Here is a 72,089-nt window from a genome sequence, read left to right as displayed (position 1 = left end):
CCAGGAAGAGAAGCACAGATCTTCCAAGATATTAAATGCCTGTTTAGAAATTAGGTGTCTTACTACCTATGAGGATGTGAGCCAGAATTCTTATCTTCTGGGCCATTCTGCCACTTGTTTGGGATGTACCACATTTAAGCTCTAGTACACTTCCTCTCATTTTCTATACTGAATTCACACAGCAATAGAGGAACAAAAAAGCAGTAAAGTAGCACTTTAAAGACTAACAAAATAATTTGTTAGGTGAGCTTTCATGGGACAGACCCACTTCTTCAGACCATAGCCATACCAGAACAGACTCAATATTTAAGGCATAGAGAAGCAAAATTAGTAACCAAGGTTGACAACCAGAACAAAAAATATCAAGATGAGCAAATCAGAGAGTAGAGGGGCGGGGGGAAGTATTATAGAGCGAGAAATATAACATTAGCCAAGCTGGGATTCTGACTTAACGAGGCAGGTGTGCAAAGCTTAGCAGAGGCAGGGCTACAGAGTTTATCAGAGACAGATAACTTCTGTAGGAGCTGGCAAAGAAGTGGTCATTAGCAGGTGATATGTGTTTCCATGCAGCAGAATGCTTTCCCGACGATTATTATATTGCACCAAGATTAGTTGATGCTTTTAATGATACTATAAGAAGATTATTTTTCCTCTTTCCCTTCATGATTCAACCCTTTTAAATACACAGAAGAAGCTTTCTTAAAATAGTGCTACAGATTTATCTCTCTCCCATAAAAAAGCTAGAGAGACCATCAGAATGAAGCAGGGGTATTTGCCTTAAACACATTCTCACAACAGCTCAGTGAGAGAAAATAGCAGCGGCAGCAGATGAACCCTTCTGATAGCATCTCTACTGAGGCTCTGTCAATTGCCATGTGCTCTGATCCAATCACATTGCTCATGAGAGCAACAGATGTTCTCAGCCTTCAGCTGAAAAGCTCAAGCCATAAGCCAATCCAAATGCTGAGCAGTTCTGGCCAGTTGCATTCTTTGGGGCCATTTGAGACAAAGCCAAGGCTAAGGGAAATGGCTATTGATGCATTGGAATTGGCAAGCAAAGGAGAACATCTCTGCCTTATGTGATCTCTCCCAGTAGCTTCATCGTATGAAAGCATTTGTGGCTCTCAACATTGGTGTCCAAGAGACATCTATGTTGGAAGGAGTAACACAGAATGCCTTATCAGCAACCTGTCTGTCTGGGCTCTGTTAACAGGGCTGGCTGGGTCCTGGAATCTGAGCCATGGCAGTTTTTAATAATGCAGGCCTGTCCTTTCAATACTGCATGGAAGTGTAGCTGAAACTGAGCAGCCAAGGTAAGTAAAGTAGGACATAAAGTGGCAAACTGATGGTGAGAGAAAAAAATTCTTGTAATTAGTTAAATGAGTCAGGTTAATAACTGCAGTTTTGTTAGACTCCCTGAGGGCTCTAATCCTATTTATTGAGTGACCAATGAGCATTCCTCCTTGCTTAGCTATAAGTTTTGGCACCTAAAATTAGAGGCTTTTCTCACTCATCCAGATTTTCATCCTACCACCTGCCTTGTTGGAGGCAACTGGATTGCATGGAGAGTTAATTACATATTTATCAACTTTGCAAAGGCATTTCCAGCCAAATTTACTTCAGCTATAAAGAGGTGATGTACAGGGCTCATTTCTCTAGGACTAGTTAACCCCTAATGCAGAGCACAGGGTCCTCCCTTGCTACAGGAAGCAGATAAATGACCACTAATACATATCACTAGTCACTCAGTACTATGAGCACGGGTGCATCAGAAGTGCCATGGTAACCAAAAGAAAAGTCTCAGAGGGGTAGCTGTGTTAGTCTGTAACTTCACAAATAACAGGCAGTCCCTATGGCCCCTTACAGCCTAACAAATTTATTAGGCCATGAGCTTTCACATATGTCTGTGTAATGCATAAGTCCACATCTCTATCTATACAGGTGACACCATCACAGGTCCTAACCATGTAAAGTACACCCTCAGAGGCTCATAGGTTTATAATTTATCATATGTATAGTGCCCAGAGCAGGCAAAGCATTTTACAGACATGCAGAAAAAAACAGCCTCTGCCCACACTTAGAGACTGGAGCAGCCAGAATCTGAAGAGGTGAGGAGGACAGATTCTCCTTGCACCCACCCAAGTATAATAATCCATTGGCTTCAACTTCATTGTCTCTAAGTTCCTTGCAACATGGAGGGAGTTTGTCCCTATTTACACTTGCATGCTGAAACAATTAGAAGACCCATTGTCTTCTCTGAGCCTTGATCAGATGAGCCAAGTGACAGTAGGAAGTGGAAAAGTTAGGAGGAGACTAGGAGACTACAGACAGTTAGAGAAGCAGAAATTCTACCATTTGCAGGAGAGCATATGAAAAATGCTCCAGCTCAACAAATGGATTTCCTCACAGAGGGGAAGCCATGTTATATTATTTGTCTTCATATATTCCAGCTGTCCTGCTGCCATACCTCCACCCATTCCAACACCTACATACATGCATATCAATGGTGTGCCTGCTTCTTCCCCCATCAACAATTAAATGAATGAAAATCCTAGGCTGAGTCATTATTAGAGTATGGGATGTGAGCCAAGCTGCTGTGAAATTCCTGCTGTTGGGTATTAATGCAGCATGCCATCCATTACACAAGTATTTTGCTGTGGCAGACAGAAAGTGACATTTATGGGTCTATCATGAGAATGAATTTCTCCATCCATTAAAATGATGTGCAGGTAAACACTCCATTCATTTTTAATCTATGAGCTTTGGTTCTTTCCCATCCTGCAGTAGATGGGCCCATCGGTACATCCACTATTATCAAAACTATTTAACAAAAAGTAGGAGCTGCTGAATAACATTACAAACTTGTAATTAAAGCCATTGCAGCACAAATGGAGAATATGTGAATTAAAGGCATAGACTCTTAGGCTGGGTCTACACGGAGATGTCCTGCCAGCAGCTTCATGCTAATGAGCAGTCTCGCAATTGCAAATGGCTGCTCACTAACATATTCCCATGGCTCATCAGCATAACCAAGGAAGATCTTGCTGCTGGCAGAAGTTGTTGTCGGCAGTAAACAGGCCATGTAAATGTGCCTCTGGTGGCACAAAAAAACTCCTCTGTCTCCAGCCCCTTATGCCTGAATTGTTTTTAAACAGTTGCACATTCTACCCCAGAAGTGGCTGATTGCAGTTGTGGGTTCCTGAACGTTGTAAAGTGCATGCCTTGGAATTCTCTGAGATGAAGGACAGGTGTACTTTATTATTATTATTCTAGAGAGGTACTAAGTAGAAAGAAAACAAACTCTGTAACAATGTTTCTTAGAAACAGAAGTAAATTTATCTGCTGCAATTCTAGAAATCAAGTTAACAATGAGGATTAGGTGACTCACATATACCACTGTGCAATTAATTTAAGTTTAGTATTATTGTTATTATGTATTAAATAAACACCAACAAGAGTATTTTTCAAGTTGTTAAAGTGATTCATTTGTTTGTATACTTCAGTTTGAATCAGTATTGGACCAATGCATGGAACATAATTTGAGGATGCTCTCCTGAGAGAGGAGTCCCACTTTTGAATGCCCTGTCAAATCAGTGACCTGCTCACAAAATACTCATGGCTCTTTCTGCAAACGTAGAGTTGTAAGCCCAGCTTTCATTGTCCAGCTCCAATTTGAGTTAGGTGTATTTTGTCGGTTTAAAATTGCCCAAAGTTCAACAGCATTCTTCTTCACTTTCTGTCTTAAACCTATGTTATTGTTTTATGTGCAGCCTCACAGTTACTAGGGCCCAATTACATTTTTGGTGCGATGTTAAGCACTCCTTATGCATGGCCCAAATCCTAAGCTCCTTGGGCTTTACCTTGTTCTGACTCAGCCAAACATCCAAGGATTCAATCAAAGTTGACCACAGACATAAGAATTAACCCAAAACATGTATATGATCCTGATCAGACGAACACTCTGAGTCTGCAGAGAGACACGAGCAAAGCAATAATTTTAGCAGATGCAGAAGTTATTTTGACTGTATATTGACTCTGAAATATTATAATGACATTCCCCTGTCCTAGATTTTTTGCACTGAGTCCCACTCCACATATACATATGCACGTATGTGCCTGCTTTCACCTCTAAGATTTTCAACAAACAAGTTTTGAGAGTGGACACAAGTCTTAGATCTCTTTGAAGATTGAATCCTCTGTGCCAATTTTTAACTATTCCCTTGCTGAAACTTCAAATGAAGCGCTGGTCTTTCTCCATGAATCAAAAGCAAAGAAAATATTTCTATAAAGCAAAGATGATACATTTCCCACTGTCCCAATCTTTCCTTAGTCAAGATCATGATTTGTTTCATGTGACTTGCTCTAGTAACCATTGTTACCCAACTAAAAATGAAGGATTTGCAAGTTGGGATAAAAAAAAATGTTGCAGGAAAGAGACATCTTCTATGTCAGGTAACACTTTTTGAAATAGAGGTAAGACATTAAGAGAAAAATTGATTCAGCACAATTTATTTCTATATCTTTTCCAAAACGTTCTTAAGAGGCACCACCAGTATGAGAGCCCCCATAGACTCATTTTTCATGATTAGCTGACATTTAATTAACAGTCAATAGTTGTCTGACAGAATCTAAACTGAATCTATATTTGAGACACAATGAAAAAAGTGTGCCTGAAATCTACTGGGAGTAGTTCGCATGGTCTGGGTCATCAGTCACTTCTCATCTCCCAGCATAAAGGACTCCTGTTTATTCTGTCTCATCTGAGTTTGGGTAACTTTAGAAGCCACCTTGAAAGAAGATCAAGTTAATTCACTGTGTTTTTTCTGCTAGCTACCTTCACTTTCCTTAGGTAAGAAAACCAAGGAGAATCTATTAATCATGGTTAAAACAAGGGATCAGAGAAAGTAGATAGAAATGTCCATTTTTATAAAATAGCTCTGGGATCAATCACTAAAAACATTGATTGAGCACTTGTTATACTATGCATATGAAATATCTTTGGAACAATTCTCTGTCTCTTTGTCAATTGCTATCCAGATTCTCTTTGACATATATTTCTCTTGCTAGTTTTTATCAGCTCAGCTATTTCTTTGATCCACTGAGCATCAGTGACCATTATTTTTATTAAAAGCCACTATGTGAAAAGCATTCCATTCTAGGATCAGTCCTGCTGATGTAGCATGCCTTGGTCTTTTAGCCTAGGATCAAAGGCATGATGCTTCTTTTACTGAAGATGACAGGAGATTTCTTATTGGTGTTAATCGGAGCAGAGTTTAGTCTGGACTAACTGTTAGACCCTCTACTTGTGGGTTTAAGTTCTGCATTTGCAGGAAGCTGGGCTTGAGGCTCTAACAGGTCCTGTAACCATCACGAAACTACTGTCTAGCATCTGTATTTCCCACTCACATATTATTTACTCTGCTTTGGGAAAAACCTATGTTTTTTTTTCTGTTTCTCCAGAGGGCCCCATTTGTAATGTGGCCCCATTGTCGGCCAATGTGGGGGAGTAAAAGCTGGGGAGCCCCAGGGAGATCTGGGGTGTTTGGGTCCTGTGCACACTGTAGGAGATGCTTGCGATTACAAGACTTGCCTGCATGCATGTGCATATGGTGATAGGGTGGGGGAGGATTTGACTCTTTCCTATTAAGGAGAATTGACATAGAAGTAAACTTCTATCTTTTTCTTGGCCTCTTGCCCACCTTTGAGCACTGATCCTCCAGTTCTGGTGCCATGGAGCCATCCCACAAAGGCATTGTGATGCCAGTCATTGCAAAAGTCTCCTTCTTCAGGTGGGGGGCAACAGGAAAGGATGAACTCCCAAGGAATAGAGATCATATTCTCATGCAAAGGTTAGCAGAATGGCAAGAAAAAGAGAATGGAAATACCAAAACACAAGCAGAACAGTGTCTAATAAAATGTTATCAAAGCTTTTCCCTAGGCTGTGGGAGTTCTTTAATAAAAGGCACTGAACTCATGTTGGTGAACTGAGGAGACCCCTCCTGATAGAAACAGTAGGTTTGATTCCTTGCTTAGGTGCAGCAGTGTCAATTAGGAGTAGCACTGCTTAAAGAAATGGCCTTCCACCAGTGTAAATACTGGTGTGAATCAGAGGATCAGGCCCAGCCTTTTTCAAGCCCCATTTGTCTCCACTGTGTTACCCCTGATGACAGAACATCATTTTGACAATAGTTTAAGACATTAGAGTAACAGATGTGACTTGCTGGAAAAATCTTACCCATTCCCCAAGAAGAGCTGTGGATAAGATGCCAGATGCTGTGATTCATTCAGATTACTGACCTAAAGACAGGAGTGGAATGTGGGTGAGGAGAAAAAAGGTACCAAAAAAAAAAACAAAACAAAACCCAGACATAGCTTGAAATGTAAGGGAGCTACAGTGGGATGATGGATTATTGTTCCTGCAAGAATAGGCAAAAATCTTTTACTCGGGAAACAAACCATTACTGACACATTATGAAATTTCTATGCCTCATGTAATGGGACAAATCTTTGTTTTCCAACACGATTTACTTCATTTCACTTGACCCATATGTAATACATTAATTGGAAATAAAGCAGCTTTTGAAAGGCTCTAAGGCTGCATATGCAAATCCAATGTTGGTTTGTTTATTTGTTTCTGAGCTGTTTATCAACACATCTTTCAGGGCTATGCAAAAATGGATGAGCATCATTATACTTATTGTACAGCTGGGGAAACCGAGGTCCAACTGTGATATACCCCGAGTCAGACAGCACCTTAATGGGAGTTCTGGAATTGGAACTCCATTCCTTCTGACTCCTAGCTGCTCTGCTTCAGCTTTTCCTGATCATGCAATGGAAACTGCAGTTCTGAGAACGTAAGAACTCTGTCCATTGATGACTGTCCCAACAGACTTTGAACTGAAAGAAGTGCAGATAACTTTTCACTAGTGTATTTCTCACTTTCCGAGCAAACACTGTATTTTTTTGGTTGTGTCAGAGACCAGAAATTCAGATGTGATGAGAGAGATGTCTTTTTGCCATATTTCTGGATCAGCAGGAAGCAATGGAATAAATCCTATTCAGGTGACTATTCTAGCTTGATTACATGGGCCCACAATGTGTGGAGCAGCATCTGCACCTCTGGATGCCTCTTCATGCTGGACAATATTGTCTATTATCACCAATTTGCTCTGCATGCAAGCACACCAAAGCTGGCATTCTTCTTATATTGTGTGAAAGAAATGCCCTGCTACAGTACCTGGCTGACTTCATCACTGGGAGAGGCAGGTACAGGAAGAGCTGCAAGGCAAATGGTGGCTCAGCTTTTCCCAAGAAGCTTTGCTCAATCTACTGTTTCAACTTCAGACAGGCCAGACATCCCAAACTATACTGGGAACGTATGGGCTACAACTTTTTTTTGTTTGCCTTGAGTCAACAGATTGCAAATTAACGTGCAAGGTAGTCAACACTAATATTTCTTCTGATTGTTTCTATCCATATGCGGGATAAATTTTTCTACATGTACTGAGCCACGTGTAAATGTGCACCACCAGTAGAAACAAAATGTAGGTGTGGTGACCCTGCTAATCAGGTGGGTGGCATTTGAATCTCTCCTGAGCAGGTGCACAAGTGTCTAGTTTACAGGGAACACCGGTCAACATATTGAAAAGCTAACTTAAGGTAAAGAACAATTGGTTCTATCTTATGATCAAGGACTTTTCTGTGCAGCAGAAGGGATCACACAAATTCATGCATATGACAGCTACAAATTAAGAGGAAGCAGGATCATGTGGAAGACTATTAACTAAGCTTGGATCAACCAGTTGTGACTTTTACCACCCTCATTTTTTTGTTTTGTTTTATGTTTTGCACCATGATATGAGGCATTCAGCCCCAATTTGGGGTATGGTTCTGCTACTGGAAGGAAAATGGCTCAACAGCTTGTCTCTCTCACCAACCCAAATTGGTGTATTAAAATCTATTGCCTTGTCCACCTTGTCACTGGAAGGAAAGTTAATATTAAAATTAGCCTCTGGGTCTGAGCTGACTGATCCTTGATATGCTTTCTGTCTTTATAGCACTGCGGAGATTAATAAAGCTGTCATGTTTACATTCCATATTTAGAGCAAACTCGTAGGCTATGTCTAGATCACTGCGATGTGTCGATAGCAGTTTTTGTCAGAAGATATCTTCCAACAAAACTTCTGCTGACAGATTGAGGCCAAATTGCGGTGCGGATTACAATCTGCTCTGTCGACACAGAGTGGCCAGACTGCCCAGCTGCTCTCTCTAAAAAACGGCTAACCAGAATCACAGCAGACAGGGCTGCTCAGTGTCCTGGAAGCCCTCACTGTCAACAGAGGGCCCCACAGAATGTCTGGACCGGCTTTCTTTCGACAGAGGTGTTATGCCTTATGGGGAGTGGGATAAGGCTGTCAACAAAAGGGATGCATTCTGTTGATTTAGTGTCAACAGACTGCCTTGGGAATCTATACGCTCCCTGGGTTTTGTCAGCAAAACCCTCCAGTGTTGACATAGTCTTCGTGAGGAGTCTTTTGTACTCGGGACAGGGAAATGAGTTGCTGGCTCACTAGCTTTGGGTGGCACAATGAATCCAACAGACAACCACTAGCTACTGTGTATCACATACGCAAACAAGGAGCTGGATCTAGAACCCTAATCCTTCCACTTCAGAAGCAGTCTTCTGCTAGTTGAAGTCAAGGAGATGGTCCTCAACAGGCAGGCCCCTTAGCCCCCCTGTGCCCTGCAAAAAAGAAATTCTGGAGTGGGAAATAGCTCCAGAAGACATAACATGGACCGTCTAGAAGACAGTGGGCAAAACAAATGTCAGCCCCTAAGATTCAAGAAGCTGCGCTGGATACCTATTCCCAGGAGGAGGTAGTTGCCTTCAATTCCTGTTGAAGTACTATGCGAGACTGTACCCAAACAAAACTCGCACAGAGCAGGGAATGGTGCCATGGTCCCTGTGAGATTTGTAAGCCCCGAATGAGGGGTGAGGGTGAACAAGGCATCACAATAATCATTAATTAAGTCATTGTTGTAAAGCATTTTGCAATTCTTATATTACAGTAAGTCCAAAATGTTGTTATTAACAGGTATTATACAAATTAATTAATTTGCTGTATTTCCTTATTGAGAAATATTGTCTCATGAAGCTAACCGTGGATCAAACACACACATTAGGGAGGGAGGGTGATAGGAAAATGTCTTTAGGGTTTAACAGGGAAATAATAAACAATCAATTATGCACGTTCTTTTTCATTTAATTTCTGGGATCTGTTGAGAATAAACATTTCATATCACACCTTTTTGATGGCTGCCACAACACTGTATCAAAGAAAAAGCTCCCTCTTTATGAAAAAGTTAAAGTGGCTTGTCTGTGAGCAGAGATAAACAAAAGGGAGCTTTTGTATGTGGTTCCAGCACAGCCCCAGAACTTTTGAACCATTAGGATTTATACGTCTTAAATAATTAACTCAGTGATGCATGAGTGAAACTAATGCTGGTCTCCATAAAAGACCTCAATTAATTGCTTTCCTTTCAGGGAAGCACTGTGTTTTCGTGATGGGATATAAGTGAGTGCGAACTTTATTTCAGAGACTTGTTTGATAAAGGTGAAAAACGACCTGTTCGGACAAGACTTTTGCTAACTGAAATGTTTTTTTGAATTGCAGAGTCTTGAGCGCCAATTGCTGCTGCTACTCTGCACACTTCATATGGTCCCTGCCGTCCATGGATTCTTGGGGGAATAAGTGTCATTTCAAGATATGTCTATACCAGAGGGGTTTTTTTGTTGTTGTTTAAAGTCAAGTTAACCGATTGCAAGCTAACTGGTTTGGACACTCAATAAATGTTCTTGTGGAACACTGTTGGGTCAAACTATATGATGAGCTGTCTGCTATACAGCACTCTGAATTTAGGACTAATAAATATCAGCGAATTGGTTAACAAGGGAAACATGAACATGCTACGGGAGAGATCCAAATGGATGATTCAGGCTAACACAGAAACACAGGAATTTAAGAACTGGAAAAGTCTGATTAGGCCAGCTAGTGTGGGTGCAGAATTTTTCTCCAGTGCTGTCACCAGTCTGGCTTTAAATACCTTCCACCACATCCTTCCATCTCTTTTGGGATTATTTAACACTCTAAAGCTGTGTCTACATGTGCACGCTACTTCGAAGTAGCGGCACTAACTTCGAAATAGCGCCCGTCGCGGCAACACGCGTCGGGCGCTATTTCGAAGTTAACTTCGACGTTAGGCGGCGAGACGTCGAAGTCGCTTACCTCATGAGGGGATCGGAATAGCGCCCTACTTCGACGTTCAACGTCGAAGTAGGGACCGTGTAGACGATCCGCGTCCCGCAACGTCGAAATTGCTGGGTCCTCCATGGCAGCCATCAGCTGGGGGGTTGAGAGATGCTCTCTCTCCAGCCCCTGCGGGGCTCTATGGTCACCATGGGCAGCAGCCCTTAGCCCAGGGCTTCTGGCTGCTGCTGCGGCAGTTGGGGATCCATGCTGCAGGCAAAGGGTCTGCAACCAGTTGTCGGCTCTGTGTATCTTGTGTTGTTTAGTGCAACTGTGTCTGGGAGGGGCCCTTTAAGGGAGCGGCTTGCTGTTGAGTCCGCCCTGTGACCCTGTCTGCAGCTGTGCCTGGCACCCTGATTTCGATGTGTGCTACTTTGGCGTGTAGACGTACCCTTGCAGCGCCTATTTTGATGTGGTGCCACGCAACGTCGAAGTTGAACATCGACGTTGCCAGCCCTGGAGGATGTGTAGACGTTATTCATCGAAATAGACTATTTCGATGTTGCTACATCGAAATAAGCTATTTCGATGTTGGCTTCACGTGTAGACGTAGCCTAATAAAAGTGTGTCTACACAACAAAGTTATTTTGGAATAATAGCCACTATTCTGAAATAATTTTGCAAGCATTTACACAGCAAAGCCACTCTTCTGAAACAATTTCAAAATAGTGGACAGCTTATTTTGAATTCTGTAAAACTCATTGTACGAGGAAGATCCCCTATTTTGAAATAGATACTTTGTAATAGGGGCTGTATAGACATTGGATAAGCACTATTTCAAAATAAGCTGTAGTGCTTCAAGGGGCTCTAAACCAAAAGAGGCTCTATTGTGCCTGGACACTCTATTTCGAAATAGCTGAGCACTATTTCAATACACATTTTGGCCATGTCTTCCCCGCACTTTTTTTCAGGAATAAGGGTACTTTCCAAAATGGGTTTTTTTCCCTAAAGGACCCCCATCTACATGGCTGTTTTTTTTTTCATTGGAAAAATCTTTTCTGAAAATATGATCATGTGAGATTTTGTAAATGAAGCATGAGATTTGTAAATGAGCACTTCATTTGCATTTTTGAGCTCCATCATTTGCATTTGTGCTCTGAAAGGAGAATGCTGTGTAGAAACGGCCTTTGTGTATGGCTGTGCTATTTCAAAATAAGATATTCCTGAAAATCTTTTCCAGAATATTTTTCCAAGATAATGCTTCTGTGTAGACATAGCCTAATAGATTATCCTGATTATCAACATAAACCTACTTTGCTTTATTTAATCCCAGGACTCCTGGAATATTGTAGGATCATCTGATTGTGGTTATACTCTGGAAGGTTACATTTTTAAATATCCTCAAGACCTATGTGGATGATGGAAGGAGCCTATCTGTCCTTAAATACACCAAACATTGGAATGTCCTTCAAGTTATGCCTCAAGCCAGACTGCTCCATCTTGAAGGGAACGTTTTTAGTCCCAGGTTTAATGTGGGTGAAATGGTGTCACTTCCATTTCCAGCTGTAGGTGCCCAAGTGCTCACCTTATCCCATGGCAGGTGTTTTGAACTGAGCCCTCTGAAAAATTGGATATAAAGGCTTCAGCTGGGGTCATTTTAACCAGGTTACAAATTCATTATTTAAAAGGTTAGAAATGGACAAATCTGGTGCCATCTGTTCAGGAGACGGTGATAAGATTTCTGCCAGCTTCTTGTGTTCAACCCGCTCTGTGCTGGGTTCACATGAGCATCCGCTGCCACTTAATTACATGCTGTCACATTTGCTGCTGTTGTCTTTCATATGGCACCTCAGGGCTGGTGAGAGGACTCCTCTCTCACCAGCAGACAGTCTGGCCTCAGACAGCAGGTGATAAGCAGCAGAGTATGTTGAATGGATGCCCTCTGCCCCATTTACATTCCCCCTACACTTTTGGAGGCTCTTCCATTGCTGGCTGGCTGGGAAATTGAAGCTCTGACTGAAGGGAAGGTGTTAAAAAGAATAACCCTAGTCAAGCAGTCTCTCCACTCCTGCACATGGATGACTCCTGCCCATGGAGAGCTGGTAGGATTGAGTCTCTAAACAGGGCTTATCATTATATTACAAGCCCTACACTTTTCCTCAGCAGGTCCCAATACACCGTGCTTTTTCAAGTAGACTCTCAAGCCCTTTGTCTTCTCCCACAATATCCATGTCTCCTGGCTGGCAGGAGGAGACAGAACAGGGAGAGGGGAAGCCCTTCTGATTTCTTCTCCTCTCTGGTTTCTTCAGGGAGCTGGTCCTCCTCCATCTAGTTCATGAGAGCAGCTGTCTGACTGATCCCAGTTACAATGGCTTTGAAGGATGATCAGCAGGGACAATATTTTTAGTCTAATTATTTCCAGACTGGAGGCATCTGGCTTCAAGGCACAGACAGAAACTAGAAGTGAAGTCACAAGTGTCTAAAGAGCTCAGAATTTCAGAGTCAGATTTTGCTGTGTGGTTTATTAAATACACCTTACGAGGGAAGCTACATGTTGTAGTGTGAAGATGAATATGCTCCAATAAATTCTTTAATATCTCATTCTATTATCCAGAAGTCTAAAATAACCAGCATTTTAACCATAAGTAAATTTTAATTACACTTTCCATAAGTACAGTATAATGAGAGCAAATAAATAAAGCTTATACAGTATAGCCATGTTTACACTAGCAAGTATGTTTGGAAAATCTGGCCCTCTTTTGAGACAGACAATGGAGCATCTGGACACAAAACTTGCTCTTTCGAAAGGAAATTGCAAGAACACGGTGCTTCTTTTGAAAGCGTTCCTCCAGTCCTGTATGAGGAAGAGTGACCTTTTTCAAAATGTTCTTTCAACAGGAAACATGTGCAGATGCTCCACGGGCCACTCTTTCAAAAGAGGAGTCCTCCATGGCACTGGCCAGCTGAGGTGCAGAGACGCCCTGGATGGCACTCACAAAACTCTCTGCTCCCTGTGTCTGGCCACCTTTAAAGCTGCACAGACACAGAAACGCCGTGGCTGGAAGCTGAGAGTGTGCTGGCAGCAAAGACACGAACCACAAGTCACATGCACTCATGGACATGCCCCAAACTCGAAAAACCATCATGGCCAGCCGCCAGCCCCCACAGGAGCCCTAGGACCCTCTCTCAGAGCCCCCACAGGGCTCCCAGGAGCTCAGCCAGCCACAAAAGAAAAGGGCTCCTTCCTGGATGGAGCCAGAGCTTCAAGTCCTTCTGGGGCTGTGGCAGGAGGAGGAGGTCCTGAGGGAGATGGGTGGCAAGCAGCATAACACAGCCATCTTTGCCCACCTTGCAACCTGCCTGCCTTTAGGTGTTCAGCTGTGCATGGTTACCACAAGTCTTCTATGTTGCAGATCTGTATGGAACAAGGTGAGATATGGTCTCTAAGGTTTAGTGTTAGCCAATGTCATATGCAATATTATATTATATAATATTATGTATATTAACTATACATTTTATTCAAGTTAAGTGCTTTCAAATTACTTTTCACTTTGGTAAAGCTGTTTAACCAAGCAGAGATGTGAAGAATGATATAGTCAGTGGCCGGTACTACATACATTCCAAAGAAGTAGGATAAGACAAATAATTTTGTTGATACTTTGCTAACATATGCGCTGTAGCAAACTATAGCTGATGTAGGATGTCTCTAAAATGTTGCTGACTTTGGAAATGCTATGACTGAACTAAGATAATAAAACGGTTACTGTTTCTGTCCTATTTACTGCAGGGACTGTGCCAGCAAAGCAATAAAATAAATAAATAAATAAATCCCCAAAATGTTTCAAGGAAGATAGATAGGCACATATGACAAGTTTAAAGTAATGCAACAAAATGGTAGGAAGCAACCCTAGTATATTTAAAAGTATAGTGAAGTGCAGAATGTGAGAACAGCTGACCAGCCTTCCGGCTGCTTCCAGATGCATTAGTAACATAATGGCTTTGATGTATTATGCAGTATTAATCTTTGGCTCATAATTCTTGATTAATAAAGTTGATTAAACCTAGCTGTTAAACTGAACCTGTAACCCTTGATGAGCAACAGGCTAAGGGCATTAGTATTTTCTCCAGCATAGGTCTTCGTATACTCAGCGCAATGGTACTTGACAACGTTTGATCCACTAGACAAGTGTTTCCTTAAACTATGTTTTGCAGAACACTCAGGTTCCATGAGCAACTCACAGGAGTGCCATGAGTGTCTGGCACTTTTTTGGTACCATACACTCATGGTATATATTTTCTGTTATTAAAACTAGATAAATTTTACTTCTTCATTACTATGATACCTAATTAAATTACTTCATTTTGTTTTTGATGTGTATGTTGCCGTTCTTTTTTTTGTTTGACAATTTTTTGAAGAAAATTTTCATAGGTATTCCACATAAAAAATATTATTGTTTGGTGTTCCATGGTCTCAAAATGTTTAAGAAACACTGAATTAGACAACAAAAATAGAACTAAGTTGAGAACCCTTTTCTCCAGTTGATTTCTACTTGCCACAGCTTCAGACTATGATATTAATGGATAAATTTACAAAAACAAAATTTTCTCACTCGTTCCAGAGAAGAAAAGGTGATGTTTAATGGGCTTTTAATAGATAGCTGAGCTTCTTCTCACTCATGGCTATGAAAATCAATAGGAATTGAACTCTTCATGTAGTCAGTGTCACTCAACTCTGGTCCACATGTGGGCAGACAGGAATAGATTTTATTAATGCTTTCCTTTGCAAAATCTGCCATCCCATCTACCGTGCATTTTTGATAGTTAATTAGATGCCACACAGCGGTATAACTAATGCCATGTTTGGAAATATAATCCATCACTGAACAACAGATCAGGGAATAATAGAACTGGAAGGAACCTCAAGAGGGCATCAAATCTAGTCCCCTGTGCTCATGGCAAGACCAAATACCATGAGTCGTCCCACCAATATGAGTTTCTGGACATCTTAAGGGTTTTTATTCCAAAACTCCATTAAATTGTGTGTCATAAGTAATTCTACAATGTTTGCCAATGGCTTGATTGCAAAGAGGAATCCAGGAATCAGAGGTCGCCTGTTTTTTCGTAAATATGTACCTGACCCAATTGTGGTTAGCTGCAAAGGATCAGAGTCACTCAGACAGCACATTAAAAGTGGCATTTTACCTCCACAGAAGTCAATTGCAAAACTCTCACTGACTGCAGGGGCCAAGCTGTTGCTCAGAAGGCAGCACTGCAGTGATGTTAGATGTTCTGACTTGTCTACTTAGATAGTGTTTGGAGCAAACTCAGCATTCAATTTCTATCCCTCATGGTTGTACGGAAAAGCTTCTGTCCATGACCCAAGTGCACACTGAAGGTTCAGAAGCCAGAAGACAAATAAAACAAGCCCAAAATGTATTTTCTTTACACAAATCTCATGACTTTTAAGCTAATCTTGTGATATTTAAGACCCAACCCACGGCTTTTGAACTCCAGAGGGGCTCCAGATTCAGTATTACATGCTGTACAAGAGGGTCAGATCTATAGATTTAGCTTTGCAGTCCTGACAGTTGTCACACACTTGTTTTACTCACCAGGAGGTTATACAACATTATAAAGCAATGTAGATGTCATGCTTCCAAGAAAGATGATTGCTAGTTCTGTGCAAATCCCTTTCACATTATAAATACAGATCTTTCCCCATAACTGCAGCACAGTCTTGAGCTGCCTGTGGTGATTAAAAAAAGCAGTTTAATTAGAGTCCATTTGGAAACCTCATAGCATGAAAGGATTTGATATACAGAAATACCCTTTACAGCTACAGACATCAATGCATGGTACCTTATCTTGTGGTAATGATAACGTGTGTAATCCAGACCTTGAAATGATATACTATATATACAGTGTGGATAATACATAATTTTCAGTTGATGTAGGAGTATTACCACATAGCTCCTGGTCACCAGCCAAAAAAGGATACAGATAGTACAATAGTAACTTTTACCCTGGGAGAGTTTGCAGTTGCTTTAGGCCTGTCCAGTCTCAGCAGGAGTCACTGCCAGTGTAACACTGAAAAATATGTCTTTGTAGCTAGGTTGGTTCCAGGGTATTAGCAAGACAGAATCACAGAATAATAGGGCTGGAAGGGACCTCAGGAGGTCATCTAGTCCAGCCCCCTGCTTCAAGCAGGATCAACCCCTACTAAGTCATCCCAGCCAGGACCTTGTCCAGCTGGGATTTAAAAACCGCAAGGGATGGAGAATCCACCACCTGTCTAGGCAACGCATTCCAATGCTTCACCACCCACCTGGTGAAGAAGTTTTTCCTAATAGCTAACCTACACCCTTCCCTCTTCAACTTCTGACCATTACTCCTTGTTCTGCCATCTGACACCATTGAGAACAGTTTCTCACCCTCCTTTTTAGAGCTCCCCTTCAGGAAGTTGAATGCTGCTATTGAATCACCTCTAAGTCTTCTCTTCTGGAAACTAAACAAGCCCAAATCCCTCAGCCTGTCCTCACAGGTCTTGTGCTCCAGACCCTTAATCATTTTTGTTGCCCTTCACTGAACCTGCTCTAGCAAATCCACATCCTTTTTATACTGGGGGGCCCAAAACTGGACACAATATTCCAGATGTGGTCTCACCAGTGCCGAATAAAGAGGAATAACTACTTCTCTAGATCTGCTCGAAATGCTCCTCCTAATGCACCCCAGTATGCCGTTACCTTTCTTGGCTACAAGGGCACACTGTTTACTCATATCCAGCCTTTCATCCACCATAACCCCTAGGTCCCTTTCCAAGACATGGTAGAAGAGATAATATCTTTTTTTGGACCAACTTATGTTGGTGAAAAAGATAAACTTTTCAACTTTCACAATGCTGTGACCCGAGGAGGAGCTCTATGTACTCTTGAAAGCACATCTCTTTCTCCAACAGATAAAAGATATTGGCTACGTCTACACGAGCCCCAAACTTTGAAATGGCCACGCAAATGGCCATTTCAAAGTTTACTAATGAAGTGCTGAAATGCATATTCAGCGCTTCATTAGCATGCGGGCGGCCGCAGCGCTTCGAAATTGAAGCGCCTCGCCGCCGTGCGTCTCGTCCCCACGGGGCTCCTTTTCGAAAGGACCCCGCCTACTTCGAAGAGCCCTTGTTCCCATCAGCTCATGGGAATAAGGGGACTTCGAAGTAGGCGGGGTCCTGTTGAAAAGGAGCCCCGTGGGGACAAGACGCACGGCGGCGAGGCGCGTCAATTTTGAAGCGCCGCGGCCGCCCGCATGCTAATGAAGCGCTGAATATGCATTTCAGCGCTTCATTAGCAAACTTCGAAATGGCCATTTGCGTGGCCATTTCGAAGTTTGGGGCTCGTGTAGACACGGCCATTATCTTGTCTCTGGAAAATGTGTGTCATATTTCCCACAAATGGCTGGTTCACTGGTGGGTAACAACCTACTACTGCTTCTATAGGTCAGTGCTGTTATGCAAAAGGTCCTGCATTCAATGGAAGGTTATAATATAAACATTATTCTAGAGTCTTATTAAAATCTAGTAAATAGATATAAATAGATAGTAATGCCTAAATACTCAGCAGTACAGCTGGTCCAAAAATGCTAATTTGTTTTGGTGGTGACTTTTGGGGGAAAAAAACCTTAAAATATTCTATGAAAAGTTTTCTTTAAAAATGTACAGCTGACCAAAATAGCTTTTCAAAAAGTGAACATTTATCAACATTTATCAATTTCATTAAGCACTTTTGGCTTTCAATAACAGTTTTTACTTTTAGGAAACTGAATTCCATACAATTCTACACAACATTTGTTGTTTATTTTTAACCCTAAAATATAAATTTTCAAAGGAAGCAAAATTTTGCCATGCGGTATTACATTTCCACTGAAAACCCATTTTGCACTAACAAAGTTTTGACAAAAAGAAAAATAAATCAGCCAGCTGTATTCTGCACTGATACTAAATGGCTGTGGGCAGTCACAGTTGCTTAGAATAGTTTCATGGTTTCGTACAGCTTAAGGCCAGAAGGGACCATTCTAACCTGCTGGATGTCACAGGTCATAAAATATTTACCTATAATGAGCTCAATAACTTGTGTTAGACTAAAACCTTTCAGTGTTTGGGAGGCTAAACTGTTGTGTACCACAGGAGAAGAGCACTAGAATCCTTTTATTTTTTCAATACTGAACAGCTATAAAAATGCTCCTTTACTGTGATTACAGAATTAAACTTGCTTCTGTGTGATGCAGGAGATAAAGCTATGGAAAATTGCTTTTACGTGACTCTGTGTGTTTGTGGGGGAGGCAGATATCATACTAGAATCAAAGGAATAGGAACCTGCTCATCTTTGTGGGAGAGAGCTACAGGAGCTAAATCTATCAAAAACAGAAAGAGAGAGAGGTACAGAAGCTAGAGGTAGAGAACCCTGTTCCTGTGTGTGTGATAAGAGAGGTCTGAAGGCACACTCTGTCCAGATATAGGCAAATCAGTCTTTTTTCCTTTTCTTTTCATTCTTTAAAGAAATCTAAGGGTTTTTTCCCCTCCTTTGAATATTTTCTCACTGGGCATCAGGAATTATATTCAGTTCTGATTTCCAGTTCCTGTTTAATTTTGGTCTGATTGGAATGTGTTGCCTAGAGAGGTGGTGGATTCTCCATCCCTCGAGGTTTTTAAGTCCTGGCTTGACAAGGTCCTGGCTGGGATGACTTAGTGGGGATTGATCCAGCGAGAAGCAGGGGCCTGGACTAGATGACCTACTGAGGTTCCTTCCAGCCCTATGATTCTATGAGTCTATGATAAGTGCATTTGCAGAAGGTTATGTTTCACCTTTAGCATAAAAATTTAAAGGGAAACTTCAGATGTCTGGTTTAAAGCCCAATGTTGCAAACATTTAACCTTTGAGATAAATAAAACTCATCTCTAATCAGCTCTGTGCAGGGGGCTTGTACAAAGCCTAAAACTAAACAGTAGTAGTAAGTCTCTTCCACTCCTACATCTTGGAACATAGGCCATTGATGACCCATTCACCGGCATCCCCTGTCCTGGGTGATCATTTCTAGTTTGGATCAGGTGTATCCTGTCTTGTTAGAGTCTGCCTTCAGGTCTCTATGCCAGGTGTTTCTTAGGCACTCTTTTTTCCTATTTCCTTGTGGGTTCCAACTTCAGGGATGCCTTGTGATGTTGGTGGTTGGTTTTCTAAATCTTCAAAATAGTACTAAAAGAGGGACCTAAATGGAACATTATGCAATAGGCTGTTACCTCTCCACAGAGGGAATTCATAGTCATGCTGTGACACAAAGACCTTTTGGTGCTAACTGGCAGAGGGCACCGAGGTGCATAGATTGCTAGGGATCTGCTGAGTTTGGTGTCTACATAGTAGCTCACCAAAGCTCTCATGTAAGGTTTCTGCCAAAAGCCTGTGTCACCCTGACTATCATGATCATCATGCAATGTATGCACAGATAACATGTAAGGAATTATGTGTAACCCTTCCACCAGATTACATATGTATATATTCTGAAAATTATACTCTTAAGGTTAGTGAGTTGGGGATGGTCACCAAAAGTCTTTTGCTGGCAGGAGACTCTTCCCTGCCTCCCTGGGTGTATGTGAATTGAGTGTTGTATACTTTACAAATGAACACCTATTTATTGTCAAAGCAATATGCAAATCGAAAGATTGAAAAATCTCCAGCAGAGATTGCATGCTAGGAAAGAAAAAAAAAAAAGCATCTGAGGTTACCCAATTTACAAAAATAGACAGTGGGTTGTTGGAACTATATGTGGCTATACTGGGGCACACCCCAGTATCCTTCATCTAGGCTGTCAGTGTGCCTGTCTTATGAATGGAAGGAGACAGCCACGATGGGAGAGAGACTTTGAGAGAGCTGAGCTTCATTTTTAGAGAAAATGCCTAGATAGTTGTTTAGGCCCGAGAACCATTTGTTTCCATTCCTTCTATTTGCTTCTTCGAAAATCACAATTCTTTGTTAAATAAACTAATACATGTTTTCATTCTAAACCTATCTCAGGGCCGTGAATTGAGCAGAGCACGGGTCCTGAGGCATAGCTGGTAAACTGATGCAGGTGCTTTACTCCTGTTCCTAGTCCATTTGAGAGTAGTGGATCATTGAACTCTGTGAGTATCCAGTGAAACAGGGGCTGCATACTCCAAGGGGATTCCTGGAGGCTGGAGTTTGTCTATTGTTGACATGCAGAGTGACAGCAGAACCTGTGTAGGCTCAGAGGGTTGTGGTTTGTCTTGCCTGTGAGTGATGCATTCAGAAAGCTAACCCCTGGCAGGCACAGACATGGCTCCCTCATATTAAGGGCAGATGGTATTGAGGTGCCTCACAGCCCCGAGGAACCTCAAGCAGCTTTACACATGCCACATAGCCCAGCTCTGTGTGTTAGCGAATCAAAAGGGATGCCAACAGGGTTGGATGTACTGAATGTGGACAAAGGTTACACCATTACCCAGATATCCCTTAAACCACTTGCCAAAACATGATGGAACTGGGCAGGCAGATTTCGATTAACGAAATAATAATTAATCATTATTTGTGTTGCAGTGACACATAGAGGACCCAGTCAGGGATCCAGCTATACTTGGTGCTTTATTCATGTAACAAAGAAAATTTCTGCCTCAAAAAAAGTGCTTACAATCCCCACTCAAATAAGCAACAAGAGAAATCCTCCTAGGGATATGACTGTGCAATGGTATTCCCAGTCCCCTCCACTGCATCCATTGCCACCAGCTCCAATTTGCTAGTATCCCAAAAATGCATTGGATTGAATGTATTCCAGCTTCCAGTATTTATGGCTGGGCTGGGGAATCCTCTGGAGAATACACAAGGTAGAGAACACTCTTGTAATGGGACACTTATGGGGAGGGTGGGTGGGGAAAGGACTGGCTGCAGGTCTTTTTTCCACCTTTAATTCCTAGAATTAATATTCTTCCATTAAGAGATTATTTCAGGGGAGGTTCAGAGTAGACACTCATGAGGGGACAGGGGATGGACTATTTCTTTTACTGCAGCGACCAGATGCCCCAATCATCATAAGTGCTCCAATGGTGCAAACACACAGGAAGGCACAGTCCCTGCCAGATGAGTACCTGTGTACAATGACCAGGTAATGAGAAGAACAGACTGGTGACCCACTCTCGGCTCTTACCCGATAGCAGTTTAGATAAAGGAGCTTTCCACTCTGTCAGCTGCCAGCATAAGAACTCTTTCCAAGAGCACAAGCTGAAAACATGACTTATCCCTCCCCAGTCCCCTGTCGAACTGGATCTACATAAATCCACATTTGTCTCTGATGATATCCCCAGTTTTTCTCTCTATTTATCTACCTGTCTGCTTCTTTTACAATCTCTCTCAGGACAGACACAAAGTGGAAAACGGAACCAGATGCTGAGGCATGCATTGAATGTCAACTAGTCCATTGGGGTGTGTGAGTATCCTTGTGCGGTGGAAAGCTCTTTTTGTAACATGGCTTGTGATGAAAGGGCTGATCCATGCTGATATTTTCAATATTAATAATCTCTCACGTGCCTCCCTCCATTACCGAGCTCCCTATTTATCCATTCTTTTTGGTACACAGAGAGACAGAGTTTAAACCAACAGGCCAGCAGAAGAAAAGGAAGGTTGATTAAGGCAGAAATCTCTATGGAGAACAAATCATATTGCTATTGGCCAGAAATGCACCAAATACATATAAAAATAATATTCTTTGTGTACAGTCATATGCAGTGCATGGCACACACTATATCAGGGGTGTGTGAACTTAGAGGTACATTTTCATTTCATACCGGAAATAGTATGTGCCGTGTACTGTATACATCTGTACACAAACAGACATATGTATTTATGCCCATCTTCACATCACCTCCTTGCTGACTTAGTCACATTTACTTTCCTCCAAAGATTCCCAAAGACTCAGCAAACTGAAAAAAAAAATTACAAGCTGTATTCCAGGAAAACGTTATCTGTAACTGAAAATACAGCCAGCTCTGGGTGGAAGGAGCTGACTTTTAACAGTACACACCTGGACTATACTACAGTTCAAGAGACATCATGAGAGACATGCCATATGCATCTGAAACTGCAGGGGTATTTTAACTTGGGAGACCAGAATTTAGCTAAGGCAACAAGGTTAACACCCATATTCCTTCAGACTGTGCTGTGGACTGTCTAATGGACACAAAACCTGGGCCTACATGTGAGCATCCTTTTGAATCGAAGTTTGGCGGTCAAAATAGCGGCTGTCGAAAGGGAGCACCCGCCGCCATTATCATATCGGCATTTTGATCCACTCTTTCAAAATGCCACCGCAGGTCTTTCAAGAGAGAGCATCCACACGGCTCCAAGCCCTCTTTCGAAAGAAGGGAGGCAGGAAACACCGTGGATGGGGTTCCATGGCCAACAAGCCCTTCCAGGGCCGCAGCCAGCTGCCCCCTTTAAAGGGCCCCTCCCTCCACCCTCCATTCCGCATGAGCTGAGTGCTGCCTAGCTTTTCCCAGCCCAGCAGAGCCCACCTATGCCCATGATGGAGGCCCAGCGACAGCTCCTGCAGGAGAATGCCCTCATTATGGACACCCTGCTGGCAGTGCTGTGCACCATCGCTGCAGCTGCACCCAATCTCATCGGGTGGCTGGGCGGTCCCACTGGGGCTGTGGGGCTCCCCCACCTGGGGTACCACTGGGCACCCCCCGGGTGCCCCGATGCCTCTAGACCCACCCCAGCAGCACCAGCTGGTGGGAGCGCCTGATATTGGGGAAGTGGGGCAAGGAAAGGTGGCTGTGGAACTTCCGCATGTTGAGGCAGACCTTCGAGGAGATCTGTCACTGGCTCACCCCCGCACTCCAGCACCAGGACACCTGCATGCGGCCAGTCCTCATCTTGGATTGAAGAAATGTCACCAAAATGGGACTAATCTGGAATTTTCACCACAATGGGACAATATCAGACATGTCAAAAGTAGATGCAAATGTGTGTGTTTTCTGTGGCATTTAAGGGCTTTCTGGCATCAAATATCATAGAGAAACTGCCGAGAGGAACCAGACTTAGGAAAATCCACTCTCTACGAAGCAGAATCTCTCCATGAGAAACACACGCTCAACTGACAAGACATCAGTCCTCTTGATTTATATCTATTAGGCCTGTACCATCTGTTCTTTGGATTAACATACTCAGTTTCAGTCTGATTTTTAGTGGCTACATCTCACGATGTAACATTAATTTCCACGAGTTGTTTAGGCCCACCTAAAGGTCTGTTTTATCACCTGCTCCCTAACATGTGTAAAGCATGACAGTTTTACCAGTTGCTAGGGTATTATATTCCAGAGCTAGAGCCAGACTTTATGGCTCTTTTATACAGGTTATAATTTCACTTCCTTTCACACACAAATAAATACGAGCTTCTAAATGCAATAGAAGAGATGTCAGGGCATTAGGGCTAAGATGTGTACTCCCAGTGCAGAAGCACAATAGACGCTGCAGAGCAGTCATTGAAAGATTCACACTTCCAGCCTGTGAATACCGTGTGACTCTCAGATTGGAGCATCACACCAGGGAAAATGCATCACTGCCAATTTTCACGCACCAGCTTGTAAAACTAGAATCCTAAAGTGCTCAGAGGCCAGGAATGTGATTACTGAACTTACTGTCTTAGATAACATTCAGCTGTGCAGGAAACAGAGCTTTTTCAGGGTCCAGTCCAATACTGTAGAACGAACTCCTCGGATTTAAGGAGTATCCCTAGTCTCACCACCTCTGCTTCAAGTTCTTTACCTGCCATCTCTAACATAGGCACAAAGTGGCATATATAGGTCACCCTCCCCACGCAAAAAAAATTTAAAACCAAAACCATACTGAAACACCCGCCTTTGTTCCTTCCTTTCACAGCTCCCCCCGGGAGAAGCTGGGAGCGCACAACACTTATAACAAATAGTCATGTCAGTTAATGTGCTACCGGGTATGTTTACACTGCCAAATAAAAAAAAAAAAAAAGGCCATGGAAGTATCTTTCAGAGTCTGGGTCAGGACTCATGTTATAAGGCTAAAATAGCAGTGTAGATGTGCAGGTATAAGCTGGTGTTTGGACTCAGACCCAATCCCTCATCAGGTTTCAGAGCCTTGCCTCCAACCCAAGATCAAATATCTATACTGTTATTTTTAGTGCTATAGTGTGAGCAAAAGCGAAGGTAACCAGGTGCGCCCTGGTGCACCAGTCTGGCAAGAGCTGGCTGAGCAGTGGCAAAAGCCAGCACCGAGCTATTTAAAGAGCTGGCAGGGACCCAGGTTGCAATAGGACAATACCTGTAAGAAATTTTAAGTTAAGAGCCACAGTCAGTTGACCCACGCTCTGAGACTCAGTGCTATGGGTCCTTTTCTGTAGTGCAGACCTACCCTCAGTTGCCACAGTGATGAGCGCAGGATAAGACCCTGCATAGAAGCAGTTTCTGTGGATTGCATGATTTACTCGCTATGGCAATGGTACAAGGAGTTACTCTCTTGGACTGAGTGCCCTAAGGCCTATACCCTTCCATTCTTTGCTGCTGTTTCAGATACCATTTAGCTGCAAACTAGTATACGTAATTGCATTCTTTGAGGTGGTCACCATGTCGGAGGCTGAGCGAAATGGAAGATCTCTCATTAGGTCACTACAGAGCCAGTTAGGCTTTTCCAAACGTGTCTCTCCCAAAGCAGTCCCTCTCTGGTTCCCTCCAGCACCTGGACTAAGATTATGGCATGCATCCATCAGCCTACCGTCTGTGTTCACAGTTCACATGGCAGTTTTCCTGGCTAAGCAAAGGCTATTCATTATCACTCTCCATTGCACTTAACAGTGAAAAATCTGGGATGGCAGGCAGAGAACAAAGTGAATTTCAAACTCTTCATCTCCTCCCACACCAGGCTTGAAAGATAGACACAGCATAGGGAGGAAGGAGGGGGACAACTCAGCTTGTCATCACCAGTTTGCCATGTTTGTCTGGGGATGTTTAAAGTGCAGAGGAGATTGTTGTCAAACATGACTTGGAATAGGAACCTGAGGACAATGAGGGAGATTGCTAGATACTGAATTGGGCAATGCTTTTTCTTCATGTGAGCTTACTGCTGGTGAAACAAGCTGGACTGAGAGCTCCACAGACCAAATGGTATTGATCTCTACAGAACGCATACAGCACAGGCAGTGTCAGTGTTGGGCTTTTCTATCACTGTGACCCAGACGGGGTCTCACTGGATAGAGGGGAGCAGTGTTCCCTCTAATCTTTTCCATCCATGTGTGGAATTTTTCCATCTGTATGTAGAATATTTTTAACGTACATTGAGGTATGTGCAAATGTGCACCACCACAACAAACAAAACCTAGCTGTGGGCCCTCTACTAATCAGCTGGGTGGCACTGGACCCTCTCATGAGCACGTGCACAAGTATACAGCTTCCAGAGAATGCAGATGGGGACTTCACTCTCTTTTGCACAGCACTTTAGATATATGGTGCACAATTTAAGTCCCTTGTGCGTGTCTGTATCTATATTGCAATACCAGAACAAGGTGACATTGGATAAAATTGGAAAGGCAGCCCATTTAAAATGAATATAAGTAAATCATTTATTTTAAATGCATAATTTTGGAATTGAGTGCCACAATCTATCATTGAGGAGAAGAGAATTACAAAACAGGACTGACATGAATAATAAGAACATATGCAGTAACTTTCGGGAACATAAATGCATTAGAGGAGTTACCCTCCTGCATCAGAACACATGTCAAACATGATTACAAAGGAATCCCCCTGTGAAAAGACAGGCTACCCCATAAGTGTGCGTTATGGGGATTCTTGTACCTTCCTCTGAGCGCCTGGGCACTGCCCATTGGCAGATACAGGTACAAAATGATATGGGGCCCACTGGTGTTATCCTATTTGTTGTTATGCCCATTCAGTCCCAAGCCTCATTGCTACAGACTAATAACAAGGAGGCCATTTAACTCTAAAGAATGGGTTGTACCTAATAGACACGTGCAAGCGGTACTCTGCCTCAGCTGTGCTAAGCAGCTCCTGCAGCCCTGACAGAATATGGCTGCTGGGCTGCCCCTTTAGAAGTGCAGAGAGCTTCCTCCTTCCACCAGCTGTCAGAAGTACGACAGGCCTGGGCAGAAGAGCATGGGCCCCAGCCCTACCTCCTTTTCACTTCCCTGGGAGGCCTTAGGGTTCTGACCCTGCACACAGGAGATCACAGATCCTGAAACTGTGACTGGTCCCTGGATGGGTGACCCAGCACATTTCCACAGAAAGAACAAGATTCTGACTTGTGCCTATCTATACTATACTGCAGTCCTATGGGACAGGGACCGATGCTGGTAGGTGTTGAGCAGCTCCTGGTACACAGTATGATCACCATGTGAGGGAGGTTGGAGCCATCAGCAGCTCTCAGGAGCAGATCAGATGCTTTGCATGGTCACAAACCGTTCCTTGGGAAGGGAGCTCTGGAATCCTTCTGTGGTGGATGCCAAACTGCTGGTGGCAAAGACACAGATGGCTCCTAATGATGGCACATAAACATCCACTGTCCCTCTGAGTGCTGGAAGAAACTTTGATCTTTGCAGCCAGTTAGAGATGAAACTTCTCCAGAGTGCTCGGCTCCCACCAGCCAAAGACGGCGGCTCAAAAGGGAGCGCGGGATCTTTCCAAAGGCAGCTATAAAATACATTGAGGATAAATCCTCTGTGACAAAGAGCTGAGTTTAACATTTCAAAATAAATTTACAGAGACCAACAAGCTCCTTTCCTCTTGGCTTGAGGAAGGGCACTGACACTCTCCGTAATCACTGACTTTAAGCAATGGAGGAATAGGCATGTGCTGGGCCTGGCAGAGGAGCAGAATCAGTCTTCAAGGGGTGGGTTAAATGCAGAAGGGAGGAGGATCCTGGAAGGAAATGCAGCTGTATTGCCCCATGTTTTGTCCCAAGGGACCTGGATGGATGAAGGGCTCTTTGGGGACTTCGAGAACAGAGACCAACTGTTACTAGGGAATTCCTGCAACAGGAAGGTGAAGCCTACATCCAGGGCCAAAAGGATTGCTGGCAGGCCTGCCAATGGCAAGTTGGGGAAAGGGGGCAATCACCTCAGGCCTGGTGATTCAAAAGGGCCCAGGACTCCTGGCCACCCCTGCTATTACTATGGCAATCGTTAGTCCGCCGCCCCAACGCCCCATTTTGTCCAGGTCCTCATGGAGGCTATTGGCTCTGTTGGTTGCTGGGCCCCAGTCAATGTGGGGAAGAGCAGCTCCATGCTCTCAAAAAGGGAGGGGCCCTGGGTGGAGGGAGCAGGGCTGAGGCAGCCAGCTCTCAGCACTGCCTGGACCACACAGCATCCACCATATGCCCTCAGAGCTGGCAGGAGTGTGCAGTGCAGGGCTCTGGAGCACACTGCCTAGTGCTTGGGTGGCAGTTCTAAAGGGCTCGAGGTTCTAGCTGTGGTGACAGCAGGTGTAGCCCCTGACCCATTAGAATCACTGGGTCCCAGGACAACTGCCCCCTTTCTTCCCACATTCCATTGGTGGGGCCTGCCTCCGTCTTTTCCCCTGTGCTAGGACCATGGGAGGTTAACTTGAAAGGTTATCTCTCTAGTTCCGAGAAGTCCTGGTAGGAGTGTAATGAGGATGAAGTGTGCCTGAGCAGATCTGTGGTAGTAAACCAGACAGCCACCTCCTGCTGGCAGGGAGCATTAGACAGACACAGAGTCCATCTGCGACTACCTGAGACAGTCGCAGGTGGGTGATCAACTGCAGCAATCAGGGAGCTAAAATTACAGGGTAGGGTTACCTACCAAAGGTTAGAGCAATCCTATTCCTAGGAGTGTTGGACACCGACTTGTGAAGGAACCCCCCATGCTTTATGAAAATTAGTTTATGAATATAGCTATGCATAAACCAAAGATGTTTTATGCAAAGTGGATCATGTAACTTATTTTAATAGTTACAGTCTGCTGAATTTGCATATCCTATTTTTGTGCACATATCATTCTTGTATATGAAGTTAGAAATATTAAGTGTAATCTGTTCTTAATTCTAAATATATTAATAAGGGCCCTCAGTGACACTTTAGGAACTTAAAGCAGTATGCAAATCAATGACTCGTGAATGGTTTTATTTTTCCTGTAAGAGCAAACTGTGGGTGGTCCTAGAAAGACGTGATAATGCCACCTGGTACTGGAATGTGTCTTGAATCTGGCACATTTCCATGGGAAGCGGGAGATTGACCAAAGAGTTTCCACTCTGGGTGAAAGTTTATTTAAGGAATGGAAAGCAATCAGGTCTTTGCATTTATCTGGCTTTTTAAATTGTATCCCCACCTTAAGAGAATACACATGACAGACCTAGAAACAAAAAACTGTAGTGAAGGGAAAGTCAAAGTTACTGGACCCAGGTTAGAAAAAGATAAATTCTGGCCTTAGATAAGAACAAGATAAGGGTAAGAATTTGCATTTAGGTTTCAGAATTAGCTGGAGTGTTTTCTTTTTTTTAACTGAGTAACTGTGTTTTCACTTTCAGGCACTTATATCCTACTTTTTATACTTAACAATGCCACTTTTTTTCATTATCAGGCCTAGTGCAAATTGTTACCGCGGATAGGGGGAACAACCACTGTGCCTATGTCTCTTTCATTGATTAAGGGGGTAGACATCTTTATGAGCTTTCTCTGTGTGAACATTTAATACAGAGGAAGAAGAATTTATGTGGGTTTTGATCCTTTTTCAGGGGTTGGGCTCCTGGGTGTTGTCAACAAGTCTTACAGCTGAGCCCTCCAAGACCTGAACTGACCCAGCATTTGTGTTGCTCTGCCGGGAGGTGATAAACTCAACTCTGCCTCAGCTGGGGGAGACAGAAGCTTCCAGTTCAACAGGACAGGGTGGAGGGGAGTTCTATAGGGTAGGAAGGCAGTCATCAGTGGCTTGATCAGCATACTGGGGTTCTGTCTAGATGCCACAAGCATTCTGTTGACATCTGTCTTCCTCATGGAATGAGGAAGAAGGGATGTCTTGGCACAGGGGGATTTCTCAGCATTTGGCCCTGTAGGGATGGGACAAAGATTGGGAAAACCTCTCCCAATGGAACTGTCAGCAAGATATACACAAATGCGGTGCGCAATTTGTGTATCTTTTGTCAACTTCTCAGCAATCTACACACAGCCTGGGGGACAATGTTGAATATTTTTTACAAAAAATATTTGTTTAGCCCAAGGCCATTTATTGATAAAAATGCTTTTATCTGCATATGCGGACAGCAGTACACAGTACAGTCTGCAACGGAAAGGTGAAGTGTTGCAGTAGATGAATACGCTATCAGTGCAGAGTGGAAGTCGCTTGCACCAGTGGGGGCCAGGTTGTGCAGAGGAGCTGATACGAGGCTAATGCTAGATACTCAGAGGGAGTGAGCTGGGGGAATATAGTCAAAATTCAGGAAGAAGGTGGAAGCAAGTTCGTTAGTGCTTGAAGGGCAATTTTGAATTGAATGGGGGAACCAGAAGAGGTAGGGGTGATTCAGTCACACTTCTTCAGATATCTGAGTGGCATTCAAATTATGCTAGAGCCAGCACGCTGTGGAACCAGAGCGAAGCTATAGACATGGTGGTTGCATAGTGAAGGGGAGAGAAGAAACAGGAATGAATGAGGATTTCAGCAGAGGTGGGGAATCTGGGAACCCACAAATGAACTTGCAGAGGTGCTAGATATAAAACTCAGCCTCCTGTAATTTTTTTATGTATATATATGGATATAAATGACAATCAATCATTCTATAAAAATTAAAACGTTGTTTGCTTTTATTGGAATTAAGATCAAACCAGACACACGCTGGAAAAGTAAAACAAAAGCAGTGACGGAAAAAGGTAAAGAACAATTGAATTGTCTTATATGTGTTGATAGAGATGGAATGAACAGTGAGGTTTGCATGTGGAATTAAACCTCGGGATGTTCCCACATGGTATTCTGACTCAGCCAATTGTAAAGAAAAGCCCAAGGTTTCCTAAGGGACTAGTGATGTTGGCTGCTTTAATTTGTGAATGTCAAGCTTGAGACGCCTCAGAAGAGTCTAATTTTCAGAAGGTGTGTAGCGTACACTTCACAAAATCAGGCCCCTTTTAGGAGTCTCGATCTAGGCACCCCCAAAACTGGGGCACCCAAAATAATTAATAACTTTTGAAAAATGTGCTCCTATGCATGCTGTACTGCTGCTGGATATGCCACTGCTTCTTAGCATGACTCTCTGTCCCTTTAGGATGGTGGCTGGCACACACAGAAGGTGAGGAGCCTGCTACAGTTTTGAGTAAAAGATGGGGAGTCTCTTAGCTCAGGCAGTAGTCACTCATGAGTTTAGCTCAGTGCTCATAGATTCGATCCTTAGTGCCAACTGACTCAGCCAGGAGTGCAGTGTACTAACAGCAGCAAACTTAATTGGAAAATCCTTTCCTATTACACCAACAGACTCCATCTCACAGCCAGTGAGCGGAGAACACCACTGTGCCACATGAGGCTAATGAAGCTTTGGTGCAGATCAAAGTGCCCCTCTTTATTCTGTAGCCATACTACATGCTCCCCAGTTCTAATGCCCAAGTGGAGAAAAAGTTATTCACCATCTCACAATCTGAAGGTGGCATGAAATGGTATTTACCTTTTCACAAGGCACTAACCTTGAGTCATGGGATGTTCTTGTGAAGATTTACTCTGAAAGAAGGCTGTGAGATACAGGGGAGGAAGTGAGAAAACAGATTGCCATTGTTGTCATAAAAGGTCAAAAATGTCCGGAAATATGGCTGCTAATTAACTCCAGCACGAGCCACGGCATGCATATAGACTGGAGCCTGTTGAATTCACCTCTCAGGCTTTGCCTTTGTATGTTAATATTGGGAAAGAATAATAATAACAGAATGAGAAAGTAGTGAAATATGACCAAAGTCTTATAATGATGAAATATAATGACTCATAATGAAGAAAAGGCACAGGCAAAAAATGAAAAAAAATCAATTCTCGTGGAGCAAAAATAAGAGGGTGAACAAGAGAAAGTGAACGAGGAGGAAGAAAGCAATGACTGGAAATGACTTTTAACTTTCCCACTTAGCATTCTAAACCCCAAAAGCAATTATTGCCAGCCCAGTATTGCCTTTCTGCACATTAATTCCCTATTATAAGTAAAATTAACAAGTTTGGCAAACTCCTCGTCTTCATGAAGTTGTTCTCTTTATTATTGGTGTTAATAACCTGTAGGGTACTTGGGCTCCAGTACTCAGTACTATGCCCTGAGAAAAGAAAAACGAGCAGAAGGAAGGGTAGGAAAGAAGAGGTGGCAGAGTGGGATGGTTCTGGGGACTGAAAATGAGACACTCGCAGATTCTTCCTCTCCAACCTGGGTAGACAGACTTGTGTTAGCAGGCTTGAGTAAGCATGCTAAAAACAGTAGCATGGACACTGAAATATTGGCAGAGACTCAGGCTAGTCACCCGAACTTGGACCCAGAGCCAGAGCTATAACGTCTATAAGGCTACTTTTAGTATGCTAGCTTAAGCTGTGCTAGTGTGAATCTGTCTGCCAGGGCTCAGAGGCTCAGCCGCTGCTGCAGGATAGCCACAAGCTTGATTTCTGGTTCAGACCTAAGCCAGGTTGATGGAGACTGAAAATCTCACTCTCTTGGGTGTCTTGGCATATATGGTTAGAGGGCACCATGATGCAGTGGGGATAGCAATGGAAATCTGTGTTCTGTTCCCTGTTTTACTGCTGTCTGATGTGTGACTTCCTGCTTCTGTATTCCCACCTAATCTTTATCTGTCTTGTGTCTTTGGGTCAGAGACTCTTTCTCGTTAGGTGTTTGCACAGCATTTGGCATCATGGTGCTTCCAGGCACTGATTTAACACACTAATAACTATACGAGATAGGTGGAGGATGCAGCCTAGATCATAAAAGGTTTTACGTGAGATTCACCTCCCTGGCTAACCCACTCAGATTAAACAAAGACACAAAACATGGTGAATCACGACAGTGTGAGGGGCCTAACTCTGAGATGGGTGCTCTCTTGGAGCCATGTGCGATTCCTTGGTGCAGCTGTAGACTCTCTTTCCTTTGCCCCCCATACCCAGAATAAAGGGACCATTAAGAGCCAACTCTGGGAAGTTTTGGTTTCCAGGAAGCCTAGAACCCCAGGAGCTCCTTGATCATGCAGGGAATATACCTACTGCAACACTCTGCTGCCTGTTGTGCAGGAACTAAAGGTACTACCAGGGAAATCGTAATGGTGCCTGGACTCTGAGTTTGGGTAGAGTTCAGATGAGGGGAGTTGGAGGGAAGGCTGCAAGCACCATCTCCCCCTTGAGCACCCATTCAATAACTTAGTCCACTCTGGACCCAAATGTAAAAGGCATCTGAAAGCAGCTTGGAAAGGCAGGTTGGTAACATCCCTGCAGCCGCTGCTCTTGCTGCCACAGCCTTCACCTGTGCATATGGAAACCAAGATGCAAGGGATTGGACCCATGCATAATTGAAGAGGCCTACTGGCAGCAATGGAGAAAAATCTATTCCAGCTACAAAAAGTCTGACAAGGCTATACACAGTGGCAGATGGTGCTGAATACTTGCGGCTGCCCCATGGGATTGCATACTACAACAATACGAGAGTCAGAGCTCCCTGACTTCCAAGCCTGTGATCCATTGTTCATGTGCTGAGCCAGAAAATGCAACATCCTGCATCATAGAGCTGAGATGGTCATGAGATGCAGTGTGATGAATGGTACAGTTACCCAGGATGCTGGCCTGGGGCTGGCTCAGTGTGGGGAGGTGAGACCCCTGTGGAGATGCCAAATGTATTATTTCTTAAAATGTCAACTTTACAGCTAAAAGTAGTGCAGCCAGACTCTGATCTTTCTTACCTCACTGCAAACACTGTACTTAGCTTGGACTTTTAATGCTGTGCCAATGGGAGCTGGGAGGTGGAGAAAAAGAATCTGAGAAGAGACGGGTAAAGACAGAGAAGAATACGCAGGGGAGAAAACTGGAAGGAAAAAGGGAGAAGAGATGGAGGGGATTGGAAGAGAGAAAGTACAGTAGCTTAGGAGAAGGGAGAAGAGAAAGTGACTTGTGGCAAATGTCCTTGTGTCAGGGGTGGGGCTTATAACACACCAAGCAGCAAGCAACTGAGCCTTTCAAAATATTGGCAGTGCTAACAGTATAGGGGGAAGATGCTGCCATTACCTGAGCACCTCAATGTGATTTACAATGCATGGAGGAATTAGACCCATATGGAGATAGTGTTATTTCTGTCCTGTAAGATTATGGGGAGTGGGTATCAGATGAAAGCGGTAGTGCCCCGGTCATATTTGTGGGGCAGATTGATAATGCCTCTCCGGGGCTTATGCTTCCAGTACTGGAGCAGTCCTGAATGACCAGAAAATGTGATAGGATGAAAAGAAGGGATTTGAAGAAGAAAGTCTGCTGCAGAAGTTAGCTGCCTTCCAAAGAGCTTTACAAACCAGGTATCATTTAACTCTGCACTAAACTGTAACCACTTCTAGGGTGGGATATAGGTGCTGTTTGATATCACAAGGTGCTATTAGAATATAGGTGAGACCACAGGGAATAATCCTGTATCCACTTGAAATTAGAGAAGAGAAACTGGTGTAAAGTGGAATAGAACCAGGAAACATACTGCTCCTGCCAAAAGCACCATGGGGTCTGTAATAAGTGCAAGAAATTAGGACCTTGGAAGCATGGATGGGACATACGTGTTGACATTGTGACTCTGATGGTAAAGGTCCCATTAGCAGCACTTGTCATTTAATGCTATTTTTCGTCATTGGTTCTGGGGGAAAAGTCACAAACACAGATTCCTGTAACATCTGCAATTTAACTTGCAGGCGTCTCACCCAAGCACGAGACAAACCTGAGTTTTTTATCAAGCCAATCTGGGATGCTTCTGTTGTGTTCCATGTTCTCAGAATGGGTGTTCTGGATCATAATGGTCATGACAGGAGTCATCAGAACATCTTTGGCCAAATTAGCAAGCATTTCATGTTGCTTCCTATGTTAACAGAGTGATGCTAACCTTACACTCTTTATCTTTATAGAACAAGCCAACTCAGCAGAGATCCCTCACATGCCTAACAACAAAATCTCATTTATGACACCAGGTTCACAGCCTTATGGGCCAGATGGCTACCTAATTACCACAGAGTACTCTGTTGGATTACAGCAACCAGAATTCACCCTGCAGATGGATCTTTAAGTTACCTACCCCAGTCCTCTCCATGCACATTAGAATTTAAAATTTACCCATAAAAAAGCTGAAAGGTGAACTGCAAAAGTTTAATGGAAGCAATTTAAAAAAACTGTTTGAGGTCTCAAATGATACTGCCTATTTCACGATACCTAAAATTGATAACTGCACCTTCCATCTATTGTAAAATACAGTCTATATGCTACACTTATGTTTTAAAACAAATTGGTGGAAAAATCCCATTCTCCTTTCTAGTCTGCATTATTTCTGAAAGTCAACTTCACAGCAAAAAGCCGTAAAGCGAGATTCTGATTTCTCTTATATCTGTGTCAATCCTGCCTAGATCTGTTGGAGCCAATGGGATTATATTGCTGTATTCAGTGTAAGTGATCAAACCCAGATTCACTACTGCCTTCAAGCCAGCGGACTGAATTTTCAATTACACTTTTACACCATTCTAGCAGTATAAAGGGCCTTGATGTGGCATACACGTAATGTAGTCCTACTTTAAGGCTCCTTTACACTGTCAGAATGGTGTGTGTTGGCCCTGTGTAGTCATTTGCACCTGTGCAATAAGGTTGGAAAACACTTTGAAACAAGAATTGGGAACATATTGTTCCAGTCTCTCTGCAGATGGGAGCAAATTCTTCTCTGTCATCCAACACACACCCATTAACTTTAATGCAGTTAGAGATGTGCAACAGCAGAATCTCGCAGATGATCAAGTACTGATATTGTGGTCTCCAGGGCAGTGTTTGGCTTTTTAATACAACTAAAGCAACTCACCCCTTAAGCCCAGGCCCACAAAGAGAAGACTGAGATAGAATACAGGGATTCAAATTGTTCCCTGGTTAAGAAAAGATTCACTGTTGTCATTTCAAATCTAGTACAGGACGCATTGGCCCAAAGGTGTCAACATCCGATGGCTGTTGCATAGCTGATGTGAACTGAGTTTGAACAGTCTCAGTCCTCATCAAAGCAGACAAGTCTCTGCATCAGGAATCCACCCCTACAACTGGCACTAACTGAGCCTGTTGTTACTAAGTTTCTGCAGAGACCAGTGCATGAAAGGGATTCTCCTGGGGTGTCCTCTCACTGAGGTACATTGCTGGAGGATGGTGAGTGGGAAGCTTGTGTAACTAGCCACAGGCAGACTCAAACCTGAGACCTCTGGAGTATAGTGCAGGTACCTCATTAGGTTGAGCTAAAGGCCAGCTGGCTCTCAGCATAGGCTGTAGAGGACACTTATTCTTTCTCTGTGAAGTGGTCTAGGTAGCACTTCATGGGACAGTTAACCACACATAGGTTTGTGGGTTACACTTGCACATGCTGTGTCTGTTCCAGCAGCTGCACCATTTCTCCCTCTGTTTGGAAACCATCATTTTTCTCTTTTGGAAGCCAAGCCTGTGAAGCCTGTGCCAGCAGGGCACAGATCTGGATCCCATCCACAGAAAGTCATTATCCAAATTATATTGCTAAATTGGCTGAGAAGCCACATATCTCCCATTCTCATGGCCTCTCAATTGGTTCAGTGCTAGGTAAGGACAGAGCATATCTTTCTGTTTTTATTGCTGAATGGAAAGAGGCAGGCTTAGCAACGTACCACATTATTATAACAACAGATCCAATCACCAGGACTCTCAGACATCATATCTCTTGCTCCCAGCGAGGAACACCTTGAACTATGTACCACTCTTGACGTGCATTTGCAGATGCACCCTTGCAGCAACTCAAGAGATAGGTGACACTGATCTCTCTGTTTAGTAAGATTCCTCTCTATATCTTGACTCTGCCTGTGATTTAGTTGCGATGGGTGGGGAAAGCTCAGAAGGTCCAGAGGTTCTTTATGGATAAGGTTCAGAAGAAGATGATCCTCTTAAACGGGTGATCCTGGATTTAGGATTTATGAGAACAAACTCTCTGATGGCACTTCAAGTGCTTCTGTACCCAGCACAGCCAGGATGCACAGAGATCAACAGTAAATGCGAACAACTTGGCTGTAAACTGACATTCCAAATGAAGACTTTCCGACCATGTTCAAACTGAGAAGTCAGATCTGAATCTGAATTTTGCAATGTGTGCCTATTTTTCTAATAGGTGGAACTGAAATACTACACCGGACCAGACTTTATTATCATCATATTCCCTTCATGTCTCTGGCATTAGGCAGTCGTGAAGCTCCCCCATTCCTGTCTGTTTCTAGCAAGACTTTTAATGGTTTTCCACCTGTTTCCCAGATTGTTCATCTTGGCTTCCGTGGCTCTTCCCCATGCTGTTTTCAGGGACCCATATTTTTGCTTTGCATCAGGTGTCCATCTTATTGCCCCTCTTGTGGTGGGACCAGTTTTCACCCAAAGCACGTCGCTGATCCATCACTGTCACCTCCTGACAATGTGATGGTGCTCATATCTTCTGGGCTGCACTGTGTGACTATGTCTTGGTTTGAGATTGTTCTGGGTCAAAAGATAGGAAGAAGTTTTCTGAGGCAGGTTGTGTGGTATGCAGATAGTTTGGACATGTCATACTTTCTCACTCCCCAGCATTCTGCACTATAAAATAACATTGATAGTACTCAGCTCTGATCAACCTTGAGTTTGGTTTTGGTGTTATAATTTGATGATTTCCAGGCTGTATTTAAAGCTCCTAAAATGTTTCTGTCTTTATTGGTTTTGCTCCAGATGACCTGGCTTGTCCCACCACCCTGACTGTTGGTGCTGCCCAAGTGTGTGGCTATTTCTCCATTGGTGAGAACATGAACCTCTGTCTGTACTTGCCATTGATTTTCAGTCCAATTTGTCGGCTCAATGTTCTGAGTTGTTTTTCTTCTTTGTGGTGTGGAGTATTTTATAGGAGAGTAAGATCATCTTTGAAGTCCAGGTCTTCAAGGTACAAGATGGGTGTCTGTTTAATGCCTCTTGGCATGTTTTCAGTTGAACACTGACTCATCCAGCTGATGGCAATGTTGAAGAAGAATGCAGACATGACCCATTCCTGATGTACTCCTGTTCTGACTTCAAAACTAATCACACTATGATCAAAACTGTGTGTAAAGTAGAAATAGAAGCTTTTGATAAAGTGGATTATGTGGACAGGGATTCCAGATATACTGACAGAGCATACCATAGACAGGTCTTGTCAATACTATCAAAGGCCTTCTCAAAGTCTATGCAGTTTATGTAGCATGACTGTTGTCATTTTAAGCAGGCTTAGAATCATCATATTATTCAAGGGAGGTTTGGTCCAGCTTAAGCTCTGGGCAAATGTTCATTTAGATTCTGAATTTATCTACCCTACTTCTTCTGCCTCTACTACTCACATAGAAAGAATGATTGGAGTTTAAGGTTACCATATTATAAAGAGGACACTCATGAGAGGGAGTGTATCGATATTAGGCTCTACCCACTCATGCTGTATTAATATGTTATATATAGTACATTCATACAATGTGAGTGGGTAGAGACTGATACAGATACATTCCCCTCAAGGCTGTCCTCTTTTATTTAAAAGTCAGATATGATAATCCCATGGAGTTTATCAGAAGATAGAGAAAGAAATCTTTACAAATAAATGGTGTTCCCATCAACTGAAAAAATCTGTTCTCTGTGGGAGTGTGCTTAGGTTCCCCCTTGCCCAGGAGCACTCATTCCTAGCTTTTGAGGAGGAAATTGTTTTAGTTTGAGTTTACTTCCTAACTTGCATTTAGGCTTTGTTTATTCTATCCCCATTCGCAAACACTGAGCCACAGACAGCATTCAGAAGGTTTTAGTTTGCTGTATAATGTCTTTGCTGTGATTTCTGCTGATACAGGTCTCAATCTGGCAAGGAACTGAAGTCAGTAGGAGTTGAGAGAGCTGAGCAGTTTGCAGCCATGGGATAGTATGTGGCATCCTAAAGGAAGAGATCTGTGAAGCTGTAGAGTCCACAGGCAACCCAGTGTTCTGCAAGCTGGTCAACATTACCCTTATTTGCACTCTTATTTATAGTGACTGTTTCATGAGTTACAGAAATATAACCTATCTATATCCTGGATTTAGCCCAACTAATGTTTAGTCAAATATTTAGTCTTAGGAACATATGGAATCCTCCTGTTTCAGCAAAATGTCTCTCAGTGTAACAAAGACTGCAAGAGTACAGAAAAATATACTTCAACCTGTCATTATTTCTGACAACTCAGATTTAACATTCCTCCTTCAGCAAAAACTCCCACCTGCTTCTGGCCAATGCCCTAGCTCAACAAAGTGTTGAAGCACATAACTTTAAGCACGAAGGCAGCCTCTTTGATTTTAACAGGTCTACTCACATGCACTTAAGTACTTTCATGAATCAGGGCCCATGTTTCCCACACATCTCACTTCTGTTTCTTGCTACACAATTCGCATCCCTGCCAGCAGTATAATGGCAGTGACTTTGTCCTCAGACCACTGCACTGTAGCATTTAACCTACCGCCACATCTAAATGATGCTTAGAGCTATAGCAAACCATTTAGCAAAGCAGTGAACTCTAGTGAATAGCATTCCAAAGCACTGCAGTGATTTATGTTAAATCCTTAAGGGTGGAGAAACATGTAAAGCCCTTCAATCTTCTGACTGAGGTAAATAGCACATCACAATATTATCAAGAAATAAGAATAGCCAGTGTATGAAAAGAGAGAGAAGTATGAGTGGGTGTTGGAAACACCCTACCTGGGTAGGGTGTTACTGAATACGCAGCTCTACAATTTTGAAGAAGGAAGTTTGCTGTTCCTGAAAAATATTTTCAAAGCAAACAGAGACAAGTACCTGCTGCTGGGGTGGATGACTTATGTTGGTGGTTACTGTGAGTTGCTGCTTTACGTGTTCCTCACTTTCAGGCTTTCTCTACAGGTAACCAAGAGACAGCAAATTTCATTGATCCGCCCACACCATGTGCCAAGCAATCCCTCTAGAGTCTAAACAGCAGGTGAGAGGAAATGTAATGTGCTGTGGAGGGGGATCAAGCTGTATAATGCATGGAGATGGAGGAGGAATGTTTAGGGGGAGGACACAACACTCAAGCTTTTCCCATTTCTGAAGGGCAGGACTGTGCCAGCTGCTGCCAGCAGTTGTCCGCTTTTGTTCTTTGCAGAGCTATGATTCAGCTGGCTACAGGGGCCCAAACGCCTTCAGTGAATCCTGGGGATCAGACTGCACTTTAGAAATGTGCTTTTTTGTCCACAAAGAAATCCCCTGAGATAAAGACTGGAAATGTGCAAGTTAAGAAAAAGGAAAAGAATGAAAAGCTCTGTTAGCTGGAAATGTATTAATTTCCTTGGGAGATTTTGTTGATATAAGCCATATTATACCCAAAATAACTAGGTTAGAGGAATATTATTAAGGTTTCAAAGTCAAGCATTCAAAAGTTAGGAGATGCAAGAATTAAGATTCCCTGTTCAACTTTAATTCAGTTCCTTTTTAAGCATTATGATAAATAAGTCCATTTCATGATCATATGACACTTTTTCCCATGGGGCCCTGTCTTATTCAATACACCTTCCAGCTCCTAGTCCAATCTCATTATACACCTCAACAAATTGGTTCCCTGTCCCCCTTCCCCCTCCCACTATTCCCCTCCCTCCCCGGGCTCCCAGTCCCAGTCTCCTTCCTCAAATGTCCAGTCACATTTCTATCTCTTCCTCCTCCAGTTCCAGAGCCTAGCTCCACATCAGCCCAGAGCAGAAAGTGTCGGCAGTCTGTCTGTCTTTGCTTCCGTAGCCTTGGACTAGAGCAAGCTCAATGGATGTGTGGTGATCGCACATTCACATTGCAGGAATTCGTAAGAGCTAGGAGGGAATGTTATAAGCAAGTGAAAACAGGATCTTACAATGGCAAGTGTTGGGGAACTTTAGTAATAACCAACACTACCTGCCCTGTTTCTAATAGATATGGAATATATTTAACCAAATCCCTTGAACTATCAACCTGTGGGTCTATTTTCCCCTCAATTGTTTTGTTAGGGTGCAGCATTGCATACCCCATTCTTTATCTGGTGTGTGTGTGTCTTTTTTGGACTGCAAGATGTTTGGAGCAGTGATTAGTGCCTTTGATGAGTGACAACACTAGTAATCAACAAAGTACTCAAAGGCTCTAAACCTTACTGGGGCCCTGTTGGCTGATGCTCAGGATTTTCAAAGAAATCTAAGGGGAAGAAGTAATTCAATGGGATTTGTGCACCTATTGCCTTTGGATTCCTTTGAAAATCTCGTGTTATGATGACATGACTAATATGCCACTGAGCTCAGCAAGAAAAGCTTGATGCAGCTGTTGAATCAAAGCCAAACAGAGCTCCATCACTTTAAAACTCATCATCCCCATTCCTCTGACCTGCCTTTTGTTTCAAACAGCTGAGAATGGGAAGGAGCAGAGAAGAAAGACCCTGAATTTTGAGGCTGACCCGAGCTCAGAGAATTGGGATTCAATCAGAATGAAAAATTATGACAGGTTGTGAGGAGAGACAGATGACTGCTGGAGCTGCGTGTGTGAGTGGGCCTGGCGATTTGTGCTGTTGTGGTTCTATAACATGATCAAACCACCAGCTGGGGACAATGTATTTGTCTGTATACAGCTTTGTCCAGCAACCAGGAGCCATCCGACAGGTTCAGCTCCTAAATAGCATCAAGCACATCAGGACTGAGAACCAGCTTGTGAGCACAGTTTGGAGGCCTTCTGTCATAAAGGGTGTGATGTATCAAACCAGGTAACACCTCTGTAATTAGATGTCAGAGAGTGCCTCAGGCCCTGAGCCTGGCAGATGACTGAATTTTAAATTCAACACTGCATCCTAATTTCCATGCAGTTTCTGATTGTCTGCTACCACTTTGGGCCTCATTCTCATTCATGTTAAAATCCCCTTTTAACCAAACTGGCAGTTTGAAGGGATTCAACTGACCAAAATGGAAAAAGGACTTTTTGGAAGGGGTCTCAGTATTCTGAGATCCAATAATGACAACAGGAAACAGTGGAAGGGGAAAGGAAGAAAGAGCATGCCAGAGACTGACTCATCCTCATCAATCCTGATTTGCCTTGGAAAAAGCCTGCCCCAACTGTTATTAGATCTGTGGATCCCAGATTGGTCTCACTAGTCATCTGAGGATCTATCAGTGATAACTGGTTATTGTTTTATCGAAGACAATCATCCTCACACTCTAACAGATCACTGATCAGACCAGTGTGAAGGGGGTTGAGAACTGTCATAGATATAACTCCCTTCAAGACCCCTTTACACTGTCAAAGTGGTGTAAAGTGACTGCTTTGTAATTGGAAATAACCCTTTTAATTTTCAGGGCAAAGTTATTCTTTGAGTTCCTTTTTTGGTGGTGAGATTGTAGTTGGACACTTATATCTAGGTCAGTGATGGGCAGCCAAGGATAAATGAGTGGCCCTTCTTCATCTCACTCAGGCACAAGATTGCTGTTACCAGGATGGTCTCCCAGGACAGGGTCATTCTGCTATCAGTTCTTGTGTACCTAGAATTTGCAGAGTATGCCAACTGAACCACAGCAGCACTTTCATTGGATACAGAAGGAGCACATGGCTCTCACAGTCAATATTGTGTGTAATCAGCATGCTTTATGTGAAAGTTGCTTTAGTGATGCCAGTAGGAAAAGCGCTATGGCTGGGTCTACACGAGCCCCTTCCTTTCGGAAGGGTCATGTTAATGAGTGGGTTCAAAAGATGCTAATGAGGCGCTGTAATGAATATACAGCACCTCACTAGCATAATGGTGGCTGTGGCAATTCGAAAGTGTGGCTTTTTGAATCGTGGAGACGGGACCTTCTGAAAGGACTCCCCAGTTTTCGAAAACCCCTTCTTTCTAACACCAGATACCTTTTGGAAGGTCCCGTCTCCACGAGTGGCGCGCGATTTGAAAAGCCGCACTTTCGAATCACTGCGGCCACCATTATGCCAATGAGGCACTACATATTGCAGAACCTCATTAGCATCTTTTGACCCCGCTCATCAACATGCCCCTTCCAAAAGGAAGGGGCTCATGTAGACACAGGGTACATGAATGAAAACCAGCAGAATCTGGCAACCCTGCACACGGGCAATGGTAAATAAAACATCTTATGGGCTATACCTAGAACCCCAGTGGGCCACATGTGGCCCACAGGCAGCAGGGTGCTTACCACTGATGTAGCTATTGCATACTTATACGTAAATACTTCTCATTGAGGGTAAAGGACAAAGGCTCAGAGCCTGAGTTTATGAGACTATCCCAAACATTCACATGCTTTTCTAAATAGCAAAAACCTCTTGAGTATGAAAAACTGATCTAGAAATGACTGGTTGGAATCATGGGGCCATCTTTGCAGGTTTGTTCTGACTGCTTTGTACCCTGAGGTTACTAAGTGTTGCCTTAAGCTCTGCTTCAATGACCAGATATCCAGGGTCTGCAGCCACTTTGCCTAAGTGCTGAGGCACCAAGCACCAATATGTACCGGGGAATCTGGCCGTAGAAGTATATGGGTCTGTGCTAGGATGAAAACAGGGAATTCAACCATTCCATGCCCTCAGAAAAGGTTGGTTCAAGTGTGGTTCCAAAGATCGGTGATGGTTTAGAGGCAGGAGGAGTACTGAGAAGAAGAAGGAATTTTTCTTCTTTTCAGTATGGCTTCACTCCTCATTAGTGAACATAAAATTGCTTCTCACTCTGTGGTTTGGTGGAGCTGTGTGATCTAAGGCTGACTGTCATCTACCCCCCTACCCCCCGAGGTATGTTGAACCAAATCTACAGGCTGCATTTTGCTTGTGACACGCAGATCTCAGTGCTGGCCTTCACAGCTCAGAAAGCGAGTTCATTAAACCACTTGTTGTGAGACCATGAGCAGCCCCTATGAAGTTTAGTCTGATCACGTAACAAACAAACTTGGAATCTCAGAGTCAATATGTCTCAGGAGTGGAGAACCCAGACATGAGTAATTCACTGCTAGCTCTCTGGATAAGAGGCTATAGAAATGCAGAGAAAGCAGTGTGTAGGCACTCAAATGCTGCAGAGATGTGTGTGTGAGAGAGAGATAGACAGACAGTCTCAGTCCTAGTTTCTTGGCCTATTTTTTTTTTTAATTCCCGTGGATGGTGCCTGAAGACTGGAATCATTCGGCCTTTCTCACATGGCTAACAGGCTTAACTCTGTAAAATGAATCTAAATCTACCTCAGAAGGTAGACTTGATCCATTAGCATTTGTAAAACCATGTGGAGATCCTCAGATGTAAATCTGGTCTGGAATGGCAAATTGCTAATGATAATTAATAGTTGTTCATTATCATTTTAAAGATTTTTTTCTGAGGGAAGAGAAGGAGATCTTGAAAGGAAGAACATTAAAAATCCCAAAATACACATTACTATCCCAGGCTCGCATTGATGGGAAGAACTGACACTTTATGTGAAAGGAGGCACTGTAATGCAATAAGGAGTGATAGAGGCTTCAGGTGCACCTGTACTCACTACACCTTTCTCCTCTTGTAATCAACACAGTTGAGGGAGGAAGGGGAGGGAGTGGGGTGCAAGAGAACAAAGTGGATGAACAGAATTTTTATATGGCTCTCTCTCAAACTGATTCAAAGGCTGCCCTAACTAAACAGTTGTCCTTAATAATAATCTGACAAATATCCCTGCTTTAATTTGCTTCAGAGTAAAGATTAATATAACAACGTAACAATACTTTTCAAGTGGAGAAAAGGGAGCAGAGCTAATAAAAGCCAGTAGCTTACATGGTATATTATTGCTTTTCTTTCTGCATGTCTGGCGAATATTTACCTCCTCTGGGAGCAGTTTTCATATTTATTTGATCAGTCCTCCAAGCTAAACCTGATTTTGTGGTACATCGCAAAAGGATTAATGCAAGGCCAAGAGGTGTGCTGGGTACATAGACACATCGGGGGTCTCCATGGTGATTGTGAAGCACAGAGAGAACTATCCCTTTGGTAATGAAGTTAGCAAAGCTATTAACTGTGAAGAATGGCCTGTAGAGGCTAGAGAAGGGAGTGCTTTTCAGTCTGGTGGACCAGGGAACTTGTCAAGCAGTGACAGGAGATGAGGCCTGACTACTTCAATATACAGGACTTAGTCTCAAATCAATGGGAGAATTTCTCAGATCTCCATAATCTCAGGGCTTGCTGTGGTGACATGGCTGTGGGTGCTGCACGCACCATGGCCATGGATGGCACAGTCATGAGTGTGCTATTGAATTGAACAGAGGAAATCTACACAGGCCAAGGAGATAATAAAATGTCAGTTTCTTGGGCAGGAGTCTTCTCTGCCATGAACCTTACATACACCTGTGCAAAGTCAGTATTGAATAAAACTGGAAATGCTTTGTCCGCATTTTTGGTGTTTCTGTGCTTCCATTGGCCATAGAACAGGGACACAAGAATTGCTAGACTGGATCAGACCCAAGCTCTACCGAGGCCAGTATCCCATCTGTGAGTGGCCAGTGCCAGATGCTTCAGAGGCAAGAACCGCCCAATAGGATGACGAGAGGTAATCTGTCCTCCACATTACGTCTCTAACAGAGATTGGCTTAAATCCTGAACCACAAGGTTTTGTAACTCTTCCAAAACTGCAATTGTCATTAATTATGGTAACAATAAATATTCTTGATCTCTCTATAATTATTTAATCTCTTTTTTAATCTTGTTAAGTGCTTGGCTTCACTGTTTTTTGTGGCAATGAGTTCCATGGCTTAATTGCACATTATAGGAACAAGTGGTGTCTTTTCAATTTTAAATTTCCCAGAGTTCATTAGCAAGACAGAAACTGATCCATCTGATCAATTGTCACCAAGTTCCACAGGTGAGTCAGAACCTTCTGGCTGTGGCCACACTTGGCCAAAACTTCGAAATGGCCATGCAAATGGCCATTTCAAAGATTACTAATGAGGCGCTGAATTGAATATTCAGAACCTCATTATCATGAGGACGCCTCCGGCTGCGGCACTTTGAAAGTGCCGCTTTCGAAATCGCATGGCTGAGCACGGCTACACGGGGGTCCTTTTGGAAAGGACCCTGCTCCTTTAGAAATCCCCTTATTCCTCTCAGTGGATTCAATTATTCAAATACTCAGTTCAGTGCCTCATTAATAATCTTCGAAATGGCCATTTGCATGGCCATTTTGAAGTTGTGGCCAAGTGTGGCCACAGCCTCTGTGAGCAAGAGTACACAGAAAAGACTATTTGATAAATAGCATTAAACTGTAAACCTCACTTTGGAAATAATTCATAGCCTGCGTGTAAGTGTGTGGGTCTTTTCTTATGCCAAACAGCACAGCACCTGCTAGTACCATGTTGGACCATCCGCGTATGTAATTGCAGCACTAGCCAGGTTCTCCTTGGCACATTTGGGATTTTGTACGTAATATTGGAGGTTTCTGGGAGCACCTCTGAGACGGTCAAATCAGGACAAACTGCTTAGAGACAGGCCTACTTACAGCCCAGTCCTCCACTCTCAGGCACACTAAACCAGTCACAAAGACTACTTCTGTTTGCTATATTAGATAGCAAGAAGTCACGCCAGCAATTCCCTCAGACACTTCAGCCTCTCCTGGGTCACAACCAGAATCCCTCCTTATACAGATGAGAGGTGATGAAAACCAATTTCACCAAATCCAAACAAGTTATTCTAATCCCAAAGGACCAGCCACATTCCCAGATCAATTTTTATCTCAGATCTTGTGCAAAGGAACATGCTGTGCCTGTTCTAAAATCTAAAGGTTTTTCCATAAAAAGAAAGAAAGGAAAGGTCGAGAGCAAAAATTGTTAAAGCAATCAAACTACATACACCAATTGCAGAGCTCTTGGTGAAGCCTTTTCAAAGAAATATAATAAACTGCTATCTTAAAAATCTCTGGAATACATACTTTGTTTGGATGGGTCATCAGTCCTTCTAGGCACAGTTCAAAGCAAAGGTGTTCTTGAAGTGATGAGTGAGAATAAAGACAAAGATGAAGGAATGCCAGGTGCCTCTTTGTACCCTTGTCCATATGGAGAGAATTGCATTGTTCTCTTTCTGTAAGCCCAAGATGGAGTTTGTCATATGAGCAAGTCATCTGTCCATTCAAGACTGAGTACTTTTTTAGGTAGCTATTGCTTACATGCAGGTCTGAACATTCACAGCAAATTTCCTGAGATGTGGACTGGCACCTGTTAAGGCCCATTGTCCATCAAATATTCCTATTCACTTGACTAGCAACCCTTTCACAATAGGTTAACCAAATCTCCAGCTGAAATCTGCCACAAAAATTTGAAATACAAGTCCTTAGCTAACACATACTTTGAGATACAAAAATCTTACATGCATATAACCAGTATAGACAAAATGAGCAAATCATTAGCTTTCTATAGACACATCACTTGCCCACTTTGTCCAAAATCTGGTGCAAAGATATAAGGCTAGTTGCAACAGAAAAATCTGCAGAAGTTCTTGGGTACATCTGCAAATGATATCTTTAAGTGTTGTCCATATCCTTGATTGTCAGATGCCTCCATGAACTATTGTACTCTCAGATGAACTCCACTGAAAAGGAAACCAGTTTGGAGAAGAAATTCTTCTGCTCCACTTTGCACTGATTAGGCCTCAGTTAGAGTATTATGTCCAGGTCCGGGTACCACATTTCAACAAAGATGTGGAGAAACTGGAGAGGGTCCAGAGAAGAGCAATAAAAATTATTAAAGGGCTAAAAATATGACTTCTGAGGGAAGACTGAAATTTGGAAAAGAGAAGACTGAGAAGGCACCTGATAGCAGCTTTCAAGTACTTAGAAGGGAGAAAACATATTCTCCTTAACCCCTGATGATAGGACAAGAAGCAGTGGTCTTAAATTACAGCAGGGGAGGTTTAGGTTGGACATTAGGAAAAACTTCCTTACTGTCAGGGTGGGTAAGCACCAGAATAAATTGCCTAGGGAGGTTGTGGAATCTCCATCATTAGAGATATTTAAGAGCAGGCTAGATAGGCATCTGTTGGGGATGATCTAGATTGTGCTTGGTCCTGCTATGAGTGCAGGGTCCTGGATTTGACGACATCTCAAGGTCCCGTCCACGTTCTAGTGTTTTATCATTCTATGAACTCTCACTGACAGCCCTCCCTGAATATGCCCTGGGAAGGGGCTTAGTTTCAGTTGAACTGGGGCCACAGGACAAGATTCTGAAGTCCTTTGTTATGAAGGAGAAAACATGAGGGGCGTGTGCCATAGAGGAGTCTTCATGGCACTGATATTTTGTCCCTTTTAATTTGTCTAGTGTCTGTACAAATTATCTCATGCTAGAAGGAAAAAGACACAAACGGGAAACAGCTGGTTTATGGTTCAATTCATTTGAATTTTCCACCCCAAATCTCTGACATCCCAACAGCCAGGAGAACAATCATGCAAAACGCTATGGGCAGGGGAGGAAATGAGGCATCTGTTGGAGTGAGCTGCTGAGGGAGAACATGAGGGAGGAAGAGGGAAGGCAGAAGAAGAGAGCAAGAAAGAAAGTCACAGAGAAAATGGGGAGCAGGGGACAAGAAAGAAATAGGTGAAGACTCAGCCCACCCAATGGGAGGGTGCTACCAATGAGCCATTCTTGAAATATTTCAGAGCTCCGCTTGCAATGGAATTTGTGAATCCATTAATGATCATGAATCCCTTAGACAATAAGGGGAAAAAGCAGCAAGTTAGAGAAAGGAGGAGAAGCTGTTAGCTAAGCGTGTTGCCCTTTGCTGAAGTTAATGAAGCTTGTTTACTATTTGACTTTTTGCAGCTTTTTGAAATGTCAAATGCCACCCAGACTACCTTGGCAAAAGTACACAAGTGCCATCACTCCCACTACTCTAAACACACACAGACATATATATATATATTCTGGGAGAAGAATCTCTGAATGCAGCTTTGAGAGAAACCTCCTCACACCAGTGAGATCTCCACACATGAATAAGTCTGGTAAAGGTGCTGTTGCACCAGGACAGTGTATGCATAAAAATGAGCAATTTTGACTATTGCACTAACAGGACTAATGTTATAGAAGCAAGAGATCATGTCTTTTTCAGTGACTCACAACCATTCCCTGTAGTCCAAACCACACTGAAAACTCTTTGGGCTTCAACAGCTAAGCAGTCCCTTGGCCCAAACTTCAAGTTTCTATACCACTGAAGAGGAAGGGACACCGCAGAAGGTGTGCATCTGTGGGAACTATTATGGATGAAATGATGGATGCCCTAGGGTTGAATTGACATAAGCCTTGTCATTGACATTTACTTTGCACTACTCTTGGCTGTTTGTTTATCCATGAACGGTTCCTAGATGATTATCAGTCCCTGCAAGGATTTTCCTGGTTTACAAATTGCTTCGTACAGCTGAGCTAATTTTAGATCCTCCTTGCTGATCATCGCAACCTGGAATCCTGTTTAGCCCAGTGGCCTATTGCTCTGCCAGGCAGAAGTAATGCAACTGTGAAGTGAGATACTAACAAACACTCATTCTTTGCACGGGGCAGCCAAAGCCACGCTGTACTTACAATGCCTCTGTTTGCTCTGTCACTAAAAAGAACTTGGATCTTCTTTTGCCCAATGAGAAAATAAATTAGTGAGGGGCTGCTGTCAAAAAACATAAATAGTCAAAGGCATAGCATAATGAAAGGTGGAATGGTCTCCAGTTTTATAGTACGTGGAACAGCATCTGGATTTTCTGAAGATGGGAAATGAGTAGAAAAAAATGTCGGCATAGATTTGAAGCCAGCATCACCTCTCTAGAAGAATAAATAAATGATATTTTGCTCCTTCCATCTACTAAGCCCATAGTATTTTACAAACATGACTTCATTATTTAAACACCCATCCTCCCATTAATAAGGTATGTAATTACCATTGCCATTAATAAGGTAGGCATTGTACCACTGTACAAATCTGAGGCTGAAAATGAAAGGGAATTGACTTAGCCAAGGTCACAAGGTAAATCAGTGGCAGAGTGAGGAGTAGAACTTCAGATCTCTGCCCTACTCAGCAGGAAGCCTAACCTTCACAGAGTGTTTTGGGAAGTTAGAGAAATGCCTGTGCAATAACGATTCCTTCTTCCCTGATAAAAACAAGTTTTTGCTCTGATTACTCCCACACAGCTGACACAGCTGTGAGAGCGTAAGCTGCATTTTGTTCTGCCTTATCCACCATCATCAGCTCAACTGCCAGGTGAGATCTAAATGCAGGGTCTCTCTGACCACGGGGGCAATAAGACCCCAGCTTGAGTTTCTTGTCCCGAAGTTCTCAGGGCAGGAGGATAGAGGGGGAACCCCCCAAATCAAATAATCTTTTGACTTGCAGAGTTCATCCAATCCAGATAACTCTGGGCAGGAGTAAGTACAGATGTTGTTGGACTCTTTTTCCAGCTTCAATTTTTCAACCACAGTTGAGCTCTAAAGGCTCAGCTCATGTAGCCCACTCCATGAGGCTGTCAGCTGAGACTTAGCCAAGACAGAAATACCACTGATCCTAATGCTACCTCAGACCCACCAGCTCAAGCAAAGCCAAAGATGTCTATGAATACCTCTGTTGCACAGCCCAAGTGGCAGGGCCTGTTTCTACGTTGTCCGACACCACCTGTGCATAGTGAGCGCCAAGTGCTAGTAGTGGAGACCAGGGTGTTATACATCTGCCTTGCACTGGCATAAATGACAACATAAGATGGCAAACAATGAAGACTGAGGTGCAGAGTGGCCAACTTTCTTCCACCCCACTCCCACACTCTCAGCCTGTTCACCTGCCTGGCTATTGCCCGTGAGGAAGACTGACTTCACAAAGAAAGAGGGAAGGGAGGTTTTCAAGTTCCATGAGAAGCAGGTCAGGGAGAAACTAAGGTCAGGTCAGGGAGAAACTAAGGGAAGATCCACTGAAGGATGGAATAGGTGAAACTTGGACTGCTAGAATGGGGACACTATGTGGCTGCATCTCCTGAAATTTCATTGTATGAAAATCCTTTCATCACTCCCAACAGCTGCTTTCGCAGCCTATTCCTCCCCTACCCACTTCTCTGGTCTCAGCATACATCCCCTCGAGCACTGCGAGGGGAAGGAACTTGTCTGGCAGCTGTCCTGAGCCAATCCATCCTGACACATCTCAGCCCCAGTGTCAGAGGCAGAGTTAATACAGTGAGGCAGGGGTAGGCTGAATTATTTACTCATCCCATAAATCAGCTAGCTGGAGCTTTCTCTGCCTGGTGACGTAACCAGCCATTGCTATTCCTTTCTGAATACATCTCTCCTGGCTGATGCTGCCAGGGAGGTCCCCAAAATTAATGACAATGTATGGGCAACTCTGTCCTCCCTTCCCAGCAACTTTCCCTTCTGCTTCCTTCCACTGATGCTCTGGCACTGTAAGGGCCCTATTCGAAGCTCCAGGAAGCACAGGCCCAGGCACTAGTCTAACATCTTCACCACGTCTCAGTTTCCGCACTGAGCTTGGCCCCTTGAGCCCAGTGCTGAGTCCGGCTTCCCACCTTGACTGCTGGGACTCACTCTTTGCACTCTCCACAAGGATTTGCCCTCCCGTCCACCCAGCCAGAACCAGCTGTTCCCTCTCTCCACTAAAACAAGTCTCCTAAATTCAGCGTGGGACGCAGTCTTGCCCATACTCCAGCATAGCTCAGCCCTCCACATTCTCCTTCCTAACCCAGTCCTCTCATCTATTATCTCTGATTCTAGACCTCAGCACCCCAGTACAGGTGCTGTCTTGTCTCCATCTAAGACTCTTAGCGTTCCGAGGTGTGGGATAGGATTGGGGAATTCATTGTTCACTTGGAGTCTTTAAATTGTTGCTGAGTTACTGCAGGGTCTAGCAGAGCTCTGCAAACGGCTGGCTTCTAACCCAACATTATTCAATTAGTTCATTTGGTTGATTACCATCCGGGTCACTGTTGTCAGGGTTACAGCTGGCATCGCATTCACCCATAGATCATATTTGAAAATCCACCTGGGGAAATGGGAATAATAAAAAACTAACAGGGTCTGAAAGTAACATGATTTCTAAGCATCTCTGAGCTGCTTTATTGATCCCAGAGTGAGGTTCAGTTAATTAATTTTGTCCAGCTTAAATAAAATAAAAATAAAACAAACCCAGTTGTGTATTCTCGATGCTGAGGGGGTGCATGTGGGTGGGGTATGGGGGAGGTTCTGTGTGTAACTGTGTGCGTCTCTCTTTCAGTAGGTGTAAAGGATGTTGCAAGGACATCCAAACCCACTAGTTTAAATGATTAGCTCCCGGCTGAATTTGGATGTATGTGTTAGTGAGCAAGGGTGTGGGTGAGTGAGAGAGAGCATATGTGAACTTCATTGTGAGGGACTGCCTGAATGACTGTTGAAATAAGAGAGAGAATGTGTGGATGAGTGGAAGTGCTTCTGATCATGTGTGACTGTCTGAGTGATTATAAAATTGTGTGTGTGAGAGAGTGAGAGAGACAGTGGAAGAATGTGTTTGCTTATGTGATTAAGACTTTGAGTGCCTGTGATCTCATGTGTCAGAGTATGTGTTTGTAACAGATGCATTTACTGAGCAGCCACACAAATGAAATCAGTTTGGGCCAAGTCTGTTACACAAATAGCGTTTTCAAGAAGTCTGTGTTCCAAGTGCGAAGAGCAACTGAAATGCTACAGTTCAAACCCAAATGAGCTTGTGTCACACACACAAAGGATTTGCAGCTGAGCCCTGGCTTGAATTATTTTGTGGTCACCGGGAGTACGAGTAGCAGTTGTGTGAGTCCTGATTGCATTATATTCCAGAGAGACAGAGAACTTCCAGACTAGTCATCTGTGTTCTAAAAAAAGGCTAAATCCTTATTTCCTCTGAGATGTGACATTGGCCTGAAGTTCTCAAGGTCTAGGTAAAGTCATCAGTCACAGTCAACTGGCCCCGGACTCTGGAAAATTGGCGGTCCTACATATGTGGGGAGACACTGCTGACCTGGCAGAAAGGCAACTGCCGTAAACAAATGTGTAATGGGAAAAGAAGTAATGTGGAAGTCCCACTCACTAAGGGCTGAAGGCTCACCAATAGCATTTTCTGCAACACTGTGGGTTTTCTCCTGAGCTCTACCCTCCCCACAACTAAACACCAACCGAGTCCAACTTAGTTAAGCTACATAGAAAGAAAAAAACTGGTTTATGTTCCCATTCTGCCTTTTCCCACTCCCAGTTGTGAGGCCATTAGTCAACAGCAGCATCGTGGTCATAAATCAGAAAAAGTTAATTTTTTCCATCAGAGTAAGTCTTAAGTATGGAATTGTTTTAAACTGTCCTACACAGCAGGGTTCCATAACTTGTTGCATGAAATCACCCAATTAATGCAAACAGAAGCTGTGCTGTTCAATCCAACTCAAACTCCCTCCCCCATTCCCTGTGACACGGCTTCATGAATGCCTTATTCTGGGATCACTGCAGCAGTTTTATCACCTGATAAAATTTTACCAAGACAAAAGAGCAAATGGAGACTCACTTCCCAATTACCATCAAACATTTAATAGCCCCCATTTCAAAGATGGTCCCTGGGAGGAGAAGAGATTCCTGTTTATGACATGAGGCTTTGCCTGCAAGACACTCAGTGCAAGCTACCCAAGCCAAATCATAGTTGGTGTGCATGGAACTGACAGTAATAGAGCTTTCGTACCAGGGTGACCAATCAGTTCTGCAGCAGTAACTACGATAGTGACTACTGCGATACTGAACTAGCCACATTATTCTGAAAATATATTTATGGTTCAAGCCAACTCACGACAGTCAACTGCCCATGTGGCTGTTGCCACCAGACCCTGCCCAGAGGCCTCCCACACACACACACACCTCCCAACCCCCTGCCCTGACTGCTGCACCATCCAGCTGCACCCGAGCCCCCACATTGATCCAAACAACGCTGGGTAAATCCTCTAATAATGAAATACAAGTATTCAGAGTGAACGTGTCCACTATGTAGCATGAGATAGGTGTGAGACCTGGGGCTAGCCTAACTGGCAGACTGCTGAGGATATTACAGAGTGAGGCAAGGAGCTCAACAGACTTAAAACCCGTTGGCCGGAAAGGAGTGAGATGTGCATGATTGCCTGGGAGTCAAAACCTTGAACTGGGTGTTTTCAAGGGACCACAAAGTGTTAAACACAGGACCAGTCAGACCCAACCCATGCCCAGGATGGTATGGGGAAACTGCTACATGGGGAGGCCTATGGTGGCTGTCCCAGCCATCCTATGGATGGAATGATCCCTCCACTGGGCTCAGGGCAGCCTGGGGGCTTAGCTGGCGGACCCTGAGTAGCGGCTGCAGAGGTTGCTGCCCCCCCTTCCACTCCCTCCACATTCACCATGGTGGTAGGAGCTGCAGGAAGCAGAGCAACACACACAGTATGCTGTGCTGCTCTGCTACCATCTCCCAGCAGGGCTTCTCCACTTCACCATGGTGGTGGGAAGTGGTGCACTCCAGTGCATGCTGCTCCTCTGAGTGATGGAAGGGTGGTAAGAGGCTGAGTGTGGTGAGGCCTGGGGTGGGGAGTTTCCTGAAGCATTACACACTCTAGGGATGGCACCGGGTGCAGTTACCCTGACACTGTGACACACCATACACTGCAAATACACAGATATACACATGCTTACACACAGAGTTCTTCCTAAAAATGTCTATGTTTGCCAACTGATGGCATTGTTATTGTCTATTCTAAGTATAGTCAAGATATTCACTATCTCCAATATCCCACGTGAAAACTATAGGCTTTTAAAAGGCGAGCTGGGGACTGTGGGAGTACACAAATATGTGTGTGTGTAAGTATGTGCATGTGTGTGTATTGTGCATGTGACTGGATGTAAGAATGTGTATGTATGTTCTGTTATGTGCGTATGCTGTATTTGTACTTTAAGGTTATATTGCACCTACTTCTTTTATTTGTTAATGGCTGATGTTGATAAAGCAACTCCGGTACATTGTTTTCCCTTTGAAATGGATAATACTGAGGCTGTATGAAAAGAAATAATTGTTTGTGAAGCACAGAACTGGGATTTTGTAGACTCACAGCATGAGAAGCTGTCAATGAAGAGAGAAGATTTGAGTAGCACATTGACATACAGAGAAGGCTGGAGAGAGAGAAACCAGAGACAGAGATATTTTAGGGAAGCAGTTGTATTGGACACCTGCATACAGAAAAATATATAAGAATAAAAATAGGACAGAATGAAATTTAAATATGTGTATGGTTACATACATTACACAGAGGTGTTTGTATATGTATACACCTCCCCATTTATCTGGCTATCTCTCATTTATTTCTCTTTCTGTCCTCTTTTTATTGCCATATCTACATCTATCTAAACTGCCACTATCCTCCCATCTCTCTTTGCCTCCTGTTTTTATCTCTCCATCCTTCTTTCTGTCGACACATTCCTTTCCAGTGTTAGTTTCCACTGAAAGATGGTGTTCCTTCTTTCAGCTCATCATGGATTCATATTTATTGCTCTTTGGACTCTATGCAATCCACATTCCCTATTTCACAAACAATTATTTCTTTTCACATCACCTCAGGATTATTAATTTCCAAAGGAGGGAAAGAAAAATTAATGAATTTTTATAAATGCCAAGATTCTAAAAACAAATGACTGGAGTACACTAGAACCTTATTAAAATACAAAGAGATTAGCGAGGTCTTATTCTTTTCAATTATTAACAATGTACTTGTGCTCCAGAAAAGTACCCATGAAAATTTAAAGCAGATGAAAATGGTTGTTCGTTTAAAACTGCTCAGTTAATCTGTGAATAATGTTTTATTCAGAAGTGTTAAATGAATACTGCAAGATTTGATATGTGATAATCTATCAATCACGTGACACAAACGTGGATCAATACTATGCAGTACCCAGAGGAGTGTTGAAGATGGCAGCTTTTGGAGACCTGAGTTCAGAATGCTCGTCTTAGTTCACTGACTGTCCAAAATCAATAGCAAGTTGTAGATTTTATAAGCTGTGTATTTTTTTTAAATAACTCTAAAGCCTTAGATTGGATTCAGAGCAGGCTGCAATGGCATGAGGTGAAGAATCAGGAAGGGTTTTGTGTGGAAAGGCATTGATAGAAACCTCAGCCAAATGCAGCCTGGAAAGATGACTTACCAAGTGTGGATTTCATTTATCCTTGAATTTGGGGGTGGTCAGATTCCTAAGTGTTTGCTCCAAAGATGGGAACCAAAGGTGAAATTTGGATCTAGAGCAGGGTTCTTATTAGGAATGATTCCTCATCTAGACAAAGATCAAGGCAGGGGAGATTATTCTACGATGAGAATATGGAGCTGGTTTTGAAATTCAAATGTGGATCAGGATTTGGACTTCAGCGTCCTGGCAACACAACCACATTTAGTTGTGTTTGGATTTGGGAGTTTGGGCTGAGTTCACCTCTAGCTGAAAGTAGCAGATGCACAAAAGCTTTCTGCATGCATGTCTATACATTCAAACAGGGGATTTAGAGCTGTCCTTAGCATATTTATTATCTGTGTTAGGGTAGCACCAAACAACTGCAGCTGAGACTGAGGCTTTGCTGCCCCAGGTACTGTACATATAGGTCTGTGTGCTTCAAGGAGAAAAAACTAAAAGATGAAGCAGACTGGGGTAAACAGAAGCCTGTTATAAAAGAAATAAACTTTACATAGACTGCCTCCTTGTCCCAGCCAAGATATGGGTATGCAGGGCTTTTCTATCCCAAATCCAGGACCTTGATTATCTCTTAGTTAAAATTTATTGACTTTAATTAAATCAGCCTTGAAAAGAACCCACTTTCTTTTGAAGCAAGCTATAGAGTGAACAGTGTTCTGAAAATCTCTTGCTGGGAGCCAGGTGTACTAGCTTGGGACTTGGGAGACCAACTCAGTGTGGGCTTCCCATCCCTCCTGTTTGCCTCATTTCTTTGTTTCTGCAATCTGCTGTGTCTTCCAAAGTCTGATTAAGCAAAAACAGCACTGCTGATCTCAGCACACAGATTAGATTTATCTCCTAAGGATAAAGATATTAGGCTAGCAATCGCCTGTTATCTGTATCCATAATGAAGAGAGGGACGCAATGAAGAACTGCCAGACTGCAAAAAGCCACCAAAGTGATTTGTAAGCAGTGCCTGTGTCTCTTTGTTTATGATATGGCATGATAATACCAGAAGGGGCAAAAAAGATGCCAAGTAACTCTCATAAGGACAAGCACACAAAGATGCAGCTTTGAACCATTACAGTCAGGGACAAATCCAGCCAGCTTCAGTTATGTGTAGCCCAGATAAAGAAAATAAGATGGTGACAGAATAGTCATTTTATACCTTAATGATAGGACTGGCAATGAGAACTTCTGGGCTCTCTTTGTAGTTCTGTGACATTGGTATACTGGGTGACTTTGGGCAATTCATTTCATGTCTCTATGCCTCTGTTTCCCCATCAGTAAGATGGGGATACTGACAGCAACCTCCTTTCTAAGGAGCTTTGAGCTCTACTTATAGAAAACACTGTAAGGCTATGTCTACACGTGAAGCCTACATCAAAGTAGCCTATTTCGATGTGGCGACATCGAAATAGGCTATTTCGATGAATAACGTCTACACGTCCTCCAGGGCTGGCAACGTCGATGTTCAACATCGACGTTGCGCAGCACCACATCGAAATAGGCGCAGCGAGGGAACGTCTACACACCACAGTAGCACACATCGAAATAAGGGTGCCAGGCACAGCTGCAGACAGGGTCACACAGTGGACTCAACAGCCAGCTGCTCCCTTAAAGTGCCCCTCCCAGACACACTTGCACTAAACACCACAAGATCCACAGAGCCGACAACGAGTTGCAGACCCTGTGCATGCAGCATGAATCCCCCGCTGCAGCAGCAGCAGCCAGAAGCCCTGGGCTAAGGGCTGCTGCACACGGTGACCATAGAGCCCCGCACGGGCTGGAGAGACAGCGTCTCTCAACCCCCCAGCTGATGGCTGCCATGGAGGACCCCACAATTTTGACGTTGCGGGACGCGGATCGTCTACACGGTCCCTACTTCGACGTTGAACATCGAAGTAGGGCGCTATTCGGATCCCCTCATGAGGTTAGCGACTTCGACGTCTCGCCGCCTAACGTCGAAGTTAACTTCGAAATAGCGCCCGACGCGTGTAGCCACGACGGGCGCTATTTCGAAGTTAGTGCCGCTACTTCGAAGTAGCATGCACGTGTAGACACAGCTTAAAAGAGTTGGGCAGTATTGTTATCTGTGTATGAAACGATAATAGGATAGATCACTTACTTTCTCATTTCGGTGAAGTGTTGCCAGTTCCAAAGAGTGCTCTCTCTGCAAGAAGAAGCAAGCTCCTGTTAGATACCTATTTTTAGAGCTAAAAAGTACCACTCTGAGTTACAGTGTAATTTGACCAGCTGGCTAACACAGGCCAGAGAATTTGAGTGTGTGATGCCTGTGTTTAATGGCTGTTGGAAGTACAGCATCTTGTAGCAGCACATGTTCAATACAGACAAGATCATCAAGCTTTACCAGTATGTGACAACCTAAGTTATGGAGGCCTTGAATTCTCATGGTTTTAAATTTATTAGAAAGTGAATTACGGGCAGAGACTGAAGGCTACTTTATTAAAATCCAATGTCAACTAAAGTGAAACACATTTGCAGAAGTCCTGCCCAGTCGTCAATCTAACTAGAACCCCAGAGACAAACAGCCGTGAACCTCCATGTCTGAATTTTGAAGCTTAGGCCTATTCATGTTTCTGAAACCTCTCTTTGGGTCAAACCTGGGGAGAGCTTCCTAATATTATCAGCCACCTCATCCCATACATGACAATGGGGCACTTTCAAGGACTAATAAAAAAGAGGCACCAGTACTGCCAAATTTAAAGCGAAGTACAGATTTTGAATATTGCAGGGACACTCAGAAGCACAGTTTTGGGGCTATTTGGATTCTCAATGCTCCCTCAAGATTGAGAGCATTCAGATCAGGCAGTTTGAAACAGAGCCATCTCTAGCCAGTACAAATGCCCAGTGTGATTCTTTGGAACTCGCTAGAATTAGAAATCTTTTCTGAAGTCACTGAACAAGATGACAAATATAACCCTCCCACTATAACCCTCCCACCCTTTGCAGATCCATATGCAATTTTTTCCCATCCCTATATGGAATAATTTTTCTTTGCACACTGAGGCACGTGCAAATGTGCACCACCACCAGAAACACATGCTGCCATCTGTTGGTGCTCTGCTAATCATCTGGGCAGCATTTGACTTTCTCCTGAGTGGCTACACAAGGACACAAGGGCACATCTTACAAGGAACACTGGTTCCCAGAGCCACTTTACACACCCTGTCTTTGATATGTGAAAGCATGACATTACCAGCATTCTCGGAATCAATACATCCATTTCCCTGAAAGTTTCCTTCTTGTATTTCAAATTAACTACATACATATTTACATTAATTCATCATCTTCTTGTTTAGTTACTAATTCATCTTCTAAGGGGTCTTCAAGATAAGCATAGAGATGAAGACAAACTACTGACAATATTCCTCAATATGCAAAGAGAGGCCAACTTTGTTCTTATCTTTACAGGGATAAAAAATCATCAACCCCCCACCCCCCACAGTTGCTGCATCAAGGGGTTTTCAGCAGATGGTGCTGACAACACATAACTGTCTTGTTTCTTCATGGGTTAGCCTGAACAGACCTACTTGTGCTTCAGTCATATCCCTTCTGCTGTTGTGCCCTGCCATGTTGAACAGAGATGATTGGTAAAATGACCCTCCACTCTCAGCTTGGTTCCCTGAAAGATCTAGGACTACCAAAGAGAAAATGTGACATTAAGAGATGATTTCTTGGCTGCTGGAAGCATCCTGGGGCCATGAGTGGAGTTACAGGAGGCATCAGGGAGATTCTCACTCCTAGAAACTGGGCTGCATTGATCATCAAACCTGAGCTTAGAGAATGGTTATTACTGAGCCAGATACATGGCTTGAGTGAATGGGCTATGAAGCTAGTTGGGGGCCCAAATGCCTCCATAGCTTCTCACATCCATTTCTGAAGCTGCTACTGAAGCCTCAGACCTTCAAGAGTTTTGGCAGATTCTAAAGCCCCGTGACGGGAGGAGGTGGGGAGGGTGGTCAACAAGAGTATTCACTTCCCATGCTGCACAGAAGGAGCTTTCAAGTTGTACCGATGTTTGGCATGTGAAGATGTAGATACACTAGGCAGAAGGACCAAACCACTGCCAGTGCCAACCTGATGATATGGGTGCATAGATTCCAGTGACATGACTCACTCCTTAATCACTTATATCAGCCACAAGAACCAATGGCCAATCAAGTCTGAGAAAATGAAAGAATCATGTGACCAGAAGAGATGTTCACTTCAACAGAATTAGAATGATTGACACCATCTGATGATGCAGCCCTAGAACTAATTCCCATTTCACTCTGAGGGAGGGCAGTTCCTCCAGGACTAGGGTTAAAGGCTGTCTTGGAGACTGTCGTAGTGAAGGGATAGAGAGAGGGAAGCTGAGATTTGCAAAGTTGCCTTGGACATCTAATGTCTTAGGCAGCTTTGAAAGTCTTTCTAAATTTCCAGTCTCACCATGGGAAGGCCCGTGCAGGAGACTGGCCTAAGTGTACCTGTGGAGAAGCATGAGGAGCTCCTGGATGAATGCCCCTCTATGCCCCTGCAAACCACGGCTGAGGAGCAGATTGTACAGGCTAAATGTGCAAACAGCTCTTAAGTGTCTATGAGAAACAGAGGATCTCTGGCTTCCTAGCAAGTGTTGATATTAATTCTAAAATGTGCCTAATGAACTGATACAAATGTCATCATGCAGAGGCTCCTGATAAATAAACCTTTAGCCAGCATGCTTTCCAAGGGTACAGATCTTTGCACGAACAACAAAGCCAAACAATCATCTCAGATATTCTGCCTTCCTCCTGCCTCCATTTGAATCACTGATCCTGGGAGAATGTTCAAGTCTTAGAACTTGGAGGAATCCTGTGGCATCTTAAAGACTCACAAATTTATTTGGGCATGAGCTTTCGTGGGCATCCAGCGAAGTGGGCCCCAGCCCATGAAAGCTTATGACCAAATAAATATGCCAGTCTTTAAGGTGCCACAGAACTTCTCATTGCTTTTGCTGAAACAGACTAACACAGCTACAGTTCTTTGAATTATGACACTGTCAGGGCAGGAGCTACTTAGGGGGCACCCTTCTCTTGAGAAGACAGAGTCACAGCAATATAGTCAAAGAATACAGGACAGAACCCTGTGGGTCATCTGGGAAGTATAGCCTTTCAATCTCAGTGTAGCTTTGCTGGGTGAACATGCCTGATTCCTCCTGTTCCCATAAATGTTGCAGCTTCATAGCAAGAAACTTCATCTAGTGGCTTAAGCCAGGATGACTGGGTTCTGCTCTGTCCATTCCTGATATTTCTAATGTGCCCAACACTAATCTATTTCTGGCTCTACCACTGACTCACTGTGCAACTATGGAAATAGTTTTTCACTTCTCTATGCTTCCATTTGCATTTCTGTAAAAGCTAAGAGAGGTGTTGTAAAGAAGAAAGAAGCCACGTGAGATCCTTGGATGGAAGGTGATTAAGAAGGGCTGTTATTGTGTAAGATTATCAGAACCATAAGTAAATAAAGAAAGGATTGAATTAATTATTTAAAAGATATTTTTAAGAGCTGATGGAAACACAATTCTTAATCAATCAGCAGGCCAAAATTTGACCTTAGTGTAAGTGCTTGGTGATAGTTATGACAATAGTCCATCATTGCACAGAAACCATCTCAAAACCCAAATAAAGTTTTGGGCCTGATTCCAAGTCCATTGAAATCAAAGGGAGTCTTCATTAATTTAAACGTGGCTCAGGCTCTTACTGTTTATGAACAATGATGAAAGAACACTACGCCCAAAATAGCTGATTCTGTGCTTTTTTGATCCCTCACACTGTGCTGCAGACCTGTTCAAAAGTAGTGATTCAGGCGCATTTCAATTCCCAACTTTGCCAGGAGATTAAAAAAAAAAAAAACCATTAAGACTATCAATAATGCTGAGTCGCACAGCTCATTTAGCTGTCCCTTCATTGATTTTCCCCTACTTTTGTTGATGAAGCTGAAGCTGCATTGGTAAGTAGTGATAAATCCATTAGACAAACATGACACTCCATTATTCACCATGTTCCTTTGGCCTAGGGACATGAACTGTGACAGGACAAGGGTGGAATGGCAGAAACAGGCAGCACAATGTTCTCTTTGGGGCAAACATACAGACTTTTCAGAAAGGTGACACGACAACTCACAGAACTGGTGTCAGGACACAGAATGTTCTTCTTATAAGGCTTGTTTACACTCAAAAGTATTTGCTGTTACAGGTATACAAATTTAACTCGACCTGCAAATCCTCATAGAGTAGATGCAGCTGGTGCTGGCAAAACAGCAGTTTATACTAGTTCCCTGAATGAAATAAACTATACTGAAAAAAGCATTTTTATAATGATATAACTGTATCTATCCTAGGAGTTTGTTGGTATAAAAATGTAAACAAATCAGATCCCTAATCAATAGGACTATTCAGGAAAAGGCACCTAGTACAGATCTGACATAGATCTCTGGATTGAATTCAGTTTGGTTGGGGTATTCGACCGAAAATTACTCTCTTGCGGCTCAGCCTATGGGGACTGAGCTGCTAGTCTTAATGGCTTGGACGCTGAGTGATCGTGGGTGGATTCAAAATAATTTATGCAATTTGCACTACACAAATTATGTAAATTATTTCAAAATCCCTTATGCTGAACCTGGTGCCATCCAAATAGAACTTAAGCTCAGAAAAAGTGGCTATTCCAAAAATTCCGTTACCCCTTGTAAGATGAGGGGTACCAGAACCGGAATGCTGTACTTGGAAAGCCAGCACTATTCCAAGTGCAGAGACAAGCTGCACCATTGCTATTTTGGGATATATTTGTATTCCAAACTAGCAATCAGTGGGTAGAAATAACCTAAGAGACTCAGTAAGTTGTTTTCCCCTGTGCATGGTGGCAATGGTGGGCCAGGGGGAGTGATGGGAGGTTATACAGTGCACCACATTAGTGCTGGTTGCAGAATGGAGAAGGTTTGGGGATGGAGCAGCTGGCTGGACCCCTCCATGAGGGAATGGAGCTCCCACCCCAGAGTGCACTATGCATTAAATGGACAAAGAATGCTCTGTCTGACCCACCCTGAGTTTCTACAGGCACTCCTACTGCAGTACTGCTTCTCCAGCATGGCCGGTGGCTTAAAACTATGATCTGGCCCAAAGTACTTAGCAGATTGATGTCTTGCTGCTGATTTCTGTGGGCTTTTTCACAGTGGGTGTGAGAGTGACATTATGCTGTACACATAAAACTCTGGGATCCTTTCACCAATTAATCTAATCTAATCAGGGATATGAAGTTGTACAGGAACCCCACCATGAGTCCAAAAAAAGGAGAGAGAGGACAGTAATTTTGTGACCTGGGAAGATACTGATGTGAACAAGTTTAGCTCATGGCTTTCATCCTTGCCAAGTAATGTTCTGCTTACAGGTTTCTCAAGGTTGCGGACAGTGCTTCCTGGCAAATGTATCATTTTTATCATTGCAGATTTTAATTTTGCACTAGCCACTTTCCTTGCTTTCTCTTTCTATTTTCACCCACTTTCGTCAAATGAGTCTGATTTATTTGCCCTTCTTTTCCCATTTAACCCTGCGTGGGAAGCTTGGCTCAATGGAAGGGGCCTTGGCATGGCACTCAGAAGAGCCGGACTATATACTATCAAAACTAGCACGACTTTCTCTCTGTTACAGAAGAGCTGGAGTTTTATTTCTGAATAAACCACAGGCTTCCTGTGCGACCTTGGACAAGTCACATAAGACAACGCCTTCAAAATAACCTAGGACATTTAGGAGACAATGTCTCACTTTCAGAAGTGACTAAGGCACTCTTTTGAAAATGGATTTAGGCTCTGAAATCAATATGTGCTTTTGAAAACTTTACCTTCATATCACTGTACCTCAGATCCTTTTCTGTAAAATGTGGATTATATTTCTTTACCTCACAGTAGGGTTGTGAGGATAAAAATGGTTAGAGATGCAGAAGAGAGGGCTCAGAAGCTATGGTCACGGGGGCCATAGAAGTACCTAGCTAGCTAGATAGCCTTGCTGTCACTCTACTATCTCTTCTCAAAGTACGCAACTCTTTTACCAAACTGCATCTTAGAATTCTTTTTTTAGACAAACCATGACACAAGTGCAAATGGCTCTAAGCTGCTTTTTGCATGTTTCTGTTTCCAAGCTATGAAAAGGTGTACATTTCATGTGATATCAGTTAAAAAAAGTAAAACAGCCACAGGTTCAATTGAGAAAGATTGTGAACTTCAATGATCACTATTGTCTTTGGAATGAAATCCAAATAAGGTAAATAGGGGCTTGTTTAGTTTGGAAAAGAGAAGATTGAGGGGTGACATGGTAGCGGTTTTCAGGTATCTAAAAGGGTGTCACAAGGAGGAGGGAGAAAACTTGTTCTTTTTGGATAGAACAAGAGGCAATGGACTTAAACTGCAGCAAGGGAGGTTTAGGCTGGACATTAGGAAGAAGTTCTTAACTGTCAGGGTGGTCAAACAGTGGAATAAATTGCTAAGGGCGGTTGTGGAATCTCCATTGCTGGAGATATTTAAGAAAAGGTTCAATAAATGTCTATCAGGGATGGTTTAGACAGTACTTGGTCCTGCCATTAGGGCAAGGGGCTGGACTCGATGGCCTCTTGAGGTCCCTTCCAGTCCTAGTATTCTATGAAATGTCATCCTGTTTCAGATTGCATGGGGAACTCTTTTCACAGGCCCACTGTGGATGGAAGAATGTACTTCTCTGTAAACAAACACACACACTGCACAGCACATGCACACTCACACATCCACATCAAATACTTTTCTTGCCATTTATGTGCACTGAAGACTTTTATGGACAGATCAAAGAGCAGACGATATGAGGAAAACAAGTGAAAATCTGAAGAAGTTAGGACGCCCCTCAAAAGGAGGGATGATCTGAGACTAAATCTTTTGTTTGGAACTTCTCTGACCTGTTGGAAAATTTGGATACTTACTGCCCCTTCTATTTCTGAAATTTTCTTTTCAAGCAGAATTGAACAACACACACTGGATGAGGGTGCCCAATTGACGAATATGATATCATTATATTATTGCCATTATTATTTTCTATCTCATTCCATGTGCACATTAACATTGTTTGCTTTGACTATATCTGCAGTGTGTGCAGAATTCTTTACTGAGCTGTCCTTTGGCAACCAGGTCTTGTCCCTGTGTTGTCACAGTTCATTTAAAACACACAAAGGTTTATATGTTCCTTGTATGTTCCTTATATGTTTATATTCCTTCTCGTGTGCGTTGCCTTAAATTTGCGGTGCTGCTTATTCAGCTAGTTTTATGTCTTTCTGAAGGTCCTCACTCTTCTCTAGTCTTGATTCACCTCAACAGTTTTTGTGTTGGTTTTGAGCACTCCTTCTCTGAGATCATTGACAAACAGATGAGGAAACTTGGGTCCTTGTGGCATGCTACTGTTAACCTTCCACCAGACTGAAAATTAAGATCTTATTCCTACTCGTTGTCTTTCTCTTTGGCTGTGTCTACGCTATGAGATGAATTTGAATTTATTAATATTGATTTTGTAATTCTGGAATTTATAAGTTCGAATTTGACCGTCCTCACCTCCTCATGTGCCCCTTACAAAGTCAACTTGTTGCTGCCACACTCAACTGGCAAACATCAACTGTTGCAGTAGTTCATGGTGGGAACCTATCCTTCAGTTCCCTCATCCCCATAGCATTCTGGGTATGCTCACTGGTGTTTGAGATCATCTTCCCACATTGCATTTTTCTCATTCCCCTCCTGTGGTAAGCGAATGTCCATTTTTAACATTGGAAGGAAGGAAAAGTTGGGCATCCACGGAGATGGCAAAAAGGTTTACAGAAATGTCTGTCTTCTATACCTGAATTCTCAACTGGCCATCCACCGAGAGTTCCCCCTGCCGTGATTGCAGCCAATCCCTAAAAATAACACAGGGACCCTGACTGTAGTCTCAAATTTAGAAGAAAGAGTCTAGGGCTTGTTTTTTTTTGTATTTTTTTTTAACTTCTCTCTTCATTTACACAGATATTGCCAACATGGGTGATGGCAGTGAAATATCCCTGAAAAACCTGAAGAATGAGAAGATAGGAATTTTTTTTAAAAAAGGTTGTTGCTGAGAGGAGAATGTTTGGCTTTCCGGCGCACTATAAGGCTTCTGCACAATGACTATGCTCTCACGTTGCCATCCACTGAGTGTCCCCGCTCCCATCATTGCATCTGATACCTGAAAATAATACAGAGGACAGAAAAGTCTAGGAAAAAAGATTTTTGACTTTCCCCTTCACTACACACAAATTGCAAAAACAGGTGATGGCGGTGAAATATCATACACTGAACCTGTAACGGAAACAGGAATCTCAACTACCCCCCAACCAGTGCTTCCTGATGGGGCCAAAGCATGAAGACAGATAGGAGATGTGGGCAAAAAGATTTTATAACTGAAACATCAAACCAGCAGGTGTGTGAAATGGACAGCAAGCTCCCAAAAATATTTTTGGCAAGGTGTGTGTGTGGGGGGGTGCTTTAGTCTGCAGCTGCAGAGATGCTTGGAATGTTGAAGTAGTCCCCCCAACTATCTTAGCCGCTGGGGGAGACTTATGCCCAGTTCCTGCAAGCCCCAGTGCTAATTGCAAAGACAGAAAGACCTTTCTCAGGCTCTCAAATAAACATAAGCTCACATCCACAGGCTTGCTGCTCCCACTTTGAAATTCGTAGTCTTCCTGTTACCTAATTCCAGTGCACCTGAGTGGAGCACTGAGGGGCACTGTGGGTTACATACATGATCCTCTGGAGGCTAAGATATCCAATTTTAAGAGATGGCACTTCCACACTGGCCTTTAATCGAACTTCTGAATTTGAGCTTGACACTGTATCTGTCAGGTAATGGTGATATTGTAATCTGAATATCAGTGCTCTCAAAGTTGAGCTAATGATATTGAAAGTGAAGACAGTAACATGGTATTATCAAGCTAACTGCCTTAAATGCAAATTTATCTTGTAATGTAGATGCAGCCTTAGTTTCTTATCCATAATTTCATGATTTCTATATTTCCTTACCTGCCTCTTGGGAAGGCATTGGCCTAAGATATCTTGAAAGCACACATAAATGAACTCGGTGAGTTCTTCTTTACACACTATTTTGCTGTTAAGGTTAAGGAAGGCTAATAGATTAGGCAGGCATGTTTTATATTTTCCTGAAGATGTTCTCATTTGTCCCAATCATATCACAGTTATCTAGATGTATTTTCATTCTCTTAGCAAATATTATATTAATTAATTTTCCTGGTAATAAAGTAAGACTCACTGGAAGAGTTAGTCCTGAGTAATACACTCAGTTCTGAATCCCTTTGAATTTTAGTAACAGAGAGGAAGCCGTGCTAGTCTATACACTATCAAAACAAAAAGCAGTCAAGTAGCACTTTAAAGACTAGCAAAATAGTTTATTAGGTGAGCTTTCCAAAGCTCACCTAATAAACTATTTTGCTAGTCTTTAAAGTGCTACTTGACTGCTTTTTGTTTTGAATTTTAGGTGGGCTCAGAATCAGAATGCTGGGTGGGTCTAAATGCAAATTCCAAATTCACAGTTCCCTCCTTATTTTAATGTTTAACACTCAGCCCCCAAACTAAATCCTCACCAGCATTATCTGGAGATAAGCTAATAATCCAGAACTGAATTTCCAGGGTTGGTTTGTCTCCAAGATCTATACACTGGGCCAGATCCTTTCCTTGGGATAACTCCAATGGCGTGAATTGAGTTAACCCCAGGATATTGTGCTGTAGGCACCTGTGGACTGTTATCTCCAGCCTCCTTCCCATTTCTTACTCTCTTGCTTGAAACAAGTAGCAGAAATACGTGGTCAGGGCACAGGCAAATTGTCCGGGAGCTTTACGTGTAAAGAGCTGGTTGACTACAATTCTAGTTTGAATATCAGTGGCTTTTATCTAAAGGCAGAAGGAGGGCTTCATTTCTGAGGCTAAATAAATCATATACAATAATATACAATGGCTGATGTCTACAGCTACCTTTATAAATGAGACAAATAGGAAATTCATTACTTTAGTCAATGAATCTGGAGATCTTAATCTTTTCCATGCCACAACTTATGATTTTAAGTAAGACTTCCTCTAATATCACTGGCATCACAGCAACCAAGGTGTGTTAATCAAATGTCATGGAGATATGTGTGACACAGACAGACAAGATAAATCAAAGGCAACACAGACAGATTATATATTGAATTTCTGGACTGGAATAAGATTGTGTCCACTAACTTAATTCTGGATTTTTCTGAAGCATGTGCAAAATGAAAATTTTACACATGAAATGTCAATAGCTTTTCTTGATAGGCATAATTCCCTCTATGACTTTGCCTCTTTCATTTCCATTGGTGTTCTCAATCTTATCAATTTGCAATGTGTGTCCATGTCCCCAGCTGTCAGGGTATGTCTAAGATGCCTATCACCTTGGTGTCTGAAATGCCACTTAACAAATAAGTCAGAGTTAATTACAACATCAGCCAATCCCATGCAATGAATCCAGTGAACCAGTGAACAAGCATGGATCAAATGAGCTGATGCCCAGAGTGGGTTACACTTCAATTGTGAGTAAGTGACTTCTCCCTGCATGTCTGATAAACATTCTTTGGGATTCTATGGGATGAAAGTTCCTATATAACAGTAAGTTGATTCTAAGTATTGCCTCCTGATGCTTAGCATTCTTTAAAAGGCCATTTAGACTCTGGTGTTAAATCCAATTATGCATTTCCAAAGGCTAAAATTTTAATTCTTCACCTAATATATCTTACTAGTTATATTGCCGATATACAGTGACAACTCTACAGTCCATGGGAAATGATCACACCCATGATGCAAATTGTATCCTCTCACCTTTGGAACAGGATGCTTGACTCCTGGTGCAGTAAGATAGCAGTAGAATACAGGACAGTTGCTACCTAATCAGTTAATTCTGGCTTGCTAATCTGTATGTTTCTGTCTTAATCCAAATCAAAGACACGTCTATAAACTGATTTCTAAATTGATACACTTGTTCAGGTAATTACTAGATATGATTTCAAACTTTACCATAACAGGCTTTATTGAAGTCCAGCACAGCTGAGCCAGTAGAAGCTGTGAACCCATATACAGGTATTGTTGAACTGGACCAGATCAAATTCTATCTAGCCTAATATCTTGTTGGTGACAATGGCCAGATGATTTAAAGGAAGCTACGAGAAAACCCATAATGGAGAATTGGGGAATAACTTGTCCACAAAACAAGTAATTTCTTGAGTTCTGAAAAATAGGTAATGGCTAATGCCATGAAGTATGATGATGATATGATGTCATTAATCTCCTAAGGAAATTCTTTTCAGTCCACAGGTACCACCACCATCTTTCCTAAGATTAAGGTGTGATATGGTAAGAATATAGATGCACGTCCTCAGTAGCAAGTTGGTAGATTGAATATGGCTGTCTTTCAAAAGTTTGACCAGAAATTATTAGGCACAATAATGTTTACTTATGGAGTTGAAAAAAAGAATTGCCTCCAATGTGGGAATTAGTGTGTGAATTTCTATGGCACATGATATGCAGGATGTCAGACTAGATGATATTGGCCCTTTCTAGCTTTGAATTATATTAATTTAGTAACAACTTTTTGGTTTGTTATCTAATGATTACAGTCAGACTTTGAGTTAGAAATTTTAGATTCTATTCTAGTCTGTGGCACTGAGTAACTATGTTTTAATTTGTGCTTGCCTCAGTTTCTCTGTCAATTAACAATAGCACATCAATAGCAAGAGGCTTGATAAGGCTCATTAATATAATGAGCCTCATCAATTAATCTGGAGTAGCTCACTGGCCTGTGTGCCAGACACAGAGAGAGAAAGAGATAGGAAAGGTGATAGTTTGGGTTGGATTGGGATATTGTAGGCCAAATCTCTGCTGGTTTAACTCCAGTTAAGTCAATGGAGTTATGTTAACAGGGAATTTAGCCACTGTCTCAGTAGCAGGTGTGGATGGTGCCTCATGCAGATCTTAATGTTCATTTGCTGCTCCATGTGTGGTGAGGTTCTGTGAAGGAGACTTGTACCTCTAAATGTTACCTCTGTGCCCCATTGTTGCTGCTTTCTAAGCATGTCCCAAGTGCTGGCTACTCCCAGCCCTTCTGTGTCTTTTTGGCAGGGCTTGTGTGTATCTGAAAAGAAAAAGAAAAAGAAAGAGAAAAGAAAAGTTGCAAATCCTCAGTGTTTTCCAGCTTGTTTGAGTTTGCTGGTCACAGGAGTGTATGTGTGTGTGGATGCTTAAGCTCTTTTCCCTGTGCACTCAGCACTTTTCTCACTGAGCGCCAAGGATTATTCAAGCGGAATTACCAGAGATGGGAAAATTCTGCCTTTGCAGAGAAAACAATTTCACAGAAGACTAAACCGAGTTAGGACAGGAAGCAGGGACACAAAGGCAGTGAGAATGGAGTCCAATCTCTCCTTGATTCACCAGTGTGAAGAGCCAATTAGACTGAGGAATACTGTACACTGGCACCCAGAGCAATCATTTTTGTTAAAAGGCTGGAAAGGCACAAGGCTTAAGGTGATCTGATTTCACATAACTTTCTCTGTCAGCTTAATTACCATTGCATCTCTATCCATCCCCTCCAGGCTGCATCCTTAGTGCTGCTCTGCAATGGCTACAGAGAAAATATTTTCTGCTTTGATGACAGGATGAAGGGCAGAAATCCAAAGAGCATGATGTGATTATAGCAGGGAGCTAAGGAGCCAGGAGGAATGGGGGGGTTTGATTATCAACTTTGCAGCTGACTTTGGATAAATCACATGACAGCTCTGTGCCTCAATTTACTACAGATTGGCTATGTTAGGGTTTTGCAAAACAAAAACTCTGTACATTAGAACTCAGTTTGTTTTACTTGAAGCATCAAAAAAAATGAAGTAGTTAAATTGGTACAGCTTTCTCATGAATAGAGAACACAGAAAGCCTAAACCATAAGTCTTCTAGCTGGAAGTATTCATGACAGTTGACACAAGCACAACCTATGAATGGACAGTATGATTCAGTGGGTATGTGCTGAACTGGGGCTTGTGAGACCTGGATTTCTACTCCTGGCTGGTGACTGACTTTGGGAAAATCATCTCCCTGTTCTGTGTCAAAGGCTACATCTACACTTGCACTTGACTGACAAAACTTGTTGTTCATGGGTGGTGGCCCCCATAAACGACAAAGTTTTGCTTCCGCAAATCAAAGTGTGAATGCTGATTTGTTGGCAGGAGCACTCTTCTGACAACAAAGTAAAACCCCCTTGTTGGGGGTGGAAGTATTTAATTGACAAACAGTACCCACACAAGCTGACTTTTAACAAGATGGCTGTGTCAACATAGCCTTGGTGCTACAAGCTGCATAGCACAGACAACCCCTTAGTTTACCCTTTTCTGTGTTGTCTCTCTTCATAAGCTCCTACTATATGCTCGTGCAGTTGCCTGCACAATGAAATCCTGATGTCAGACATAGCCTCTAGGTATTATAAATAAGAATAACAACGTGACATTTAGGGCTTCCCCCTATTTGAGCTACTCCCATCACTGCTCATGACTTTCCCTCTTTCTATTCTCCACCCCACAGCAACTTATTTATTTCCAGCCCAAGACATCTGTAAGAAAACATATTTAACACATTCTTTCTCCTTCTCTCTTCTCTGCAGGAGAGAATGATCGATAATCAGAATGTGCACCCCTTCTCCCTCCCTCCTGCAGCTCCGATGCTCACGAGCAAGGAAAAGGTTACAATGAGGTTCCAGTGCCATTGCTCACAGATGTGATTGATGATGACTGTGCTAGAGGCTGGGAGAAGATTGGTTTCTAGGGCTGATTGATAAAGTCTATCATGCAGTGTGAAACAGTTGGAAAGAAAAATAATGAACCATATGATTCCTCCTAGCAGTGAATCTGTGGAGGGAACAAATTTACTGTTTATTCCCTGCACCCTTTAATTTGTAATTAAAGAAACCTGCCTCTTTGTGTTCACAGTTCCAGTGTGTGGGTTTGCCTCTTTGCGTAATGGGATTCTAGAACTGGTTCTCGGAGAGGGTAAGTTGCTGGAGTCCCCTAGGGCTGGCATGGATTTGCTGAACGTTCATTTCAGGATGAGTGATGGGCTGGATTCTTAGATGATGATTATGACAAGAGAGACACTTCTTTCTCCTCTTCTCACACTGCAGATTGCTTTGCTGCTCCCAGCTTTACTTTCAGTGGAGCTCAGAATAAGTTATATTCCCATCTGATTCTGTTTTGGAGGAAGAACGATTCCACTCTCCAGCTCTGATGTACTGTAGTTTTCTTTTAGAGATGAAACTGAATCAAACTCCAAGATGTAAAACTTCTGGGAACTTTGGAGACTTTG

The 72,089-nt window shown here is 42.9% G+C and overlaps 1 long non-coding RNA gene across 1 annotated transcript; it reads right to left on the bottom strand.

Moving 5' to 3' along the window:
• Positions 1-13,033: 13,033 nt before the first annotated feature.
• On the bottom strand, positions 13,034-57,823 carry LOC142001661 (uncharacterized). Its single transcript, XR_012642546.1, has 3 exons — positions 57,793-57,823; positions 15,860-15,993; positions 13,034-13,662 (listed from the first exon to the last, which is right to left on the bottom strand). It is a non-coding gene; the product is annotated as an uncharacterized LOC142001661 (long non-coding RNA).
• Between the last annotated feature and the right edge of the window lie 14,266 nt (positions 57,824-72,089).

Source organism: Carettochelys insculpta, chromosome 25, assembly GCF_033958435.1.
Source record: "Carettochelys insculpta isolate YL-2023 chromosome 25, ASM3395843v1, whole genome shotgun sequence".
Lineage (NCBI taxonomy): Eukaryota > Metazoa > Chordata > Testudines > Carettochelyidae > Carettochelys > Carettochelys insculpta.
This window is presented reverse-complemented; position numbering and strand designations above follow the sequence as displayed.